Raw genomic sequence first — 69916 nt, forward strand, 5'->3', positions numbered from 1 at the left:
CACGTCAGTTTTGACGAGGGTTTTAAGCTTGATTAATGGCTATTATTATTGTCTGTAGATTTCATTGCTGCAGTATTAGCAGAAGCTTGTGCTTATGAATTTTCCTTTGCAATGGCTTCAAGTATTGAACTTGAACTGTTAAAACTAATCAGCTGTAAAGGAATGACTTTGTACCAGTCTTACTCTTACCAATGTATAATATTTGATTGATCATAGCTAGCAAGTTAAAGCTAAGGACAGGGAAGGAGTTTGGCGGTTACCGTGTCGGATTTTTTTAAGTTTATTTTAATTAAAGAATGTAAAGTCTCATTTCCTCACGATGTGCAGGGCCGTCCTATAGCTGCAGTCTTTGTTTGTTTGTTTAATCTGCTTAACGTTCTTGATGTTTATTATATTCAAGGGAGAGGCCCACGTTGTGACATTTCATTGGTGGGAGGATTAGTCGAATTCATGCGCGTGCTTCATTCACTCTCACCTACTTAATTAATGGCTAATTAATCACATTTAGTCACCTCTCAATGATTGTTCTTGGACCATTAAGTCATTGTAACTGCAATTTTATCAGGGTCACTGAACACTTTCAATTAGTTTAATCCAACAATGCATGAACTTGGCCTTCCTATGAGCTGTACTTTGCCTGGTTTTGGCCCCATCTTTGGACTCCTGGATTAGTAACAGAATAATGATTTTGGAATTAAGAATGGAAGCCAATCCTTGCTAACATTCTCTTTAGAATTTGGGGTATAAAAATATGTCCCTAGTTCTTTCCTCACCTCAAACAAACCCTTCCTTGTTTTCCCCATAGGCTTCTCAATTTACAGGAGATAAGATGGAGTCTGTTGCAGCTTTTCATGATGGACCTTGGGACTCATTTAACATAATGTTCTCCAATGAAGATCATCTGGATTTCACACACCAGGTTCTTAATCAGTTTTCGTTTCCGCTGGAGCATGACGAGCGGTTGAGCTTCATAAATCCGTCGACTTTTGTTCCTAATCTTGAAGCCGATATGAGCATTGCTGGGGTCAGTCAGAGTTTGTTTAGTTCTTCCAATGCTCTCGACTCTCATTTTCACTACAAAACTCAGGAAAGTAATCAAAGTAGCAATTCTAGCAGTAATACCTTTGTTCCCCTTCCAAATTATGAAACCTCTTTCCTTGGTGGTTCTAGTCATATGGCTGTAACAAATGATATCACCATGTCCTTGGATATTCAAATGGACATTGGCGGGGGGAGTGATAAAATTACTGACTCGTTTCCCCCAGCATTCCCCAACATAGCAATGGACGACACGGTTAACGTCATCGAAGACTCGAGCACCGACTGCTTACCAAAATTAGATGGCGGCTATCCAGCTGATAGTGCTGTGCTTGCCGACGAAATTCTGCTCAAGAGGCAGTTTGATGTGCTGGAACTGCATGATGAAGGGGATAAAATCAGTACCTATTCATCTGAGACCACAAAGAAAAGACCTCGGGTTTCAAAAGATGTAAGAGAATAAAGAATCCTATCACATAGACATATATAATCTTCATTATAGCAGTTGTAATTCATGGTTTGGAAATGCAGGCGGCAAAAGCTTGGAACAATGTGCAATTGAAGAAGAACAATTTAAATGGCAGTGAAGAGAGTACCATTGGTTCGGATGGACAGAGTTCTAGCACCTCAAGTTCAGATGATGATAATGTTTGTCGGGACACTAATGAGGTGGGACTGGCAACTTCAGATCCCAAAGCATCTCAAGCTGTTGACTTAAATGGAAAGAAAAGAGCCAGTAGAGGGTCTGCAACTGATCCCCAAAGCCTCTATGCAAGGGTAAAGATATTTGCTACCTATATTACAAATTCCATTGAGAGAAAGACAAATATCTAAACCCTTTTTGCTTGATTTGATTATTGCAGAAGAGAAGAGAAAGGATAAATGAGAGATTGAGAATTTTACAGAACCTTGTCCCCAACGGAACTAAGGTTGATATCAGCACAATGCTTGAAGAGGCTGTTCACTATGTGAAGTTCTTGCAGCTCCAAATCAAGGTAATGGGGGGGGGAATAAATGGGTGGATGAAACAAAACCCTTAAAAGAAACCATGAAAAGGGTTGTTCCTAATCTGGACCCTGAAAAGATTTTGAAGTCAAATTACATTCATATTGTAGTAATGTTCCTTTCTCCGTTGACTGCAGCTTTTAAGCTCTGATGAACTGTGGATGTATGCTCCCATTGCTTACAATGGCGTTGATATCGGTCTCAACGACAAAATCTGCACTCTTTTGTGACCCTCGAAGATGCAGCTTGGTTAATTTGACGACAAATTTTCAAAAACAAAATAAAAAAAATAAATTAATATTTTATATATTTGCTGACTTGTAGTATTGAGAAATGTGAATGAAAATTAATTACATTTTTTGATCAGGAGGAGTAATTACCCCTCTTTGCTTTTATAAAGAATTATATCACATTTGTTTCTTATGTCTTTGTATTTTCTATTCCTAAGTGAATGTACCCAAAAGGCCAAGCTTATTGTCTAATTCAATGGATCCACGACTCTTGTCCTAAAATTAATAATAAAGATATTCGTATTTTCTTAATTTCAATAAAAATTTTGGAGATTAGTATTTACATCTTTATAATATAAACAATAGAGTATATAAATTTGTATATTATCTCGAAACTCAAAAGGTTGAGAATATGAGTACAAAATCTTTTTTTTCGCTTCATATCCTTTAATTTTATATATAATTAATCAACCTTAATAACTAAGATTGAGTGCCAGTTGAATTAGAAATACAAATAAATTAATTTTGTATAAAAAAAACTAATATATTAGTAGAGTTAAATATGTAATTAGATTTTTTTTAAATAGAATAATAATCACTCTACGAGAGGTATTTAATAATGTGAATACAATTAAAACCTCGTTCTAAAATATTTTTATATTTTTTGAAAAAGATAAAATGATAATTCTTAAAAAATTAAAAATATTTACTGATAAAATGATATCATATGCGTACCAAATAAAAACCTACATATCATGATTCATGAATTGGGGCGTACTCGTGAAAATCCATAAGCTACCACGTGGATTGTAAGTGTATTGGCCCGTAATAGCACAAGGTCCGGATGTCATTACCTAATATCCAAAAACCCATCGAACTCCTACCCTCCTCTAACAGTTTAACGCTCTGACTCCTTGTAGCGAGACGCAAAAACACCGCTTCGCTCGGCGTCGCCTCCCTCATCTTTCTCTCCGCACCCATGGCGATGTCATCTTCCGAACAACCGCTGAAGAAGCGAAGGCTGTTCGATCCGCCACCGGATACCATGTCTCAGCCGGAGACCTCCGTGGCTCCACCGACCACTCCACCTCCGTTGTCTCAAGGGGAAATTCTCTTGAGGAGGAGAAACAGGGACGAGATTCGAAGTGTTTACGAGAATTACAAAAGGATTAAGTCTTGCATTTCCCTGAAAGGCAAAGATGCTCGGTGCATGCCTGAGCTTGAGCAAGCTTACCATGCTCTAATAACTGCTTCTAGAGGTCAGCTTCTTTTTACTCTTTTCCCTTAGCTTTTTTCTTATAATTGCTGGCATTGAGTTTTGATCCTCGGTGAGTCGAAGGGGAAAAATTAATAGATTTTATACATGTTTGGTCAGAAATCAGAATCACAATAAAAAAAAGAAAAAGAAAAAAAGGAAGGTCCTTTATTGTAATCTAAATGAGCTGAATTCTGGTTAATTAGTAGATTTCCAAGAGTTGGAAGTATATTATAATTTGATTGTTTTTGAATGGAGCATCACTTCTTTAGAATCTTTTGGGCAATGATATACATTTTAGTTATGCACTGAAAGCCTTTTAGGAAACATTATTTTCTACTACTTTGCAGGTTGTTTAAGTGTACAGCGTCTTGTGGCCGATTTTGTTCCTCGATATGCCTCACACTGTCCAACTGCTCTTGAATCTGCTACGAAAGCCATCATCGATGTGCATAACTCTAGCTTGGCAGTGATAAGTAGGGGAGAAGATGCTGATAATGTCGCATTCCAAACTGCTAAAGCTTGCATTTTTGGTCTGGCTGATATTTGTTCGACAGCTTCTATAGAGGCACCAAGTTCATTGGTTGCAAGAGGCATCTGCTCAACTGTTTTCCAGAACGTTCTCTCGTTTCTCATAGCATCCTTCCAGGGGAAGGATTTGTTTCAAATTGTTGATAGAGATATTTGTAAAATTCTGGATTCTGATGAAATGTTTTCCAAGCTAAAGCAAAAATTTTCTGATGAAGATGAATCTTCATTGATTAAGTTATTCAAATTACAAATTTTGAGTCTACTCCGGATTCTATTCTGTTGTCCAAAAAAATTGCTTTCTGCCTGCTTTGAGCTCTTCAGGTCATCTGAAACTGATGAAGCCGATAAAGGGCTATATTTTCTGAGACAGGCAACAGGCAGGCTTGATGATCTTGATCCCACTTTTGGTTTAGATAAAATAAAAGTAGAGCCTAAAAGCTGTATGGATTCCCTTGGAACTAGCACCAAAACCAGTGTGCTTACTGGTGAGACACCTGGATCAGATAGTTGCACTGCCATAGAAGATTCATCTTCTGTTCTGAAGAGCTCTTTGTTGGGTCTGGTAATGCTCTATAATTTACCTATCAAATAAATTTAATGGACTTTAGTGGTTAACTTGTTTCCAAATTCTTAATTCTGATTCTAAAGTAGGATTGTTTACCTTGGTGTATGAATGTGTTTTTTTCTTTGTATTCTAAAACTTTCTTATGTTTGTCTATTGCTCATTCCTTGTTGCATCTCATATCATGTTATGTAGGTTTTTGGTAAAAATCCATCCTTGAGAAATTGGATGCTCTTAAAGTACAAGAAATTATGCAAGTCATCTCCATCTAAATCTGTGCCAGAGATTGTATCTAGCTTGGAAGGAATCTTTGAATTGTTTGGGAAAGGTATTAATATGGAAGCCAGTCTAGTAGACAGTGATGAGGATGATTCTGATTCCTCTAAATTTTCTAGTCAGCCGAACTTGATTTCTAGAAGTTCTAATCAACATGAAACCTTGAGTGACCAATCTGGAAGAGGTAAGTCAAGCAATGAGACTTGTATTGAAAATTTGTCAGGTCAATATCTGAATCCCCACATTGTTCCTCCAGAAACCAATCTCCACTTAAATGCTGGTTCTAGTCATGATAGTGGAGGTTCAAGGTCCGTGGACTTCGAAAGGCATGACCATGGGGATTTGACCAGTAGTAGGTCTTCTGTTCCAAGGGACCAATCAAGCCATCAGTTGCTTTCACCTGCTACTAGAACCCCACGGGACTTAAGGGGTAATTCTTTTGAGGGTAGAAATCACTTTAAGAATGTTGACATGAGTCAAGGTTCAAATTCAAGCGGCACTTCTGCCTTAAGATCTGCTAGTGGAGGTGTAAGCAATGCTTTGGCATCACCCAGTAATCGTTATGGAGCATCTTCTCTAAGTGTATGGTATTTTGATAGTGATCCTGCTAGCTTGGGTATTTTCTCAGCTTCTCGGCAGCTATGGTTGGGATCTTTAGGGCCTGATGCATCTGAGGGTTACATAAGGTTTGAGCTAGAGCGGTTTGGTCCCGTTGAGCAATTTTTCTTCTTTCAAGTTAAAGGATTTGCTTTGGTTGAGTATAGAAACATCATTGATGCGATAAGAGCTAGGGAATATATCCGTGGCTGTTTTCCTTGGCAAGTAATGTTCATGGATATAGGGTTGGGAACCAGGGGTTCTGTGAATGGTGTTGCTGTTGGTTCTAGTTCTCATGTTTATGTCGGAAACATTTCGAGTCAATGGGCAAAGGACGAAACTTTGCATGAATCAAGGAAAGTGATCTACAAGGGTCCTTACATGGTTTTTGATCTTACTTGTGAATGTGCATTGCTGCTGGAATATGAAACTCCTGAAGAAGCTGCTGCTGTTATGGCACATCTTAGACAACATCGAAAAGAAAGAAACGGCCATATGCCTCCATTTAATGCAGCTCCACCTGCTGTCTCTATGCCCCATGTTGACAGTGGAAGGTCTGGTGCTGCTCCACCTATCCATGCTGACATAATAAACAATACGTCTGGAAACATGTCTAGCAGCTCAATGGAACTTGTATCTCCAAAGTTAAGGATGGAGCATCATGGAACTCCAGCACCTGGTGCACATCCATTTCAGTCAAACTGGCCTCCTGAAGGTGCGGTGAGAAAAGGTGATGGCTATGACAACAACCTTATTGCAGATCCTGCACAAGGAGGTAATGTCGTATGTGCTGAGTTGCTAAATATTCATAATCAGTACTGGCTCTTATCCTCATTATTTCTTAACAGTGTTGTGTATTGACCAACGGTATTTTAGGTGGTGGTGCTGTCTCTGGTGCCTCTGCACAAGTATGGAGTTATCAGAAACCTGAAAGTGAGATGCATTCTGCACCTGGGAGCATGCCATGCATGCCTATAGCAACACAAAACCTTACTGCTCCACCACCACCCCCACAACTCCAAGCACCTCCATTTATGCGACCTGTTTACCATCCTCCAAACAGTTCCTGGGATCCCAGAGGTTTGAATCACCAGTTTCCTCAGAATCCAATTTCACCTGGTGTAGTGCCTAATACATTTCATGGCAATGCTGTTCCACCTCCACCTCCACCTCCCTTTGTATCTGCTTCTGTGACTCCACTTGCTCAGATGCAAGGACCTCCAGTGCAGCATTTTGAGCAGAGGTTCCCTCATCCTGTTGTTCCGCCACCTCTATCATCGATGCCACCTCCGCCGCCACCGCCTCTATCTCCACCACCATTGCCTCAGTCGTTGCCACCTCTGGTTCCCCCTCCACCTAATTCACCTCCTCCCCCTCCTCCACCTATAGCAGAATCAACTGACATGGGTAGTTCTGAACAGTGTGTAAAGTATCAGTGGCAGGGCTCATTATGTAAGAGTGGAGCTCATTATTGCACAATTTATGCTCAGAGACTAGATTCAGATCTTTGCAAATATTCAAATGCCAGTCCTGAGCCCACAGAGTATGAATTTTGTTCTTCTCCTTTCCCATTAATGTCTGATCTCGTCATGATTTTTGTCAGGAGTAGAGAACAATTTCTTCTTAAAACTTTCTGCTCTGGTGCATGTTACAGATGGCCTGCTAAACTAGACATGACCAAGCGCACGGATTTTCGGCATGTGAAGTCAACATTCACCAATACCCCAGCACATAAAGTGCGTCAATAATGTTCCCTTATTTTCAGATTTTTATTGTGGAAAGAACTTGGTTGAATATTCTTGCAGTGTCTTTTCTTTTTTATTATTATGGTTTTTGACAGAGAAAATCTTCTGGTTTTAAAAAGTAACCGCTGGTGTTTTTCTGTGGTGCAGAGAGAAGTTTGTTGTTTGATCCCTTCTTCCACAAGTGACCATAAAGGCGTAAGTCATCTTATGTTTATGAACTTATCCCTAATTAGATATGTCAACTTCTACTCTTTGTGCTCAAAATTTCATGTCCAAACCTCTAAATGGGTCTCTATTCTCTACTGCTACCACCAGGCTTCAGCTTGAAACAATCTTATGCGTTGCCAAGTGCTCTCTTCTAAACATTTTTTAATGCCTAAATCTCAGAAAATGTATCTGGCTTATTCTTGAAACTCCTCTGTATCCAGTTTCAGGATTTTATTTCATACTTGAAGCAGAGGGATTGTGCAGGAGTTATTAAGATTCCAGTAGTGAAATCCATGTGGTCCAGGCTTCTTTTTATTCTTCCATACTCGCAAGATGCATGTTCCATGCTTTCTGTTGTACCACCTAATGCATCTGACTGCCTCATTGCCCTGGTTTTGCCCAAAGAAACAAACTTTGAGTGGGTTTGAGCTTCATGGCTTACTTCCAGTGAAACCCTTGTTCCAGTCTATGAATCTTTGGGAATGGATAAATGGTACTCGTGCATCACCAGCAGAGGGGTAAGAACCCAGAAAAAAACCATGCTGCTTATCTCCATAATCCATTGTACAGAAAGCCTTTTTGTCCGCTGATAGCTTATTAGTTTTGTTAGGTACTACATGACAGAACGAACGTTATAGTTTTAAACTTGGATTGATGAAAAAAAAGTCATCCCTAGTTTTGTTGGTACTGTTTGATTTCAAATCCTGTACATAAGTAATATTTCTTTTGTTTTTATGGCAAAGGCGGACATTATTACTATTGCTAGGATGCGAAATTGATTTTTTCTTTTCCTTTTTCTTTCATTTCTTTTCTTATCAACGTGAATCTTGCACTTCCAATGAAGGGAGCGGAGTACTGCTCTTTTGTAGTAGTTTGCTTTGGTTTGGGTTGGTTAAATTTTAACTAAAAATAAATGAATGCTTTGCGGATTATGGGCAAGGGGATCATGAAAGTTTATAACCACGACACTAGTTGACACCAAGTATGCTCGACTACTGCAGTACCTATAGTTAATCGCCCTTCACTGTCATCAACAGTTGGGAGGTTCCAAAGCAGCCTAAGATGACTTGCCTGATCATTATGCTATTGGGACTTATGGATTCATCTCAAAAACTTGCCCAGATTCCCCAGTACCAGAATGTCCAGATGGAGGAGGGAAAACATAATTACAGTAAGGATCGAGGAGATGAATAAGCACTTCTCCATGAAACTGATTGATTAGGTTTCATCATATAGCTTTTCGTATAAAAGAAACCTTTCTGTCTCTTCTCGTAGCTAATCAATTTGCAATGAATTGTTGTCTGATTACAGGCTCGTATCACAAAGAAAGTCTTGGAAATGGAGGAATGCAAAAACATGATGAATCATGACAGGAATATGCCTTTAAATAAATCACATAAAGAGTACAACAAGAATGAAGTTTATTTGTTGTATATGAAGCCACGCCAATACAACCAAAATGGTTCGTCGCTTATCAGATTTAGATTACAATATGTTGGCGTATCAGGTGAACTAATGGTGTTCCTGGTCTGGCTTGGCAGCAGCTTATGAATCTTCATCGCCTACATTAACAGCATAGTGCCCAAAGTTCCTACCCTGAGTACAAAGAGATACATCACCAGCCAATTCACTAATAATCAGTTTGCAAACACAAATCAGAGACACGTACCGCAGATAGCATCCGCTGCTTATTCAATAGCTGGGTTCTTGCTTTGTTGAGGGCTGAATTCGGTGACTTGTACATTCTCTGTATCACAGAATCAGAAGAAATCAGTATTACTTTCATACCATTTGATAATTCAATACATGTATATACAAAAGAATGGAAAACATAATTGATAATTAACATAGCATTGTTCTGTAAAAATGTCATCGCCCACAATAAATTGTAGGCTTAAAATCTTACCTTCTCACCGTTGGACATATGTTCACTGCCTAGAAGATTCCTTTTATTTGGAGTGAACCCAAAAATATCTTGTAGGAATTCATTTTCCTGTACAAATGAAACAAAAGAAAAGAAAAAGAAACCTGTTAATTCACCAGCAAATAAAATACAAGCAATTTGCATCATGTGTTTACTTCCTTGAAAGAACACCAACCTGCATGTGTTTAGTGAAGCCTCCAGCAAGAAAGCACCTCAAAAAGTTCAACTGTTGGATTGAAATTTGAGTATTATTATAAAAAGTAAAGGGCATGTAACTAACAATGGGAAATGGAGAAGTGAAAGAGAAACCTGAATCAACTGAGACCATGATGATGTCTGCAGTAAGTCCCCACCAATCTTCATTGATGTGTTGGGACTATAACAATCCTAACAACATCAAGATAACAGTTAACATGAAAGTCCTGAGAACTATGAGTTCACGAAATGAAGGACAATAATACGGTACCTCAAGGAACTCTAACACATCTTTAAACAAGTTCCTCTGGTTGTTGAGATCTTTCTTGGCAGAACCTTTACCACCAGCTTCCACTGAGAGGTCTCTGACTTGATTCAAAATTTTTCCCTTCAGTCCTTGTATATATGAGAATCCTTCTTTAGATTTATTTCCTTCTGAAGCTGAGCCATCACTGGAACCTTTAGTTTCGGCAGCAAATTTTTCTAAGCTTCCCATCTCAAAAATTACTGCCAGTGCTTCACCAGCAGCAATGCGGACAGATCGGTCATCCTTATCTAGCAAACTAGACAAATATGTAATGGACCTGCATAAATGGCCAAGACTTATTAGTCTATTAAGCCAATCAAGTTGTTCAACATTGTGGTTTTATTTTGTAGTCCCGCAGTATCTATAATTTTCACAAGGTTCATTGACCTGCTCTTTTAGATATTTCAAATCCCAGAATTGGTTTAGCTCAGATACAAGTGGATTTAGCGGTTCCAAAGACAACAAACTATCAGGGGAAAAAAAGGAGAATAAAGTATGAAGAGTCCACTTACTCTTGCCAAAGTTTCGGACTAAGCCTCCAACCATCCATGGTTGTCAGAAGAAATGACCACGCAGACACAACTGCTGTTATTACAGCTGCAGAAGGCTTCACAGCAACCACCTACAAGTCAAAAAAGACTTAATCAACCCGCAAATAAAGAAAATGAATAATGCATTAATAGTCATCATGTTCTTCCAATAACAAGTTATGAGCATCAACTGTATGAACCTTAATAAATCACAATATGCTTTTCAATCAGTCAAAATCAGGCATATATACTTACGTTAGAACCTAATTTAGGATGAACCACTTGCCATATAATTTGCATTGATTTTTCTGTATCTTCTGGATCATTGCCCCCAACAAATGTGATGACAGCCATACACTCCAGTAACTACAATAAGAAGCCAGGTCATGTGAAACCACAACTGGTTAAGCATCATAATACCCACAAAATATTAGAGGTAGGATGAATTCCTATTGAATTTCTCACTCACTGAAGCTGTCTTAGAAGGATCAGAACCAGATTTAAAAGCCTGTGAAAGAGGAATCATTGATTCTTCCAAAATTTCCCGTGCATTATCTCCTGGACCAACAGTTAAGGCCAGCAACCCTACCAAAAAAAAAAACATTAACAGCTTGAATACATACTGAAGCCTTGTGTTTTGATATCTGCATGAGAGCATGATCATTTGCAAAAGTATTTGAGACTAACCAATGGTATGGGATGCCAAAGATATCTCTTTGCTGGAACCCTTTTTGATAGAATTCAAACACTGATGCAGTAATGTAGCAAATCTGGACAACAGCCAAAAGTAAACATATGACCAACAAAAGGACAAAGATTCAAGTATTCAAACCGTATGTTCTGCATTACGAGAAATATTTTCACCCATACTTACCAATACTCTTAATAATAGAAAGTAAACGATCTAACAATATGGAATTTGACATACAATAAATTGCTTGATCTCACTATAAAATGCTATCATAGTTCTTCACATGCCCATTTTTAAGGAACTAATTAAGATATCCTAGTCAGCTCATCACAGCTCAATAAAATCTCACAGAACAATGCCCTTAATCCTCTCTGCAATTCTTGCAATAGCAAATGCTAGAAAGATGAAAACATTTAGAAAAAAGGAACTTACTTCCTCTCCACGAACTGCTGGCCCTGTTGCAAATTGCTATTGAAAGCCTCAATAATCACAGCCAAGGCCTTCTCCCGTGTAGAACCCCTTCACCAACAAAAGAGGAAAACACCAATTCAGCTACATTCAACTCGTAGCATAATTATTCTCAAATTCTAGCTAATGTCAAAAACCTAGCAAAGTAGCTAATTTCAACTAACATAATACTGTCCCGGTCACAACAGCAAACAATTAAACCATTCAAATGCATCAAATTACATCCAGAAAGTTAAAAGAATAAGCAAACAACTACTTCTAACCTCTTTTCATATAAAGCATCAACAGCTTCATCAAGTAAACTATCCTTATTAAACTCTACTTCTTCAGAAGCAGACACCGACATTCTATCAGAACGCATGGTTGACGATGAACTTACACTACTATTATCATCGTCACTATCTAACATCGTCGCATTCTTACGCTGAGTTTTACCTGCCAAATCCAAACAATTCCTTTTAATTCGCAAAAAATAAAAATGACAACTTCAATAAAACGAAACTAAAATCAACACCGAACACAACCCAAAACAAATAATATGAAATTCTTTAAACAAGCTTTGACAAAGCCATCAATAATCAACAAGTATTCATATCATTCAGGGATGACAACATAATTGGTAAAGTAAGAAAAAGAAAAGCAAAAAGCAAGAGTTAATCAAATTATTCTAGGGCAAAAGAAAAAAAAAACAAATTAAAGAAAACGAAAAGGAAATCAAGAAAAAAATAAACTTACGTTTTCCCATGTTGGAGACGATTCCTATTCGATTGGATTTTACTTTTTTATTATGTCAATAACAGGTAAAAGGTTGACTAAGAATCTGAAGATGAGAAGAAAGCTTAGAAATTAAAAAACGATCGACAAAACAAAACCGAAGTGAAGAAGAAACCAAACAGATCAACGAAGACGATGACGGAAGAGAATCGAATGAGGATGCAGCCATTAAAATTGATCTTAATTTTGTTAGGCGGAGAAATTATCCTAGAAATTATAAACCAAAAGGGGAAAACTCTGCGAATCTTAGAGAACCCTGCCTTTTATAAGGAAATGGGAAAAAGTGGGTCACGTTAGGGTATGGAATTGGGAAAGAGAGTTCTATTACTCTACTGAAAGAAATATTCAATTTGGGTGGTATGGAATATTCGGGGCCAAGCCAACCTGTAGCCAGTAAATTGTGAAGGATTGACGTGGCATGGTAGGTGTCGTTGACTTGACTGGATTGGAAATGGTGCGATCTGATTGGGGATGGCCTGTCGGTATCACGCGCCGAATGGGCCACGAGGCGGCAGTAGGGGTAAGGGAGAGACCACGTGTAATTAAGATGAAACACGTGATTTTGAAGGTGAATGCGAATGGATAGGATTGTTGTTTTTTAGATTCTCAGGGTGTAATAAGTGGCTGTCGTAAGCAAGGGAACTACACTCTCAAATAAATTTAACTTATTTTTTCTTTTTTTAAATAACCTGCTATTTCTAAATTGTTAAAACATCCCCAATTGGGCCTTTTGTATTCTCTTTAGTCTTTATGGTAACAGAAATATATTGGCTATTGGAGTTAATGGCCCAATAGATTTCAATTGGGCTTTTAAATTTGAGTTGTATTTGCGTTTTTGTAGCTTTCTAGAAAATAGGAATTTAACTTCATTCTTTTTTATCAATAATTAATGGGTTTGACCCTCACCAAACTCATATTAAAGTGAATCTTCTTTAGTAATTGCATGCATTAGTTTTGAACATTAATCCTATCTATATTATCTATGAAACATCCAACTGAATTTAATATTTTTGAATAGAAATTGCATTTATCTATTTATGTTACACAATCACATAATTTACAATAGGATACTCAGCTTTCCAGTACAAAGTTGTGGTTCACCATTATCGGCCTTCATCTGTAATGGACAAAACTAGCTAGTGGTGTTGGATCGTCTTGTTTTTAATGGTGCCGAAACGCCTAAATATTGGAGATGGACTTGGAAAGCCCAATTAAATATCATAGTTGCTGCGGATTTGAGTTGGTGACGATGGGGATGGAGAAAGATAATAAAATTGGAAGCAAAGGAAATAGCCATGTGAGCACACTGCCCATAGGGTGTTTGGGGAGTAGAAAATTTGAGAGGGATAAGGGGGGAGGCCAGTCAAAACTTCGGGAATCCCAAACTCCTTTCCCTTGTCCCTCCCTGTCTGACTGACTGACTGACTGTCTCTGAAATACAAGGTATGCTTAGCAGTCACTTTTGTTGAACGAGATGGCATAAGAGTTAGCGTGTTTTTTTTTCTTTGTGCGGTTATTACACTTGTTTGTCAGAAATTTACAAGGCACCAACCACAATCATACAGGGCAGCCCCCCTCCACTCTCCATCCTTTCTGTTATTTTTGCCGTAAATTTCGTTAAGTGATCTCTGGTATTTATTATAACTCCTATCGCTAGCTTTACGAAAGCTTTCACTCTTTCATTAAGTGATTTAAAAATTAAATAATGCCCAAAAAACAGCCTGAGTTTTTTATTGGAAGTGGAAGGTTGAAGTTTGAACATGCCTTTGACATTGCAACACCTTCTGGTTCAAAACATCGGAATTCTCTCGAATCATGAACCAATGCTTGGGGGTTTAAACATCAATTATGAAGGTCAGTTTAATGAGTACTTTTGTTAATTTTAATTCATATCGGGTTAAACAGGAGACATGCTCATTTTGTCACTGCCTACATTTACTAGTTTCAGTTTTATCCTGATCAATTTGCTATTATTGTAGAAATACTGTAGGTTTTCTTCCATGGGAGTCCTGAATAATTTCCTGAACCAGACCATTTGGGTCCTCAGATTCATCAGTGGGTGCTGGATGATGCAACCCAAAATGCAGGGATTGCAAGGGAAAGTCGACATACACCATTCACCCAAAGAGACTGGCACAGGGCACCAAATGCAGAATGGCCGGTGTAGGAGGCAACAATTTCCCAGCAAACGCTGCCCCGATCCCAATTTGCAACCCCTCCTTACAGTCACCTTTTTAAAGACGATGCCAATCTATACTGGTGCTCGGCTTGGCTTTTCCCTAGCAGTGTGTGAGCCCATTTTCACCGTACTATATATGGACCGGATCACAGTGGACGATATATATAAATAAAAAATAAAAAAACGGAGACCATCTTTACGATATGTATCATCATAGTTGGAAATTCATTGAAAGAGTTTTGGATATTTGATCCCAGAATCACATATCATTGATCGATCTTCGATATCAATGTTTTGACATAAGCAATATTACGCAGATGGCGTGAAGAACCTGACGTTTTGGTACACTCATTTGACTCTTACGTATCATTGTTATGGATCCAGGGGTCACGGTGGGCAGACAAATTTGGATCAAGCATTGATCAAACCGTTCATTTATACATTAATGGTATACAAGATAGGAAATCATAATGATAAAACAAATTTAATTTCAAGCAATTAAGCGGCACAAAATCCAAGACAAAAAGGTTGGGTGTGAAATGGTGTCTAAATCTGATGAGTTGTGTGTCATGTGTGCATGTGCTGTAGCTTTCACGTTTTCAATTAATAGTGCTAAAATTATCAATGGTGAACTGGAGTTTTAATTTGCTTACAGTATTATGATATGCTAACAATAGATAAACCTCCAAATCAAAGCTCAGCTCCTTCCCATAGTTTCTCTCTCATATTGAAAACCAATCTGCAAAACAATGTTTAAAATTCTTTCATCTAAATTCATAAGAGGTAATAAGTTTAGTGTTTAGAGATTAATTTTATTGTTATAAACACAAGTATTGCATAATTAATTTAGTCTATGATAATAATTTTATAGTGTTTATGAAAGTTTCGTGTATAAATCGATTCGATTTTAAATTTAAGGGGATTATTAAACATTAACACTAGCATTGAGTTTATGATGTAAAATGATTCTTTCTTGTTTAAATTAATTCTGTAAAGAAAGACTCAACGAATGACATTAGATCAAGAATAGGGTATAATCTATTTTATTAACTGTATTAATAAATCGTAATTAAAATATAAATAATCTATTGTCTAATCTGTATTATGTCCAGACTGAAAAGTGAAAAAAGAAATGAAGTCCATGATCCATGATTTTGACAATGACAATGTTCCCTAAAGTTATTAACCCGGTACGTAGTCCACCTGACATCATCTACCGTATTCTTATTGGACCGTGAAATGCACGCTCTATTAACTATAGTAGCCAAAATGTTCGCCCCTCTGAATCGGTACTCCCAGTCAAACCTCAGTCCTCAAGAATAAAATAAAATAAGTAACCCAAAAATAAATTTTATTTAAGGAAAACATCTTTTTTAAAAAAGGAGGATTGGATTTAAAGACAACAGTGAAGATATTGCCCAACAAGCCAAACCAGTTCTTCGTTTCTTTTACTTTCTATTTAGTTCTTCTTTTTCAAGCTCTAATCCTTAAGGAAGTAAACATTTCTGCTAAATTACAGGGTTTTAGTGAATTATCATTATCTTTGTTTTGGTTTATTTCAAGATTGGTGAAGGTGAAACTATATTTTGTTTTTCTTTATAACATGGAACTATTAGCCGCTTTTGTATTTGATATCCTTTTCTAGATTTGTCTGGAAAAAAAGAGTTAAGGAAAGTTTGTAAAGAAATGATTTGTAAAATGGAAGTTGATGCTTCTTCGTGCAGTCTTCTTTGCTTAGAAAATGAGACTTTTTTGAAAGAAAAAGAAGAGTCAACTGATGAGAATTACATTGCTGAATATGATGAAGAGTGTGTGCAGATGTTATTTGATAGAGAAATGAGTTTTGGGTTCAAGAAGAGTGAACCTTTGGTGCTTTGTAACTACCTCAAATATGCTCGTTCGGAAGCTATAACGTGGATTCTGAAAGTGAGTTCTTTTTACTTGATTGATTTTTGAGTAAGTTTTGATATTTTTAATTTATTTTGTCAACTAATGCAGACAAGAGCAGCATTTGGATTTCGCTGCCAAACAGCTTATTTGTCAATGATTTACTTCGACCGATTCCTTTCGATAAAGTCTATTGCTGTAAGCTCACTACTCTTTCACATTTTCAAAGCTCGTGATTCCATAATATGTAGTTCTTGTTATTGTTTTATCTGGGTTTTTATTTTCAGAGTGAAAAGTCATGGGCAATACAATTATTGTCAATTGCATGTCTCTCATTGGCTGCAAAGATGGAGGAGATAAATGTTCCTCCACTCTCATTGTTTCAGACTGAAGAATTCAACTTCGAGAGTAAAACAATTCAGAGAATGGAGCTTTTGGTATTAAATACATTGGAATGGAGACTGAGTTCAGCCACTCCATTTGCTTTTCTTAATTTCTTCATCAAAAAGATGTGTAAAATATCTCCACCGGATCATTTTATTTCGATTACTGTCCAACTCATTTTCCTTACAATAAAAGGTAGTTATCAATTTAAGCCATTTCGATTACTTGTCTTACATTTTTGTTTGAGTTTAATGTTCGTTTTTTGTCTTTGAATATAGAGATAAACTTAATGGAACATCGGCCTTCTGTTGTTGCTGTTGCTGCAATATTGAGGACATTGAATAAGAAACTAACAAGAAAAGCATTGGAGTGTACGATGAATTCCCTTTCTTGTGAATTTCTTGAAATTGTGAGTTCAATTATTTATTTATTTATTTATCCTTTTGTTTTATCAGATATTATATTGTTAGATTTGTGATTGCTTTGTTTGTGGGATTCACAGGAAGATGTGTTTAGGTGCTACAATTTGATGCAGAAACTAGACACGTCGGACGAACTTAATATACCAAAATCTGAAAATGCAACCCATTCGAGTGCAATCGATGCCGTGGACGATTGTTCAAGTTCCGGTACAGTTTGCGCCAAAAGAAAAAGGCTCGCATTCAATAAAAATGTGAGCAATAGTGACCAAGTAACTAATGAGAAGCGGCTCTCTGCTGGAAAAATGCCTTAGAAGATTTTAGCAGTGGACTGTTACTGCTAATTAGAGGAGTGTGTGTTGTTTTTATTGATTGCTTCATTGACATGATTTCAAGTTGATTGAATGCTTAGAGACAGGGGAAACAGAGATGAAAAAGGAAAATTAAAGATTTGGACAACATATAAAAAGAAAAGCAGATCCTTCTCTTTTTTCATACACCGATGCTACCCAAGTACAAAGAAAAGGTCAGAAATGTGGTTTTGAAGGCTGCTGGGAAGAACAGTCATTTGAAGCTTACTGACCTTTTTCCTTTTTCCTAATAATTCTTTTATTTTTTTATTTCCATCTTTTTTGGCTTTCTTTTCAGTATGGGGTTTTTATATAATAATGTGTCTGGCAACCCTACCTTTTGATGGGATGCTTTTGTTTGAAAGGGTGATAAGAATGTGGGGTGGTGAGAGGGGAAAGAGGGGAAGAGACCTGTTTATTTGATTTGATGCATCTATGTTGCATGTTGGCCTATCAGGAAAAAAAGTACTACTTACATATTTATATTCGTATACTGTAAAGTTATGTGATTGAATTTTTGGTTGGTCTTTTTTTATTATTATTGTTTTCTTCTTATGAACTAAAATTTTTTACTTAGTCTTATTCCATTTCCATTTTTATAAAAATAGATATATTATTATTTTATGCATTATCTTTAAATACTACAACTGGGATTAACTTTTGATTATTTTTAATGTAATGTAAGGACAATATAGACCAGATGACGCATTACCCTTTGGTGTTTATGATCAAAGGATAGAAACAGGCTAAACTATCGAGAGGGGAAGCATAGTAGTTGGTGGTACTATTTGATAAATTAATATCGACTCGTATTTTAATTTTTTTATCTTTAACTATTTTATATATTTTAAAAGAATTATAATTGAATCCTAAAATAATATCCACGTAAATAAATAAATAAAATTCATTCAAATTTTTTGAAAGCCACCATCAAGATACATTGAATATTACATATTAAGGGTGATCAAATCTATAGAGATGAGAAGTAAAAACACGAGTATCTCCTGACTCTGTACCCATCTCTTGACAAGCTTTTCCGTAAATTAGTCGAAACTAGACAAGTCCTTTTCGGCTTTATGGATTTGAAGTAAAATCTCCATTTCTAACAATACAACTTGGGAACGGTACTGTTTCAACTTTGAAACCAAACCGGCCAAAATGTTCCCTCTTACAGACCCTAAAGTAAAACAGGTGAGTAGAAAACAAAAAGAGTCCACTTCCTAGTAAGATTTATTCGACTGAAACAAAAGCTCTGGGGAGATTAGGTTGGCGTTTCAGTAGCTACTGCTGGTGGTGAAAGCGAAACTGTCAATAATTTCTTCCCTTTTTTCTTTTTTTTTTGGAGTCAAAAACAGACAAACAAGTACTTGGTACTTTTCCCTGCCACTCAGTACACTGTTCCATGCGCTATCAGTCTCTTCATCTAACCTCAAATCTCAAATAGTTGAAAAATCTTGGTCTTTCTGCCTTTTTATATATATCACAGAGCTTCGCTTCAGCCGTTCAGCGTATCCCAACATCCTCGGTCTTTTCTTTTCGTGCATTGAATAAACAAACAGTCTGCTTCAAGTTCAACTGATGGGGCGCGTGTATCTCTCTCTACTGCATCCAGAAAAGCATGTATAATTGTGCTTTGGGTACATTGTGCGTTACTAGGAAAGTTTGGTGCCGCTGAAATACGATGATCAACCGTATGAGACTTGGCAATAATACTGTACATTGAATGTATAATGAAGTTTAAGAATCTATGTATGATGAATTCAATGAAAGGATAGTGGCTATACTAAAGATGAGTTAATATATATCTCAGGTTGGTTTGGTTTTTCCCAAGTATAGACGAGTTTGTGTTTAAGCTTTGCTATTTGTTGCTCCCTCTCTCTTTTCCCATCCCACTTATTTCCCTATGGGAAGATTTTTAATTTTCATTTATGTGGGACAATCTGAATTGATGAGCCAACCTGATAAAGATGATTATCATGAAATTGGAGTAGATTTTAATGGTCTTTATCCAATCATGTTCCTTTATGAGGTTAAAATTGTGTGCAAGAGCATTGAAGATGATGTAGGTGCTTTGGACTAGCTTTTACCTTACCTTGTATAGAGTCGTTTTGTTATGGTAAAAGGGAAGCGACAACCATGGCAGAAAGTATCGTATCCACCCTCTGGTCATTGTCATCAGCAAAGATAGCCTAATATGATCCACTCGGACAGAAAGCAAGTCCAGTAAAGACTCATCAACCACGCTTACATCATTTCACCAGAATAGGCCTAAGTACAACTTTGTTTTTACATACAAGTTTGTTACAATTTAGACCATCAATAATTCATGCTGAAAAAAAAAGACCTCTTCAATAAAAATCATGGTAAAAAAAAAGAGAGCTAATTTCAACTTTATCACAAAGTTGGAATATATGGATGTAATTTCTGTTCACCTTAATCCCGTATCTAAAGAATAAAATATATTCAAAAATAAAAAATTCCCCTATTGGACTCGGCCCTTTAATTTTTAGGCTGAGTTTAGCGTTGGAGAAAATGAGCCCATATTGTAACCACAGTTGGCCCTATCCAGCCCCTAGCACTAGGCCGAACTTATCACATGCATGATTCTATCGAATGTATATGGTGCTTATAAAAAAGAAAAGGATCCCCATCCCATCCGGACAGGCAAAAAGCGCTAAGCCATATATATAAAAGCTTTTGATATTATTTTATTATGGTTGAGCTAAGTAAACTTTTAGATTTATGGTTTACTTATGTTGGCTTGATAAATTTAGGTCCATTTATCTTTTTTGAGTTTTGAAGCAACTGGATAATTATGAATGGATAAAAATATCGCACGTGAAGGAATCTAGCTTGGTTTAACGCAATCAAGTAAGTCCAACAAAAGCAAATGTAGTTTTTGTTTTAAATACAAAAGAAAAAAAGAAAGCAGTCGGCTAATAAAATACGAGCATGGATTTTATTTGTATGGTGACGCTGGAGAGGAGGAAGGGCCAAAGAGATGAGAAAGCAAATGTGGATATATATACATAAAATTTCAACGACCACTTTGACAGGCACAGAATTAGAAGTGTTGGTTGAAAATCATAGCATCAACAATCAGATAGAACAGTAACAGACATAGCAAAAATAGATAGGCAGACAAGACATATAATGGGGAAACCCCACCATAAATCCTAAGAATCTCGGACACACAAAAAGACGGATAAAAATATATATAAAATGTATGGTTTGGGGTGTTTTTATTTATTGTCGTGGCAAACTCTCCGTTTGGGCATTGGTTGCCTCTCCACTTCTCAAGTCATTCAACCCATTGCTTTTTTTACTTGGGAGCAATTACAGGAAGTAGACTGATATTTGAACAAAATTTGTAAACATGGACTATAGATGTGTGATTGGAAATCTTCATTATCGTCGTTATGATTTTACTATTAAAGCTAAAAAAGTACTTGTTGTAGGAAAAAGATTAGTGAGAAAGAGTAGGTTCCAAATTCCAAAGAAAACGTTAACCATTCGACTTGTCGGCCTTACAAGCAAAAGCACCAAGTTGCATATCTAATAAGAATTGAACCAACATTTAAACATAAAAATGATTTAAATGACACTTGAATCTAGTTTTGATAATTGTTAATTTAAGGCAATACATTATTTGCAAATAAAGAGATATTTTCATGGAAGTTAATGGTTGTGGAAAAGCAGGAAGGACATTTGTTAAGAAGTAGGTGATTGGAATTGTTAGAATTGTGTGACCCAAATTCTAAGAGATTGCTTGCAAGTCAAGTTAAACAAAAATATATTTTCTTTCTAGAAGATTTAGTATTTATTAGTATAATATATTTAGCATTTATTAGTATAGTTTATTTGACTTACTAATTTAGCCTATAAATAGGCTCCTTTACAATCTTAGAATTAAGAAACACCCATTAGATTAGAACTCATAACACATTCAGAGAATTTTGTATTTACGTTTGAGGGTTCTTTGTTTTTCGGGTTTTCGGGGTTTAGTTTTTATCTCCATCTTTTGTACTCTTCATTATTTTGCCATTATAGTAAAATTATCTTTGCCCGTGGTTTTTTATCCTCTTTTGAGGGGTTTTTCCACGTTAAATTTGTGTGTTCATCTTCTCAATTTCTTCTACTATTTTTACTTGTTCGTTGCTTATTCGGGACGATCCTAACAAGTGGTATCAGAGCTAGTTTAACTTTCATAGATCAGCCCGTTCAGAGATGGCAGCAACAAGGTTTGAAATTGAGAAGTTCGATGGTGAGACAAATTTCAATCTGTGGCAAGTTCGGATGATGGCAATTCTAGTTCAAAATGGCTTGAAAAAGGTTGTTACAGGGAAAAAGCCTGAGAATCTAAATCAAACAGAATGGGAAGAGCTTGATGAAAAGGCCTTGTCTGCAATCCAGTTGTGCCTCGCGAATACAGTATTGCAGGAGGTATTGATGGAGAAGACCTCATTCGCCTTGTGGAAAAGGTTAGAAACTCTTTATGCGACTAAGTCTCTGGCTAACCGTTTAGTGTTGAAACAACGTCTATTTACGTTTCGCATGAACGAATGTGAGCTTCTTAAAGATCACATCAGTCAATTCATCACTCTTTTAAATGATTTAAAGAACGTTGAGGTTCATATTGACGATGAAGATCAAACTATGCTGTTATTATGCTCTTTACCCTCTTCATACAAGTCTTTCAGGGAAACCCTGATTTATGGCAGAGACAAACTCTTGTTCGAAGATGTGAAGGGTCATTTGTTGAATAGAGACAAACTCGACAATGAGTTTGATTTGAATAGCAAAGCAGATAGACAAGCTTCCGTTTTGGTAGCATCAAAGAAACGAGACAAAAGGTGTCGCTATTGCAAAAAGTTAGGTCACGTCAAAGCAGATTGTTATAAACTGCGAAATAAAAGAGCTGCTGAGAGTAACGAGGAAGATGTAGCTGGTGCTAATTTGGTCGATGAAGGCGGTGATGATTTCTTGTTAGTGTCAACGAGCGATAACTCCAAGCTTACGTCTGAGTGGATCCTAGATTCAGGATGTTCTTTCCACATGTGTCCCAATAGAGAATGGTTCTCCACATACAGTCCAGTTGAAGGTGGAGTTGTGCACATGGGAAACGATTCATCTAGTAAAATAATCGGTATTGGTACTGTTAAAATTAGGATACACGATGGGACGATTAGGACACTCTCAGATGTCAGGTATGTACCTGATTTACGAAAGAATCTCATCTCCTTGAGTATTTTAGACTTGAAAGGATGCAGAATCAACATCGAGTCGAGCGACATTAAAGTATCTCGTGGAGCTCTCGTTTTGTTAAAAGGTAAAAGAACTGGCAGTCTTTATATTCTGGAAGGTTCTACAGTGACCGGTGAAATCGGACGTCCCTCGTCCGTTACGGAGTCAAAGTCAACTCATTTGAAGCGGAGGCAACTTGGTCATAGGAGGGAAAAAGGTATGACCGTTTCGTTGAAGAGAGGTTCTCTTTTGGATGCAGGTTTTGAAAAGTTAGGGCACTGTATTCGTGAAAATCAGACCCGGGTTAGTTTTGATTTGGCAGTGCACAAGTCGAAGGCTAGAAGTCTTCCAGCTTCTAAGCATAGATTCGACTCAGTTAATTCCCTGCATAGTTCAAGATAGGCCCGTGGCGGGTTTTGGCAAAGATGGCATTGAAAGAATTTGTGTCAAGGTGGAGATTGTTAGAATTGTGTGACCCAAATTCTAAGAGATTGCTTGCAAGTCAAGTTAAACAAAAATATATTTTCTTTCTAGAAGATTTAGTATTTATTAGTATAATATATTTAGCATTTATTAGTATAGTTTATTTGACTTACTAATTTAGCCTATAAATAGGCTCCTTTACAATCTTAGAATTAAGAGACACCCATTAGATTAGAACTCATAACACATTCAGAGAATTTTGTGTTTACGTTTGAGGGTTCTTTGTTTTTCGGGTTTTCGGGGTTTAGTTTTTATCTCCATCTTTTGTACTCTTCATTCTTTTGCCATTATAGTAAAATTATCTTTGCCCGTGGTTTTTTATCCTCTTTTGAGGGGTTTTTCCACGTTAAATTTGTGTGTTCATCTTCTCAATTTCTTCTACTATTTTTACTTGTTCGTTGCTTATTCGGGACGATCCTAACAGGAATCAACCCACCTTAAAGTACATCTAATTACAAAGTCAGAGCATAAAAATACAAATGGGAGGCGTGATATACTAACTCGCATGCCACAAAAGTTAGAATCTTACAATATCTTTATTAATCTCTTATCTTTTTAATAATTATCTTGGAAGGACTGGATGAGAAAGAGAGGGCATCACAGCACTGGAATAAAAAAAGGAAGACCAGAAAAGAAATTGTGTCATCATGTCGAAATTTTATTTTTGGTTCAACATGAACTATGAAATAAGGGTTAACTTGATTATTTTTTTCCCTTCAATTTCCCATTCATCAAGATTTTATTCTCATGCCCTTAGGAGTACATGGTTACTAGAGAATGCATAACAAGTTCATTGAATTCTTACAATAAAAACTACGGTGTTTTTTTTTTAAAAATAATATAAAAATAAATTAATTACGTAAATGGTATGGGTCATAAATTATTTATGAAAATGGTATGTTTGTTACAATAACTCACATTGTCATATTATTGTGCCATAACACCACTTAAAAAAATGTTACAGTCAAGATTAAATTATTACCGCAAAAATTTTTTTTACATGATGCCATCCCAAGTTAAAGCGGCACCAAAATTATATCTTATTTTCTCGTATTTTTTAATTGTATATGGTTAAAACAATAAATCAATGCGACCACTTTCCACAATATGTTGGAAATTGGAGGAAAAAAACATGGGGAATTGAGAAGAACCAAGAAAAATAAATAAAATGGTGTCGCTACACAATAACACAACACCAATGGCTAATTAGAAGTCAAACACCCACTTAGGGTGGGTTTGGATCGGCGATTGGTGTGGTGCGGTACGTTTTGCTTATTTTTTGTTTCACGCTACAGTATCACTACAGTATCTAATCTCATCGCTACTGTTGTTTTTACACTAACCGCAGGTAAACGCACCGCCCATCCAAACTCACCCTTAATTAATGATCTCATATAAATTTCACTAGTTCAATTTAAACCCAAAACAATTTCCTAAATCCCAAATAAGATCAATTCTCAAAATCCCAACAAGAAAAAAAATATCAGTTTTCTAAATCTCACCGAGATTTTTTTTTTTTTGTTATCAAGACACCATTTTATTTATTTATTCCCTAATTCTCCCCAATTCCAAATGTTTTCTCCCCCAATTCCCGACATATTGTGAAAAGTGGTGTCACGTTACCGTGTAACAACACCACTTTATTATTTTGACCATATATAATTTGAATACAAGAAAATATAGTATAATTTTGGTGTCACTTACATAAAATATTTTTTCTGCTATAATAATTTGGTCATGGTTGCAAAATTTTTCGAAGTGGTGTCGCGGCACAGTAATGTGAAATTATGAGTTATTGTAACAAACGTACCATTTTCATAAATAATCTTCAACCCATGCCATTTACGTAATTAATTTGTTTTTTTTACAAATTAAACATTTTATTACATATAATAATATTTAAGTGTCTCATTAATTTAATGTCATGAGTTAACTAAACATCAACCCATTTAAGAAATGATTAAAAATATATTATCTTTGCAGTGCGATTAATTTTCTTATGAAAGTATTTTTATTTTTTTGTCTTTTATCTATAAAACTTATTTCAAATCCAAAATGAATTTAGCAAAATACAAAGATTTGAACCGAGACATTTTGCTTCCTATAAGCTCAACGTTAAAGCGATATATAACTTTTATAAAAAAAATTACACTTTATTACCTATAGTAATCTATTCGAAAAAATATATATTACACTTAAAACTTTAGATCTAACAGAAACCTCTTACTCGAAGCCTTGAACATCGGAGTGGTTGGCTCCGAAAAAAAATACTGGTGCTTGCGCACGGGTTCGGCACAGACCAATCGGCCTGGCAGCACATTGTCCCACTTTTCACGCCTTGTTATCGTATAATTCTGTTTCACCTTGTTTGTGCCGAAAGTGTCAACCCTGATTACTTCTACTTTAGAAGGTACACAACCCTCGATGCCTACGTTGATGACCTGCTTAACATCCTCGATGCGCTCGGCGTTGACCGATGCGCTTATGTTGGTCACTCCTTCTCTACTATGGTATTGGTTAGCATCTTCGCTTCCATTCGCCACCCTGAACTTTTCACCAAACTCATCCTTATTGGTGCTTCTCCCAGGTAAAAAAAGAAGAAGAAGAAGAAGATTTAGTAACAGGATTTGTCTTATTTGCTTTACCGTTGATTTGAAATGAATTTATAGGTTTTATTTCTCCAAGTTTCTTAATGATAAAGATTACCATGGAGGATTCAAACAAGGGGAAATCGAGAAAATGTTTTCAGCAATTGAAGCCAATTATGAAGCGTGGGTCAACGGACGTCGCTAACGGTGAGGGTTGATAGCAGTTCGAGAATTCAGCTGGACCCTTTTCAACATGAGGCCAGACATATCATTATTCATTTCCAGGACCGTATTCAAGAATGACCTGAGAGGGGTACTTGGGATGGTCCAAGTACCCTGTTGCGTAATCCTACAGCTAAGGATGTGTCGGTACCGGCATCGGTGGCTGAGTATTTGAGGACCCACTTGGGCGAAGGACAACAATCGAGATTTTGAAGACGAAGGGGCATTTGCCGCATTTGAGCGCACCAATGTTGCTGGCTCAAATACTCAGTAGAGCCCTTTCACGGTGAGGTTATAGGCTTTCTAGTAAGGGCGGGTAGGGTCCACCTAAAAATGTAACAAGTAAACTTGATGCCGACACTTGATATTTTCAATTTTCTTTGTTTTTATATTTTGAAGAGTAAAAAATAAAAATCAGGACATAAAATTGAAACATAAATTTGGCTAGAAAAAAAAACATAATCTAATTTAAAAATAAATAATTTTTATTGCACAATTATATGAGTAGCTAGGTTCAAGACCTACCATGTATAATTATATGTGTAGGTCTTTAAGTCTCATATTGTGTGGGAGTTGTAATCCAATTAGTCCCAGTTAGTTGGCTTTAGTCTGGATTATATTAGTTTTAATCTGTTTGTGTTGTAATAATTTAATTGTACTTGATCGTTACTTGGATAGTCCGTTTGTAATAGTTTAATACTTGTGATTGTTTGGACCTATATTTGTAACTGTATTGTACTTGTTACAATTAAAAAAATGATTTTTTTTGTATAAAAAATAAATCATTTTAATTTAGGAGTAAACTACACTCAATGTCAAAAAATTATTAGTATGTTTATGTTTTGGTCACTTAACTTTAAAAAATTACAAAAAAAAGGTAACTAAACTGTTTGAAAGTTCTTATTTAAGTCACTAAACTATTCAAAAAAATTTATTTAAGTTACTAAGTTGTTAAGTTTTATTTTTAAAATCTGACTAGTGAGCTCCAAGCAACGAGTCGACAATCGATATTGTAGATCAATACCCATTTATGAGTAGAAGAACATACCTTAGATCCAATCGATTAATGCTAGAGATCGGAGAATAAATCTGTTTGGATTTTGATTTGTAAGTTCATGATATTTAATGTTGTATCATGAAAATAAACTAAATCGTAAAAGAGAAGACAAGGGAAATAAAAGCTTTCAATTAGTGCAAGTAGTGCATATAGAGAATGCCATACAACAACGATTTTGACAGCCTATTGACTTAGTATTCGAATAGTTTAATGATCATTTTATAACTTTTTGAAGTTAAATAACTAAAATATAAACTTATTAATAGTTTAATAACCTTAAAAGTAATTTACCTTTAATTTAGAGATAACATGTTTGTCCACACCATCTGATAGTACCATTTCGTACTCCAATTAGGCAGATTTTCAAAACTTACTTAGTTTACGAAAGCTGCTAGCTAGGATCCAAAATTATAGCATGGCCCATCAATTAAATGGGTTACCACTTACCACGCAATAGGGAGTGCACCACATGATTTTACATTAAATTATTTAAAATAAATATTATATAGTTAACATTTTAAATACAATTATGACAAAAAAAATATAATCATAGTAGGAGTAGATAAATTCTCAAATCTAGTAGTAAAGAAGTTGGGATTGGTCCTATCTTTGTAACAAAAGAAAAGGCAAAAATTAAGCCAAGAGAGAAGGAGAGGGAGAGAAATTAAAACAAGTGGATAGTGGGGTGATGGAGGGAGAGTCGAAAAAGTACAATTATCTTTAGATGCTTCAATAAAAGCTTTAATAGTTTAACCATTGCTTCTTACACATTTTATCCATAAAATTTTGGGTATCAATTAGAAATATCATTATATTAAGTTAAAGACTTTGAGAAGTAATTTTAAATACAATTCATATATATTCTCTTGATTTTATTTTTGTATGTGATGTTAATATCCCTTTGAAGATTAGAAAAGATTGGTAAGGTTGTATATGTTTTATAGAGCATGCTTTGAATAAGTTTTCATTATATTTTATCTACATTTGCTTCAAACTTCCTTTGGTTTATACGAAACCCATAGGTAGAGTTTGACTAGACATTTAGATAGATGGGAGATTGTCATGTCGCCCTTTTTTTTTCCCGAAACTTTTTAGAATTATAATAAGACTTTGAGAGTTAAAGTCAATCCAGACCCTAAATAAGGTCAAAAAGTTTTTAGCATTATTTTCCTTTCACAAAAGACTAAAATTTGACATTGATTTTTTTTACCTCTTGGTCCAACTTAAACCATTTTTGAAACTAATTTAAAACTTAATCATAAATAATAATTAAAATTTTTAATAATTTCATTTATTATTTTTGAATACAAAATAATAAAAAATAAATATTATAAATTAAATTATATTATAAATAGGTAAAGATACAAGCAATACTATTTTTTTGAACCAATATAAAGATTAATTCTTTAGAGATTAGTAGCAATGTCCCTAAACAACATTTTCTCCAAGGTTTAAACTTGAATTCCGTCATTAATAAAACATTGTCTTCAAAGTTCCAACAATACTATTAAGTATACAATAAACCAACAATAAGTGAGTTTTATATGGTTTATTATAGAAGCTTTAAACATACATAAAGGATCTTGTTTATAAACATAAATAAATTAGAGATGATTCATTTGTGCTTGGTTCATTGGACACTTTATAAGTCTTCTAGTTTAGTAATGTTTCTCAAAAGTACTTTTGAGAAAAAAATATTTCCGAAGAGAAGTTAAAATTTTCAGCTTCCTAAACCACTTTTTGATTTAGAGAAGTATTTTTTCTCTCAAAAAATAGCTTGTTTAGAAATACTTTTATCTTAAAAGTGTTTATTAAAAACAATACTAAACACATCGAAAAGGGTATGGGGGCTTTGGGGCCAGGGTCCTGTAACTTATGGGTTCCCGTAAATGATTCAAATATGTTGTGGGCTCATGGGCCATGGATGCACCAAAACTCCCACCACGGTCCAAGAACTGGTAGACATCAGTGCCAATTGATTCATTTAGGAAATGCATTATTCATGTTTAAATCCAATCTCATCATCTCTTTATTTCCAGATTTCAATATCTTCAGTACACTACGTCTCAAATTCTGTTTGCATTATCAAATTTCCACCCAACTTATCCTTAATCAGTCAGAGATTGAAAGAAACGGACCAGATTTTATTTTTCATTTTGGAAACGTATCTGATTTGAATGGAAAAACTCTTTAAACATATATGATTATAAAGAATAGGTGCTAACAAGTCTTATTTAGTAGACTAAAATAAATAAATAAATATTTGACTCTTAATTTTAGCAATTGGAGATGGAACCTCTAATATATTAAAAAGAAGAAAAAAGCATCTGGATAGCCCTTTGATTATTATAAACAAATTAAAAAACCTCGTGAAGTGAAATATAAGGATTCAGATTGATGGGGAAAATGGACCCCCAAAGCAGAGGCAAAGTGGAAAGGTCCGAGTGCAAAGTCTCCTACCCACCTAATAATCAAGTAGGGTCCGATTGACCAAAACAACACATCTGCTTCTCGGCCTTAAGACCCCCAAATGAATGCATCTCAATTATCACATATTATATGTTTTTTTTTCCTGAAAAAGAAAGTAAGATAGTTATGTTGTGTTAAGCTCACATGGAAAATCTCCGGGAATCAACTTGCAAGCGTGTTCAATCATTATTCGTGAGGACTGGACCCGGTCATTCAAGAATTTAGGGGTCGCCAACTTCGTAAGCTTTGGTTGGGTGGCTTCAACCTTGACTGCAAATTCCATTGCAATTTTCCTTCCCAACTTGAATTCCCTTGTACTCAGAGTTGGCTTCATGAAAAACTATTCAAATTGCTTTAAAGGGTCATTGGGTTGATTTTGTCGTTGGGGGTACTTTTATTTAGGTTTATGCTATGTTGAAATTCTAGATTCATTTTCTGTATAATAACTTCAGTTTTGTTGTTAAATTGATTAATTTCTATGTAACTTTAATTATATAATTGAGTAACAAAACTTAATAGTGTTATCAGTTTAAGCCTAATAACATGGATAGATCCTATATAAAACAATATTAAATTATATCAAGATTCTAAGTCTATCTTCCAAGTGTTTTATTCAACGTACAAACCAGCCACTACTACGAAAGTGAAATAGTCGTGGGGCTAATTTGAACCTATTTTTGCAGCTTCCTTGAAATGTTATCAGGTGGGATTAAAAAAGAAGATTAAGCGATAAAAGTTGGCTAGACTCTTCACCTATCCATCCAATATCATTGAAAACAGCAATTAGATTTCTTAAGATAGATGTTTATGTCTAATTAAACTTGTTCTTAAAGTGTTAATTGACACCAATACTTTACTAGTGAAACTTATATTTAACGGAGGATTTTTCTAAGTGCCACATACACTGATACTGAGATTATGAAATTTAAAATTGCCTAAACTTTTTTAAATCCATGAAGTCGTCTTCCAACTTCCTCTTTTATCTATTTTATGTCCACAACGGTTAAGATGTCTATATCAAGTAGGGAAAGAAAAAATTCCAGTCTTGCGTGGGAAAACGAAAATGAAGTTGCTAAATTAAGTGGCTACATTAATTTTTATTTTTCTACAATAGCTTAGAGCTTAAGTACATTACAAGGAAACTAATTTTGGGAGGAATAAAATAAATTGCCTTTAACATTAAAAAGCAAGAAATTCATTCCAAAGGATTGTAAAAGGCAAGTGAATTAGAGACCACCCAGATACTATTTGGTCTTATCTTAAGTTCTCTTTTCAGTTTGCTCCCCATCTTAGAGCCAATTGAACGGTAAGCAAAAATGCCTTTAGAAAAAGTTTTATTCTTTTTTCTGAACAAAGGATAATAATGGCAGACGATAAGATGGGTTTATTGTGTAACTCAAAACAAAATCAACGGCAATTTCTTTTTTGTTTGATCCCTGCACGAGCTCCTCTTGAAATTTTCTTTTAAAATATTAATATTCAAACTATTCATTACCAAACAAAACAGAGACAATTCCAGACCATATTCGTTTGTTCCACTTTAATCATTCTTAAACTCATAATTAAGAAATATATTAAAAGAGAAACAAGCACAAAATAATATTAGTATTATATGATATAACACACAAAGCAGCAGTTGAACTGTCAACAATTTATATATACTATTCTTTTTTCTTTATGAAATAAAGCCAAAAGGCAAACCAAAACCCGATCAACAAAGCATATCAAAGTCTCACATCACGTTATCACAATATATCGATATTACTTCAAAGATATTTACATTTTCAATATTTTCCTTTCATTTTTCTTTTCCCGTGTAAAATCTAATTTCATTGTTTCTCTTTTGGATTTTTTATTACAATCTCCATGTGCGGTGGTAGGGACAGTTTTATACTGACACATCTGAGTGCCTGGCAGCGGCGTTGCCGGATCTTGGTTGCCGTAGAAGCTCTATCAATGTCTCCGCCTGTCCAAATAATGACAAACAAAACGACAAGGGAATCACTCCACCCATTAGACAAAATAATACAAAATGAAACCTGGAAATTTTTAAAAACTAATACCGAGAAAAAGAAATGTCAATCAAAATAATACCCAAAACACGGCGTTGCCACTAGCGCGTTCGAAGACAGAGTCACTTTGTTCCTTTTTTTTGTTCGCTCAAAATGGTAAAATAGATGGGAGGAAAGTGTAAATGACGTGGCAAAATATTGTACACATCTTTCTTTTCTTGCACTTAAAACGAGCCATAAAAACAGGCAACAATTTCCTTTTTTCAAAAAACAACCGTGACACGTCAACGAACGATGACTAACCAACCGGATTTTACTGTTTTGTGAACTAAAACTTAATTCAGTTACTAGTAACTTACCTTTTGCTTGGCGCGATTGGTGCCGGACTGAGACAAAGCGACTAAGGGAGGAATGGCTCCTTCGCGGGCCACCATAGTACGGAACAGCACACTATCTTCGCAAATCTGTAATAAGATTGCTACGGCGATTTCCTTTTGCCTTTGCGATCCGACTTCGATGATTTCCACTAAAACGGGAATCCCTCCTTCTTCGACTAATGCCGTTTTAGCTTCCGGTACGGGTACCAACACGCTCATAACGAAAGCCGACTTGTCAACCATGTTTGACCCGAAGTCGGCCATTAATTCCACTAGTGGTCTCATGATCCCCGCTTCAACGGCCCTGATTTTGTTCTCTTTAACCGTGCATAGAGAATAAAGCGCCGTTGATGCGTCCTTTTTCCCGCGAAATCCACCGTTTTCGAGAAGATTAACTAACAGTGGAATAGCTCCTGACCGTCCGATCGCTACCTTGTTTTCTTCTACCTGCGATAGCCGAAGCAAAGCACAAGCTGCGTTTTCTTTAGCCGTTGAAGTTCCTGTTCTCAAAGCTCTAACCAGTGGCTTAATTGCTCCGGAGGAGGCTATAAGTTCTTTGTTCTCATCGCATAAAGAGAGATTCAAAATCGCTGTCACGCCGTTTTCTTGAAGATAGGGATCAGAGGATGAAATTAACGAAATCAGAGGCCTAATCGCGCCAGCTTTAGCGATCTTGATTCGATTCTCCGGCTTGTTCTTCGCCAGAAGCCTAAGCTCCAAAGCCGCTTGCTTTTGCTCGTCAATCGAACAGGAATCGAGATCCGATACGAGCTGCCGTATCAAATCATCCGAATTCTCGGAATTAGCACAGGCGAGTAGTAATCGCCGGTTCTGAGACGATGCCGATGGGAACTCCCCCGATCTATCGCTGTTACAATCACTGAAAGCTGTAGAATCGTCGTTGATACTCAAATCATTAAAGCTCCTCCCCATATACTTGTAATTCACCGGATTCTCTGTCTCCATATCTAAGCCACCACACTGTCACTGCATCAAAATCTAGCCAGCGTTAATCGAAAACCACGATTCAGGATGGATGTTCAAATCGGGTTAACCGGAATCGGAAACGAGGCGTATCCGGGTTAGTTGATAAAGGGCTGAAAAATAGTGTAAGAGCGAGGGACAGGGGGAGAATATAAGGGGAATCAGTTTCAACCTACACAATTCTGCCAGACTTTTGCAGTGGGGGGGTCTTGGGGTGACACGTGTACTTTTACCGTACCAAAAAAACCAAAGCCTGATAGGAGCACGTGCGATGCGAATGGTGCCCCTTTTTAGGCGCGTGCATAGAAACTAGATGGTTGGATTGTCTATTCGATAAAAGAGTGGTTTTCATGGAAGATGAAATCGTTTTCCGGTTTTCGCAATTTCTCTTTCATCGATAAAACTAACAAGACTTCCCACGATTTATAAAGTTTAACTGATACACAGATAAATCTGGGGCATGGTTTTTAGTACTGTGATACGTTAATGGTACGCTTTCAGTACCCTCATTTCGTCCTTCCAGTTACTGCCACGTAAAACCAAATTCCAATTCCCTATATTTTTATTTATTTATTTTGGGCAGTGGCCAGTGCCGACTTGGGTGCACAAGCTGACTTGCATTAATCTTAAGGTATTTAGTCCAAACACAGATCAGATCAGGCCACGCTTCTCCGCCTTTTAATCACGAAAATCAAGCCGATGCTGTTGTTAATGTTGTTGGGTATAATTCCTTTCTTTTTCTTCTTGTCGGTAATTTAAGTTTTAATTTTGTGTCAAGGAATAATATGATTTTCTTTAAGGAATAAAATACTAGCCTCAATAATTATTTTTTGTAAATTTTAATTTTCTTACACGTTACAGTGCTGTCGATAGAAAATAGAACATAATATAAAATTCTTAATAATTATAAAGTGTTACCACTTGACTATAAAGTGTTTTCTAACTTTAAAAGTATAATAATTGTATCATTGATAATTTTGTTCCATGATTTTTGCAAATTGAAGGAACCACATGGCTTTTGCCATTTGCCTTCCGGACTTTTTACGCTTTTCGCACATCCAATGAGGAGAAAAAATAGAGTAGTTGCATGGCATGGTAATCGACCTTCAACTTTTGTGTGGTCTTGAAAATTCTGGGTACTTACCCTACGGCTCCCCGTCTTCTCAGGCTGAATGATAACAAATTGGGATTCTTTTAGATATGGTGAAGAATAATACATTATGACATTTAAAAAAAAATCAGTATAAGGGGGGGGGGCGGGGAACAATGAGTGGACTGGAGATCTGATTATCAATTTATAGTAAGCCCTCCACATTCGAGTATTGACTTGGAAATCCAATAGTGATGGTGAACTGCTATATATTTGACCTTTGACCTGGTTAATATATATCGGCTGCTAACAAGGGTAAATTAAATCAGATTATTTCTTATTTTTATAAGGAGAAATTATATTAACAGCCACTCAATTTTAATGTAGTTGATAAAATAGTTACTTTAATTTTAATTCAGTCACTCAACTTTAGAAAAATGATAAATCAGTCACTAACATTACAAAGATGACAAAAAGTTGAGGTGACCCATTAACTTACCATGTTGACATTCCACATGGAAACGAAGGCCTCTATACCATTCCCATTAACTTGCACTAGAAGAAGAACAAGAATAAAGAAAAATTGCAACCCATGTTTTTGCTTTGCCAAAATAAAATTCGACCCTCTCCCTCTCCTCCACTATCCCTTTCCCTCTGCTAATTATTCCGTGTTTCTAGGTCACCGAAAAAAACAACCCAAAAGAAATTAATTTTTTATAATTTTTTTGGGGAAAATTTGAAATCAGAAATCCGAAATTAAAAGACAATATATATATACACAAGGTTCTCATCTGTTGAGAGTGGCTTGATTGAGGTTTGAAAAAAGCCTTTCAAATTCGTATTCTTGAAGCTAATTATCAGAATACTGTCTTTGGAAGGAGCAGTTAAAGGTTTTGAAAGGAGTAGGAAGTTGGTGATAAGAGTGGTGGTGGAGTCTGTTTTCTGAGCAGTGGTTTTGCGCACAAGTTGTGGGTGTGCAAGAGTAGTCGAGGCCTTGCGCGAGAGATAAGAGAAGTGGGCGTTTGCAGTGGAATAGTCATAGAGGTGGACATTATTTGTGTTTCCCTTTCAGAGCTTAGAGTCAGCTGATTGAGCTTAGTTACTGGGTCGTGTCTTTATAACTCCAACAAAGCAATCATGCGAAGAAGAAAGAGATCTATTATTAATGGGGTTTTTCAAAAAATTTTGAGATCAAATACTTCCTAAAAAGAGCATGGATCTTGTGAACAAATCCGGTCCAAAAAAATAAGGAGAAACCTTAAATTTCTCCTTCGGTCCTTCAATTGAACTTGCAATTGATAAAAAAATTGTGGTCAAATCTAAAGACAATCAAATAGATCAAAAAATAATTTTGTAAAAACTTTTTGTTATTGACAAATTTGATGAGAAATATTTAGAGGCTCTAAATTTGGGAATGAGTATGTATAAATCTGTAATGAAAATTGTTAGTGGGCAGCTGATTTGTCACTTTTCGATAATGTTAGTGACCGATTTGTCATTTTTCTAAAGTTAAGTGACTCTTTTATCTATTGCACTAAAATTGAGTAACTGTTGATGTAATTTACCTTTTTTTATAATTAATGATCTCCAAGGTGGAGACATATATATTTTGGAATTTCAAATTTTTAATAAAATAATTCAAGATTTTTTTAGTAAAACAGTAATTATAGCCATGAACAAGAAATCTGGGCGTCTTTTTTATGATTAAAGTGAGAGTTTGGCATGAATTCATGCTAACCTCAGGTTGTGTAACTTTTTAAATTTCAAATTGCGTATATAGAAATATAAATACCTCGTTTAGTCATTAAGAAAAGTAGGCAGGTAACTTGTCTTCCAAAAAAAAACGTAGGCAGGTACTTAATCTATAATGACCCATGGAATAAAAACAAGGAGGTAATGGTAGTTATATACTATAAATTTAGTAAATGGACAGTTTTCTCGAAATCCCGAAAAATGCATTAAAATGATTTATAGAAAACTTAAAAATGGGAGAATCAATCTTCCAAGTTTGCTACATGAATTTGAATTTGTGGGTTATGGGATGGAAAGTAGCCATTCACATCTTTAGGAGATAAAATCCGAACGAATGCTTAATGGTGATGGTGAGGTGCTTGCCCATCTAATGGGCCAATATATTTATTGGTATATGAAGGGATATAAGGATGAAAAGTGGGGGGAAAAATAGTTGACCATTATTCTAGACAAGTTTAGGGTTATCCTCAATCGATTTTAAAATATTAATATGTATATGCATGTTTATCTTAACCTTTTTTAGGGTATTCTTGTAGCGACGTAAAAATTTTAGTTTGGGGTCGCTAATTGTGGCAATCTAGTAAAAAAGTTTGAAAACTGAAGTTTGATTTTAAAATAAAGAGGGAGTCGCCACCGATCCTTTTCCTAGGTGTGATCGGACACCTATTAGATTCATTGTTTTTAAAACAAAAGGAGGGCTGGATTTAGGTCTACGTTAAAAGCCAGAGGAAAATTAGGGTTCGGGAGTCGGTTACGCGCGAGGAAGGTATTAGCACCCTCGCGACGCCCAAAAATTGGTATCTCATAAACATGTGTTGTCTTAATTTTCAAGAAGGCTAGTTCAATTTAAATTCCAATCGTGATCCGATTTAAAAGACGAGAACTTTCAATTTTTGATTTTTGAGAAGGATATACCGTTTTAACACGAGCCGACAAATTCCATCCAACATAGCGATGAAATTTACGACTTAATGTTAAATCGATATATTGCCTCGATTAGTAATTAAAACATAAAAGATATTCATGAAATAAGAATAAATCAAAGAAGCAAACAATGACATTATCAATGAAAAAATGTTAACATAATACTAGAGCAGTAGCAAAACGGTAATAATAATATTTAAAAGAGAAATAAAACCAAACATGAATAAATATAAAGTACATTTAGTAATAATAATATAAGGTAACATATAAATATGCAAAAATATAATATGTGACATATATACATGATGTATGAAAATATAATGCCTAATAGACATATATGTGCAATATTACTAAATATATACGTACTAGATACAAGTACACATAGTATAATTGAACATATACAATAATATTAAGAATACTATGGACAAGGAAAATACACTTATACTAATAATAGTAAAAGATGTATGTACACCAAATAATAATATAATAAGTAGCAATAGGGAAAATAATAAATACAAAATCAATAATACGACATACACAAATGATACAAATAAGGAAGGTATATATATATGTATGATAAAATAAATGTATTAAAATTAATAACAAATACAATATGGGTAAAAATAACTATATACATGATATATACGTAATGTGGTACTAAGAAAAAATATATATATATACAATATAATATTTAAAAATATATACATAAGATGGTATAGAAATATGTACTTGGAAATGTATAAGAACTATATATAAATACTATATGTAAAATATATTAAAATAGAGACATAATATACGTAGATAAATATATATATATAAAACAAATATGTGTAATATAATTTTAGGATATATGCGTAAATGTATATATATTTAAAGAATGCATAGGTGATATACAAATATATTAACAAGATAATGATATTAAACCATTAATAATACTAAATAACATATACAGGTTAGTATTAAGTAGAATAACAACAATAAAATACTAAAAATATAATAATAATAACATTAATAGAATATATTAGTATAAATAATATTAAAATTAAAATAAAATAATGAGGAAAAGTAAAAAAGGATGAAAATCGAAATAAAAAAGGTTAGGGGCAATTTTAAAAAGAAATATATAAAAGAGAAGGACCAATTGGAACACGCTAAAACACGGGAGGGATTAAAAATGAAAATATCCCGTCCTCTCGAAACGCAGTGTTTAGTGGGGGATAAGAACGAAATCAGGGCAAAACAGCGGGGCTGAATTTAAAATATAAAAAAACTTGATTATAAAACGTTGAAAAAGCGGAGGGGCCAACTGCGCAAATAGCCCCTCCCTTAAAAAACACGCGAATCCCCTGGTCGGACGGGTCAGGTCGACCCGACTCGCATCAAAACGGCGTCGTTTTCTGCTTTAAAGGGGGGTCCAAAACGGTGCGTTTTGGACCCCTATATAAGCCAAATTTTTTTGTTTTTTTTATTTGAAACAGAAGAAAGAAAAAAAACAGAAGAGGAAGGAGAGAAAAGAGGGAACGGGGAAAGAAGAGAGGAGAGGGGGGAGCTCCGGCCATGGGGGCCGGTCACCGGACGAAAATGGATGAAAGAAAATGTATAGATATGTATAGATATGTATATGGAAATGTATAGATATGTATAGATATGTATATGGAAATCGAAAGAAAATGGATGAAAAAGTACCTGTTGTCTTTTTTCTCCGAATGCTTGCTATCTCAGTACTGAGATCTATGTATTTTTTCTAAATTCTAGCTTCTGCTTTTTGTATTCAAATGCCGAAAAAACAAAAAAACCAAGAAAAACCCCCATTTCTTTTTTTGTTTACAAATTTTCCCTTTAGGCTTTATAGCCGAATGTTTCAAAGCAGAGTACAAAAAATATTGTTTCTTCCATTCGCTACTGCTCTATTGCTGCTGTTGTTGTGTCTCGTTTTGCAGGCGGTGTCAGACGCATGGAGGAGAAGGGCATGCGTGGGGTGTGGTGGTGGTAGTGCGCAAGATGGCCCATGGTTGGCCTAGCGTGCGGCGGCTGGAGGCTTGGGGAGCTGCTAGGGTTTCCCGATTCTGGTCTTGGGCTAGGGATTTGGTATTGGTTTGGGCTTGTTTTGTTTAATGGGCTTATTGGGTTAGGGGTTTTTGGATTAGGGCAGGTTAGTTTAGGGTATTGGGCTAATTGTATTTGGGTTTGTAAAAGTGTGAATGGGTTTGGGTTTTAAGGGGTTTAGTGTTTTGTAAATGGAGTTTTAATTTGTAAATGAGATTGGGCCGAAATTGGCCTAGTACAGCTGCCCCTCTTTGCTCATTGTCGTGTAACGGGAATAGAGCAAAGACTAAGTGAAAGGCTAATTTTGCCCTGTCCTGCCGAGTCTTGACTTCATTGGTGCTCTTCTTGTTCAGATGGTCTTCTTCCAATCCCCTGCATCTTTTGATATATGCCTTGTAGTTTAAATCTACTCCAATGTGACTTCAAAGATATGTGATTTGTGGCTTTGATCTGCTTCCATGTAGCTTCATAAAGATAAGATCTAAGCTTCAATCTGCTCTTTTATCACTTCAGTGAGATGAGATTCGCGATCTTCTCTTCTGTAACTCTACCGAGACAATATTTGATATCCTCGATCAGTTCCACTGCGACCTCAGGGAGACCAGACTTGTAACTTTTGACCGGCTCCACTGCAGCTTCAGGGAGACCAAGTCTGGTGTTTTTCATCAGCTTCAATCTTTATTCTTACTCGGCATATGATCCTGAGTTCAACTCATTTCTCGCAATATGAATTGACTCTTTGAAAACAGACATTAAAAACAAAAACTAAAAATATCTCAGCATGTGACAAAGGCTCAACTCACTTTTCGCAATATGAGTTGATTTTTTTTTGACAACAGAAATTGAAATTACCTCAGCGTGTTCTGAGGCTCAACTCACCTCTCGCAATATAAGTTGATTTCGAAAAAGTAGAAATTAAAAGGTTCAACCCACCTCTCGCAATATGAGTTGATTTTTGAACACAGAATTTGCCAAACAGATTTTGAAAATACCTCGGCATGTGACCCGAGGCTCAACTCACCTCTCGCAATATGAGTTGAAATTAAAACACACAAAAAATTGAAAATACCTCAGCGTGCCCCGAGGCTCAACTCACCTCTAGCAATATGAGCTGATCTTGAAAAAGTAGAAATTAAAAGGTTCAACCCACCTCTCGCAATATGAGTTGATTTTTTGAAAGAAGAATTTGAAAATACCTCAGCGTGCCCCGAGGCTCAACTCACCTCTCGCAATATGAGTTGATTTTTTGAAAAACAGAAATTGAAATTACCTCAGCGTATCCTGAGGCTCAACTCACCTCTCGCAATATGAGTTGATTTTTGAAAAACATAAATTGAACAGGAATTGAAAATACCTCAACGTGTCTTGAGGCTCAACTCACCTCTCGCAATATGAGTTGATTTTCTTGAAATGCAGAAATTGAAAATACCTCAATGTGTCTTGAGGCTCAACTCACCTCTCGCAATATGAGTTGATTTTTTGACAGCAGAAATTGAAACTACCTCAGCGTCTTGAGGCTCAACTCATTTCTCGCAATATGAGTTGATTTTCCTTGGAAAGCAGGAATATTAAACATCAAAATACCAAAACCAGTCCTTTGGTAGAACTCGGGTATCTTTTCCTTTGATTCAGTGCGACTCTCATTCAAGATTTCTTGCTTTACTGGATTACCTGTATATGCCATGCATGATGTCATCATGATATGCACATGTTTGTCTTAAATGCCTTTATGCCTACATGATTATGCAGTGCTCCTTAAGCATATTAGTCGTATGTCATTTTCGCCATGATTGTTGAGGATCTGCGTTCATTGCTTTGATTCTCGACCTTCTCTTCAGGCCTCATACCTGTCTTCGAGCTTTACGAGTAATCGACGTTTCTCAGATATCACCCTCTTGCCCTTGGTTAAACTTTGTTCTTGCTTTGAAGATCTTGCACTTATCAAATTCTTATCCGGGTAATGCTTGACATTTCTTTTATTTAGAGTATGTCATTTCACTATTTATCATTAAATAAACACATAATGAGATGCATGAAGATGGTCAGGTAGGGATAAAAAGGATATCTCATATTCCTTTATTTCAAATGCGGCAAACAAAGAAAGTTAACCAATGAGAGTAAAAATGTCAAAAAGAAAGAAAAGGTCGTATTCAACGGATACAGATGCTCTAGATATTCAACACATGAACTCTTCCACATTCCTCAATCAATAATCTTTTCGAGCATGGCTTCTTGCGTAGAAAATTTCGAGCTTTCAGAAGTGCTTCAAATACTGTAGTCTCACTACTTGACCTATTGTTCGACCACCAGGTTTGTTTCATTAGGACGCCCTCTCGGGTTTTCATCCTAATCTTTTTGTACTAATCAAGACGCCCTTTTCGGGTTTTCGCCCTGATCCCCCTTTTCTTTTTTCTTTTTTTTTTGTTCTTTTTTTCTTTTTTTTTTTAAATTCAACCTTTTTTATGTGCTTTTTTTTTAAGATGCCCTTTTCGGGTTTTCATTTTAAGCATGATATTTCTTCACTGCATCTGAATTCACTAGATTCGGTAACTCCTTCCCATCCATCTCAGTAAGGATTAAAGCTCCTCCTGATAATGCCTTTTTTACAACGTATGGTCCTTCCCAATTTGGTGCCCATTTTCCTCGCAGGTCTTTTTATATTGGGAGAATCTTTCTCAGAACGAGTTCTCCTTCATGGAACTCTCTTGGTCGTACCTTCTTGTCATGGGCTGCGATCATTCTCTTTTGGTACATTTGCCCATGACAAATTGCCCTTAGACGTTTTTCTTCAATGAGGTTCAACTGATCATATCGAGCTCGAACCCATTCTGCTTCTTCTAACTTTGATTCCATCAATACTCGCAGAGAGGGGATCTCAACCTCGATAGGTAGCACAACTTCCATTCCATAGACTAGAGAGAAAGGAGTTGCTCCCGTAGATGTTCGCACAGATGTACGATATGCAAACAAAGCAAATGGAAGTTTCTCGTGCCAATCTTTATATGTCTCAGTCATTTTCCCAATGATCCTCTTAATGTTCTTGTTAGCTGCTTCAACAGCCCCGTTCATCTTTGGGTGATAGGGCGAGGAATTATGATGCTTTATTTGGAACTGCTCGCACACTTCTTTCATCATCTTATTGTTTAGATTCGTGGCATTATCTGAGACGATTCTTTCAGGCAAACCATATCGGCAAATGATTTCTTTTTTCAAAAACTTGCACACTGCAGTCTTCGTCACATTGGCAAACGAAGCGGCTTCAATCCATTTTGTGAAGTAATCGATAACCACAAAAATGAATCGATGTCCATTTGAAGCTTTTGGAGAAATTGGCCCTATGACATCCATGCCTCACATAGAAAAAGGCCACGGAGAAGTCATGACATGAAGGGGTGAAGGGGCTACATGAATTTTATCGTCGTAGATTTGACATTTGTGGCATTTTCTGGCAAAATTGATGCAGTCACTTTCCATTGTCAGCCAATAATAACCGAGTCTCATGATCTTTCTGGCCATATTGAAACCATTGGCATACGTTCCGCAAATTCCCTCATGGACCTCTTCAAGTATTTTTCTGGCTTCAACATCATCCACACATCTCAAAAGCATCTGATCTTTTCCTCTTTTATACAGGATATCCCCATGAAGAACAAATCCCGCTGCCATTCTTCTAATTGTTCTTTTATCGTTCTCATTCGCTTGTTCGGGATACCTTTGATTCTTGATATATTCTAAGATATCATGGAACCAAGGCCGTCCGTCTACTTCTTTCTCAATGCTACAACAGTGTGCAGGGACCTCGTATATGCTCATTTTGAGGGGCATTATTTCTGCTTCTCTACTTGCTTTGAACATTGAAGCCAAAGTGGCTAGGGCATCAGCCAGTTGGTTCTCTTCTCGTGGGAAATAATGAAAAGTTATTTCTTTAAATTCCTTGATCAATCCAGCCACTAAATCGCTGTACTTAATCAATTTTGAGTCCCTCACTACCCATTCTCCACGGATTTGGTAAATCACTAGGGCTGAGTCCCCGTACACCTCCAAGATCTCGATGTTTCGTTCGATAGCTGCACGAAGCCCCATGATACATGCCTCATATTCTGTGATATTATTGGTACAGAAGAAGTTCAGTCTTGCAGTGAACGGATAATGATTCCCGTCTGGTGATACCAGGATTGCTCCAATTCCATGCCCTAAAGCATTTGACGCACCATCAAAGCACATCTTCCATGACTTCTCTTTTGATGACTCGGATTCTATTTTTGTGATGCACATTAAGTCTTCGTCTGGGAAATCGAATCTTAAAGGCTCATATTCCTCTGTCGTTTGAGTTGCTAAGAAGTCAGCTATTGCGCTCCCTTTTATCGACTTTTGACTTACATAGGCAATGTCATATTCCGAAAGGAGGATCTGCCATCGTGCCATTCTTCCTGATAGTGCCGGCGATTCCATCATGTATTTTATTGGGTCCAGCTTTGAAATTAGCCATGTCGTGTGATACAACATATATTGTCTGAGTCTCCGAGCTACCCAAACCAGAGCGCAACAATATTTCTCAATGGACGAATATTTTGCCTCATATTCAGTGAACTTTTTGCTGAGGTAGTAGATCGCCTTTTCTTTTCTCCCTGACTCATCATGTTTCCCCAGTACGCAGCCCATTGAGTTTTCAAACACGGTCAGGTACAAAATTAAGGGTTTTTCAGGGGTCGGTGGTACTAGCACAGGAGGATTAGACAGATACCGTTTTATCTTATCGAAGGCCACTTGGCACTCATCGTTCCATTCTCCTGGGTTATGTTTTCGAAGGAGTCGAAAAATTAGGTCGCATTGGTTGGTAAGTTGAGCAATGAATCGAGCAATGTAATTCAACCTCCCTAAAAATCCCCTGACTTCCTTTTGTGTGCGCGGGGGAGGTAATTCTTGGATGGCTTTTATTTTATCTAGATCAACTTCGATACCTCTTTCACTAACAATGAAGCCTAGCAATTTTCCCGAGGTAGCCCCGAATGTACATTTGGCTGGATTAAGCTTTAGCTGAAACTTTCTCAGCCTCTCGAACAACTTCTTGAGATTCATTACATGTTCTTCTTCTCCTCGAGATTTAGCAATCATATCATCGACGTAGACCTCTATTTCCTTATGCATCATGTCATGGAATAATGTCACCATAGCCCTCTGATATGTTGCCCCAGCATTCTTTAACCCGAATGGCATCACCTTGTAGTAGAACGTTCCCCACATTGTTATGAAGATAGTTTTCTCCATATCCTCAGGGGCCATCTTGATCTGATTATACCCCGAGAATCCATCCATGAAAGAAAACAATGAATGTTTTGCTGTGTTGTCCACCAACGTGTCAATATGTGGCAAGGGAAAATTATCTTTTGGCTTGCTCGATTCAGGTCACGGTAATCCACGCACATTCGTACTTTTCCATCTTTCTTTGGTACCGGGACTATGTTAGCCACCCATTCTGGATATTTGGAGGCTTGTAGGAAGCCAGCGTCAAATTGCTTCTTGACTTCCTCTTTTATTTTAAACAGCATTTCGGGCCTCATCCGTCTTAATTTTTGCTGGATGGGCTTGCATTCTGGCTTTAATGGGAGCTTATAGACCACTAAATCTTCATCTAGCCCTGGCATGTCCTGGTATGACCACGCGAAAACATCTTTGTATTCGCGGAGTAAAGTGATCAAACTATGCCTGATACTTTCTGAAATAGAAGTCCCAATCATCACTTCTTGTTTCCTCTCTTGAGTGCCCAAATTTATTGTTTCCACAGATTCTTCATGAGGCAGAATCTGTTTATCCTCTTGTTCCACCATCCTTAACAATTCAGGAGACGAGACATAATCTTCAGCATTTTCTTCGGCTTCAAATTCTCCTAAGCAAACAGCCTTCTCAAAATCAATTTCAAGATTCGTAACGGGCTTATTCATGTCGTCAATATCTGAGCACCTGAAAGTTGAATAGAAAAAGAAGCTATAGGGGGACATCCAAGTATTGGAAACAACAAACAAATGTTATGTCATGGCAATGAGGCAAATGTAAGGATGAGAAAATGATTATGAAATTAGTGATAATGCGAAAAATCGTGACAAAATGCATCTTCATTGATATTCATTTAAACGATAAGGGGCGAATGCAAACTCTTACAAAAGAATTCTATTATATCGAAGGACACAATAGAAGGTTGATGTTTAGCATTACTCTGAAGGCTTATAAACTACAAGAAGCTCCTCAGCAATCCAATTGTTCAACATGAAACCAGGAGGGCAATGGCGTATCCTCGAGACATCTTTACTTGCACCAGCTTCTTTGTCAATGACATTTATACTGACATTCTGAAAATCCCTTTCAATTAATCCCAGCATGTTTCATGGATCATCTTGTCCAGGGTACATCATTCCCGCAGATGTAAATGTTTTTGACAAAGGAGGGTACTCTATTGGTTCCCATTCTGGTTCCCGGCCCAAAGTTCTTGCAATTCTTCTCTCTTGATCCTTCTTCCACTGTCTACTTCTTTGACGCATGTCAGGCTGGAACCCCAAACCGTATCGGGCCTTGTGGTGCACTGGCTTTAAAGCCCTCACTATTCCTTGCAGATGTCTCCCTAAACCTCTTCTCGCACGAGCTACCCTTCCTACGGTCAACTTGACACCCATTCTGGTATTTCTCGACAGTTTTGGCATCGGAATTCTATTTCCCTCAGCGACGAAAGTGGCATTGATGAATTCAAGGGATCGAAAGGAATATTCCACTGCGCCCTTGCTTACTTCCAGGTATGGTGCATCAGCAGAGATAGATGCGACGATGTCTTCTTCGCCCTCGACTGTGACCAAACAGCCATCCATGATGAATTTCACCTTTTGATGGAGGGATGATGGGACTGCTCCAGCGGAATGAATCCAAGGTCTTCCCAAAAGGCAGTTATAAGAGGGTGTAATGTCCATGACTTGGAATTCGATCTCATAGATGTAGGGGCCCACTTCCAAAGGGATTTCGATCTTTCTCATGACTTTGCGCTTCGTCCCGTCGAATGCCCTTACAATGGAATAACAGGGCTTTAAGTAGGACAAATCCATAGGTATTCTGGAAAGTGTAGCCAATGGCATAACATTTATTGCTGACCCATTATCGATGAGTACGTTCGGTATTATGTAGCCCTTGCAGCGGGTCGTGATATACAGCGCTTTCACCGAGCCTCTACCATTTGGCGGTATCTCATCATCACTAAAAGAGATGAAGTTGTTCGCATTCATATTGTTTACCCACCTATCAAGCTTTTCGACAGATATGTTGTTAGCCACGTAAGCTTGATTTAACACCTTCAATAAAGCGTTCCGATGTGGCTCTGAATTTAACAGTAGAGATAGAACTGAGATTCGTGCTGGCTGCTTGCTCAATTGTTCCACCACACTATATTCGTTGTGCTTAATAAATTTCAAGAATTCTTGAGCTTCTTCCTCATTCACAGGCTTTTTAGTTTCTTGCACGGGTGGAATTTCTTGCTCGACTTCGACCTCGTACATCACTGCTTTCCCTTTTTGCTTCGAGTCACTACTTTTCTTTACCGGTTCAACTTCTTTAGAATAGCATCGTCCACTTCGAGTAAAATGACCTACCTCCCCAACATCTTCAGTTATGACTTTGGACTTTTCAACTTTCGGTGTAACGATATTAACATCATATTTCCACGGTACTGTTTTGTTGTCCTTATACGGGAAAGGAGATGGTACTTCAATTACCATCTGTGGTTTCAATGGCTCTCTCATCGCGTCGTAATAAATTACCAACGGTCGATCAGCACTATAAGGGGGCCCTGATGATTGGCTATCAGAGACGCATACTTCTCTTTCGTTGGCATCTTCACTCTTGTTAAGGACCCTGATCTCCTTATTATCCATCCGGTCTTGAAGTAACCTTTTAAAGTCCTCACATGACTGAATGTCATGTCCAACAATCCCATGAAAATTGCAAAAACTTTGACCTTCTTCTCCAAAAATTCTATCAGAGTGATAGAGCAATCCTTTCTTAACCAATACCTCCCAGATTTTCTATAGAGGCGTCCTTATTTCTGATACACATCTTCTGACCTTCCATTCATCCTCTTTCCCCACTGTGCTCACATTCCCTTCGGTATGGTTAGGGAACGGGTTCCCCGTGGTGTTACTAGCACTATCGAATCGTAGGATACCCGCGTCAATAAGTCCTTGAACTCTCCTTTTGAAAGCGAGACAGTTCTCAGTAGAGTGCCATTGGTTCCCTGCGTGGTATGCACAACTAGCGTTTGGATCGTACCACTTTGGGTATGGAGGTTTAAGGGGTGCCATGTAATGGGGAGAAATTAACTGTTTTTCTAAAAGTTTTGGGTACAATTCCCCATACGACACAGGGATGAGGGTAAATTACTGTCTTTCGGGATTATGCCTTGATTGGCTTTGGGCGGGTACCGTGTTTTGTGGGAAAGTGGTGACGGGTCTTTGGTTGTTCGTGGCGTATACGGGGTAGGACGGATGTGGTGCTTGGTAGTAAGGGGTTTGAGGGGGATAATAGGAATTCGAGGGTGGATAATTTCGAGGTCGGGGTTGGTTAGGATACGAATTGGGAATGTAACGACTCTCAGTTCCCACCATGTGGGCTTCTGGCTCTTTCTTCCTTAAGGGTGCTACTTTTCTTGAGCCTTCTGATCCTTCCATTCTACCGCTCTTAACGGCATTCTCTATGAGTTCACCAGATATTACAATATCCGCGAAATCTTTCGTGGCACTTGCCACCAATTTGTCATAAAACGGTGCCTTCAAAGTATTGATAAAGAGAACGGTTATCTCTGTTTTTGTTAGTGGGGGTTCCACTTGAGCTGAGACGTCTCTCCATCTCTGCGCATACTGTCTAAAGGTCTCTGATGGCTTTTTCTCCATCATTTGCAAGGTCATACGGTCTGGCACCATATCCGATACATGCTTGTACTGTTCGCAAAATGCTGACGCCAAGTCCTTCCAAGATCGAATCTTTTCTCTACTAAGTTGATTGTACCACCGAAGAGCTGTCCCTGTTAGACTATCTTGAAAGCAATGTATGAGTAGTTTATCCTCGTTCACATAACCGGTCATTTTTCGACAGAATATAATGAGATGTGCTTTTGGGCACCTTGTCCCATTATACTTCTCAAAATCAGGCACTTTGAACTTCGGAGGCAAAATTAGATCAGGTACCAAACTGAGTTCCTTGGCACCTAGTGCGGAGAAGACTTCAGTGCCTTCTATTACTTTGAGTCTTTCCTCTAGACTCTTATATTTTGCGTCATGGTTATCCAATTTCAACTTGGCTACCTCTGCTGGGTCATCCAGATCTGGAACTAGTGGATTGGCAGGACTAGCCCCTGGGTTCGATGCTAACATTCCTTGCCCCAAATTGGTGGGTGGAGCAGGATGTTGTTCTAGGCCTGTAGGTTCCCTTTGGGGGTATCCTCGTTGCATTGCGTGGACATGAGGTGGAGTAAATCCCGGGGGATAAAGTGGGTCTTGATTAGCTCTTGTATGAGGTGGCTCTACGACTTCGGGACTCTGCATAGGTCCCTTTCCTTTGACCAAAGTGGTCATCATCTCCATCATTTTAGCCATCTGATCTCTTTGCTCGAGAGATTCCTTTCGAGTTCTCACCATTAGGTTTCTCGTCTCTTGTTGCGATTTGGCCAGTTGCTCTTGTAATTCCTTTTGAGCCCTTTCCATCCTTTCAATTCTCTCATTGAATTCATTCTCCATTACTCTAGCTTGTCAGCGCGTTTTATACGGATGATGTGGTTCCAGTCTTGAAGTCTTGCAACTGCGAATTGTACGTTTTAACCTTAGCGAACGAGTATGGGATATGCAATGAATGAATTGATGCATGAGTCAAATGAATGTTAGTTATGAACGAAATGCAAGAAATTGGTGTTGATTTCAAGATAGCCCCATATTTAGGCATTTCATTTATCAACATTGTCTATTACACAAAGTTCTCATAGTTACACAAATTTCCTAGCCACATTGCCTTGCTTCTTCACTTGCTCTAAAAACTCTGATATGCTCGATCTTTGGCTCGGAGGGAATTGGCAACTGAGAACTTCGGCTTCATCTGATAATTGAACAACTTGCATAGCCGCTTTACGAATTTCATTGATCAAAAAGTCAAGTTGCATTTCTTTTTCTTTGAGGGTTCCTTCATACGCGTGAATGTCCTTATCGTACTGCTCACTCTTTTCTTCAAGAGCCTTCAAGAGGTTATCTAGTTGTTGTTGACGAGATTGCAGCATATTTTCTAGATCTCGTGTTTTCCTTTTTAATTCTTGATGTTCAGACTGACTATTCTCCAATTTTGCAGCCACTATTTCATACTCGACGTTCTTCCTTCTTAACTCTATCACGGCGCGCGCAGTCTTTTCCTCCTCTTTCTTTGCTTTTTCCTTCCAAAACTCCATTCCTCCCTTGATATTGCTAATTTCTTCCTTCCATTCTGCTGTCGACTTGCCCAACCCGCTATTCTTTATAGTGTTTCTTAATTTCTTGTTTTCCAAATGAAGGTCCCTTAAGTCGTTTCTCACAATCTCGGCTTCTCTTTGTACTTTTTCAGTCCTGGACCTTTCAACCTGAACTTCAATCTTCAGTTGATAGTTTTCTTCTTGAAGGGCACTAAGGTCCCGAGACATCTTGGCATTTTCTCGTTCGGATTCTTGTCTTGCCATTTCTAGCTCAGACGGCGTTTCCTCCGAGAAAGGATTTTGGATGGTGTAGTTTGTTGATGAGATTTGCTGACTATTTACCCGTTGCTTCCTCCATATGTCGTAATCTTGGGTAAGGGTATCAGCATACAAAGCTAATTCCATGAAATGAATTTCCTTCCAATACTTTGCAGTGTCTTAGACTCTCTTCATATATCCTTCACCCGCGAAAGTGAAGTCGAATTGTGCTAATCCTCCAATTGCGGGGAGGAATTATCGCGAAGAAAACTGCCTTTGGACTAATAGCGGGGCATATCCAACTCCTCCCCATAACCCGAGTAAAGGTACTCAATCTTGGCTTCCACATTTGTATAGCAGAACTGAAGGACGGATCCAGGGTGCTCTCCATGTTATATTTTCGGCGCGAAGATTCTGAAAAACTGATACCCAATGTTGCTCGGTGACTTCCTTCGGCCATTCTTTCTTGAGGTAAGCTTCTAGCGGGGAGAATGTTTTAGAAAACATGTGGAACGGAGTGTGCTCTACCTTCCAGAAGTGACTCAAAATCCAAACATTGAGCAACTGCGCGCATCCGATAAATCGTCCCTCCCCTTTTCTTCGACAACTATTCAGGGACCTGAAGGTCTCAGCTAGGATGGTCGGGACAGGGTTGATTCCTTGTTTTAACCTTTCGAAGAAATCAACTACTGTAACTTCGAGATGTCCGAGAACTTTTGGGAAAATGACCAAACCGTAAATAGCCAAAGCGAATAGATTTACCCTTTTCAACATGTTGGGATGGTTCAGAGCCAAATATCGTAGGGAGGTCCATGGAATGCAAATGGTTTCATTCTTCTTCTTTATCTATTTTTCGGCCCATGCATCAGTCATGTCTGTCAGTCTCACTAACTTTTTCTTGAAGGTCATCGGCTTAGGCTCCTTCACATATATTTTGCCGAATTGTACATTGTCGATGCGGAGTAAAGCAGCATACTCTTCTATGGTTGGAGTCATGTCTTCTTGATTGAAGGTGAAACACTGATAAGCTGGGTCCCAGCATCGAACCATGGTTTGAATCAACTGTTCGTCTACACGGATGGTGATCAGGTGAGCTATATCCCCATACCTCTCAGTGAAAATGTCTCTAGTGTCTGAATCCCACTGATTCCAAATTCGAACCAAATCCTCAAGGTTATTTTGGCGAACATTTACAGTTATATGTTCGGGCAAATTGGCAATACACCCTTCCACTAGACTATCCCCCTTTTCTTTCTGAATTTTTAAAGACCAGTCTCGAACCACGGCACTCTTCTCGGTTATTTGTGTAATTGACTCCTCCATCAGAAACCCGTTTTTTGGCAACCAACTTTTAATCAACACCTTCCTAATATGATGCCTATGATGCATGATGAAAATAAAAGTAAAAACAAACAAACTTGGTTAGTAAACACGACAAATATAATTTGCAAAACAAATTAAACTACCCAATCCAATTATTTTGCATAAACAGTGTAAATGAAAGGCAAAAGGCATTTTCCCGTGTACTTATTTTGGTGACTATAAGCGGACAGAGGTTCGTCATGGCTCTAGTTAGGTGGCTCGTATGGTTCACTATATGCGGTTTTAGTTCTAGATAGGTACTCGAATTGCCCGTACTATCATCTGCTGAGATTAACACGCAGCCTCGGTCATAGCCCATCACAGGCTTACGAGATCAATTCGAGGGATTACATTTACTTATGCCTATGTGGAGGGACAAGTTAACTCACGAAAGCATAAGTCATATGTAACCCGAAAGTATTCATTAGCCTGTGCGGAGGAACGAGTTAACTCACGAAGGCGTAGCGTTTACTTTCTCTTAACAGGGACGGAGCCCGGGTATAGAGCTCATGCTATGCAACAAAAATGCACGTGCACGGTGTGTGGGGAGAAACTTGTAAACCTTTACGTTTTATTTAAAGAAACTAAACCAAAATTAAAACCATAAAAATTTAAAACTGAAAAACAACCAAATAAGCAAGTTAGAAGAAATATTTACAGCACGATATAAATGCATGAATTTTGAAAACGAGATTTTTCGGATCATGACCAAATATTTACTTTGAACAAGGAAATTTGAAAATTTTGACAAAATGTGTTTAATTCCAGACACGACTCTCAACAATTTGTCCCCAGCGGAGTCGCCAGCTGTAGCGACGTAAAAATTTTGGTTTGGGGTCGCTAATTGTGGCAATCTAGTGAAAAAGTTTGAAAACTGAAGTTTGATTTTAAAATAAAGAGGGAGTCGCCACCGATCCTTTTCCTAGGTGTGATCGGACACCTATTAGATTCATTGTTTTTTAAAACAAAAAGAGGGCTGGATTTAGGTCTACGTTAAAAGCCAGAGGAACATTAGGGTTCGAGAGTCGGTTACGCGCGAGGAAGGTATTAGCACCCTCGCGACGCCTAAAAATTGGTATCTCATAAACATGTGTTGTCTTAATTTTCAAGAAGGCTAGTTCAATTTAAATTCCAATCGTGATCCGATTTAAAAGACGAGAACTTTCAATTTTTGATTTTTGAGAAGGATATACCGTTTTAACACGAGCCGACAAATTCCATCCAACATAGCGATGAAATTTACGACTTAATGTTAAATCGATATATTGCCTCGATTAGTAATTAAAACATAAAAGATATTCATGAAATAAGAATAAATCAAAGAAGCAAACAATGACATTATCAATGAAAAAATGTTAACATAATACTAGAGCAGTAGCAAAACGGTAATAATAATATTTAAAAGAGAAATAAAACCAAACATGAATAAATATAAAGTACATTTAGTAATAATAATACAAGGTAACATATAAATATGCAAAAATATAATATGTGACATATATACATGATGTATGAAAATATAATGCCTAATAGACATATATGTGCAATATTACTAAATATATACGTACTAGATACAAGTACACATAGTATAATTGAACATATACAATAATATTAAGAATACTATGGACAAGGAAAATACACTTATACTAATAATAGTAAAAGATGTATGTACACCAAATAATAATATAATAAGTAGCAATCGGGAAAATAATAAATACAAAATCAATAATACGACATACACAAATGATACAAATAAGGAAGGTATATATATACGTATGATAAAATAAATGTATTAAAATTAATAACAAATACAATATGGGTAAAAATAACTATATACATGATATATACGTAATGTGGTACTAAGAAAAATATATATATACAATATAATATTTAAAAATATATACATAAGATGGTATAGAAATATGTACTTGGAAATGTATAAGAACTATATATAAATACTATATGTAAAATATATTAAAATAGAGACATAATATACGTAGATAAATATATATATATAAAACAAATATGTGTAATATAATTTTAGGATATATGCGTAAATGTATATATATTTAAAGAATGCATAGGTGATATACAAATATATTAACAAGATAATGATATTAAACCATTAATAATACTAAATAACATATACAGGTTAGTATTAAGTAGAATAACAACAATAAAATACTAAAAATATAATAATAATAACATTAATAGAATATATTAGTATAAACAATATTAAAATTAAAATAAAATAATGAGGAAAAGTAAAAAAGGATGAAAATCGAAATAAAAAAAGGTTAGGGGCAATTTTAAAAAGAAATATATAAAAGAGAAGGACCAATTGGAACACGCTAAAACACGGGAGGGATTAAAAATGAAAATATCCCGTCCTCTCGAAACGCAGCGTTTAGTGGGGGATAAGAACGAAATCAGGGCAAAACAGCGGGGCCGAATTTAAAATATAAAAAAACTTGATTATAAAACGTTGAAAAAGCAGAGGGGCCAACTGCGCAAATAGCCCCTCCCTTAAAAAACACGCGGATCCCCTGGTCGGACCGGTCAGGTCGACCCGACCCGCATCAAAACGGCGTCGTTTTCTGCTTTAAAGGGGGGTCCAAAACGGTGCGTTTTGGACCCCTATATAAGCCAAAATTTTTTGTTTTTTTTTTATTTGAAACAGAAGAAAGAAAAAAAAACAGAAGAGGAGGGAGAGAAAAGAGGGAACGGGGAAAGAAGAGAGGAGATGGGGGAGCTCCGGCCATGGGGGCTGGTCACCGGACGCTCGCCGGCGCCGGCGCCGAAAGGTAATTTTTTTTATTTTTTATTTGTTATTTATTCTTGGTCTTAGAATATATAGATTTTAGGTTTATATTAATTTAAAAAATGTATAGATATGTATATGGAAATAGAAAGAAAATGGATGAAAAAAGGTAACCTTTTCCGTTTGCCTTTCCTTTTTTCTCCGAATGCTTGCTATCTCAGTACTGAGATCTATGTATTTTTTCTAAATTCTAGCTTCTGCTTTTTGTATTCAAATGCCGAAAAAACAAAAAAACCAAGAAAAACCCCCCTTTCTTTTTTTGTTTACAAATTTTCCCTTTAGGCTTTATAGCCGAATGTTTCAAAGCAGAGTACAAAAAATATTGTTTCTTCCATTCGCTACTGCTCTGTTGCTGCTGTTGTTGTGTCTCGTTTTGCAGGCGGTGTCAGACGCATGGAGGAGAAGGGCATGCGCGAGGTGTGGTGGTGGTAGTGCGCAAGGTGGCTCATGGTTGGCCTAGCGTGCGGCGGCTGGAGGCTTGGGGAGCTGCTAGGGTTTCCCGATTCTGGTCTTGGGCTAGGGATTTGGTATTGGTTTGGGCTTGTTTTGTTTAATGGGCTTATTGGGTTAGGGGTTTTTGAATTAGGGCAGGTTAGTTTAGGGTATTGGGCTAATAGTATTTGGGTTTGTAAAAGTGTGAATGGGTTTGGGTTTTAAGGGGTTTAGTGTTTTGTAAATGGAGTTTTAATTTGTAAATGAGATTGGGCCGAAATTGGCCTAGTACAATTCTGTTTTAATTTAACTTCTTTTTTAATACACGATCATGTTAAAAGAATATACAATACAACCTGTGACAAATATGAAGTCTACTACTTTGATCTATGATAATGAAAAAGAAATTACAATTACAATTACAATATTAAATTATTAATTTTAGTAATTGTGGATACACAAAATATTTAAACACTTAGACATAACATAGAGCTATTTTGTCCGAGTGTGTTTTTATTTGACAATATTACTAATATTGTTTTGAGCGGGCTAAAATTTGTGTTGTATGATTAAATACGTTGTTACTTTAATTTTATCTTAGTGTTCGATAGTTGTTACTTCTTTTGAGTGGGATAGCTCTTATTGAATGTAATTTTAAGCTACGTGGAACTTCAAGAAATAGTTTGATGTTAAGCCGCTTGCTTCCGTTTTTTCCTTCATATGAATTTTATGTAATTCCCATACAAATTTTCTGGTCAAGTTTGTTATGATATTTCAATTAAAAGGAAACAACGTTAGGCCCAATTGAAATTTTGTTCCATTGAATTTGCATAATTAACCTAATCAGGGTAATAATAGCCCAATACTATTTACTCTCGTGTTTTAATATGGGCTGATAGCAACGTATTTAATGTACCGAATGACGATGAGCCGTTGGATAATGAATCTGGCTGTCGTGGGTCGGGACCGTGCACCAAAAATTTCGGATCGATGTTCTAAAATGTCTGGCAAGAAATTTTGTTCTTTTTTTCCTTTTCCCGAAAACTAAATGATTTAAACTGCCTTAAACCCCAAAACGAAATATAGGGTTTATGTAAGCAGTGAAACCCATTGCGTAAGTTCACAGCTTCTCTTCTCTGCTCTTCTTTCCCAAACCGCCCCTTTGGCTTTTCAAAGTTAAAACATGAAGCAAGGACCTGGACTCTTCTCTGATTTTGGCAAAAAAGCCAAAGGTAAATTCCACTTTTCTTCCCACTCAATATTTGTGCAGCTTTTAAATTATCAGACACTTATGTAACCATTTTGGTTCTCTTTTACAAGATTTACTCAACAAGGACTACACCTCCGACCAGAAGTTCACCATTTCTAGTTCCAGCTATTCTGGATTGGTATCAATATCCATCTCTTTCTTCTTCTTTTTTTGTCTTTCTTTTAATTCTTATGTTAAATAGATGTCTGTAATGATGTGGTGAACGACGATGTGGTTGCCATTATTCTTGGTGACTCTTTTCTGGATGACGGGTTTATCATTCTTTGAAATTTATCTTGATTTATTGTTTCCGATTGTTTTTACTGAGGATCTGTTGCATCATTGTGTCACTTAGTTTGTTGATTCTAGTAAAGTACATGAGATTTGCTGTAGGGCAACTAGTTTTTCAGTTTTTAGTAGCTCAGTTGCTTCATTTCTTTTGGTACCAATTTTGCATTACTAATTTTTCTAGTTCTAAAAGGATAACACTAAGTTGCTGTGGAATATGTACTCTCTTTTCTTGCTGTAAAATGAGTTCACCTGGCTATATGTGTCTGTTTTCTTAAAATTAGGGCATGTTGTGAATTGCGGCACTTCTGAGTACAAATAGATTGGCATAAACTACATACTTTTTAAGATAGAATTTGGGTTTAGGGAAAGAAATAATTATGTGTTGTCCTTTTGGAAGATCATGTAGTTGTGATTCTAACCAGTTGACAGAATAAATTTACATATCTTGACCCACTGCCAAAAAGGATTTTGTGGCAGCAATCCCCATATGCAATTCTAAACTAGTTTGATTTATTGTTGCTTTGAAGTTATTGTTTCACTCTCTTATGTATTAGAGATTAACAATTTCTTATTGCTTTTTTTTTTTCTGCTGCCTGGTTGGTTCTATCCGCAGGTATAGTGCATAGTTATATCATATCCGTGCCTGTTGTGATAGAGCTTATTTTGGATTTATTAATTTTCTGGTTATGTCTTCCATTTCTTTAGCTGCTTTGTCTTTTCTTTATTGATGTCTAATACCAATGCAATTTCTCCATCTTCAGGCACTTGCATCAAATATTGTGAACAAGGGAGGCCTCTCCTCTGGGGATGTGGCAGCACAATACAAGCACCAGAATGCTGTTGTTGATTTCAAGCTTGACACAGAGTCAAATGTTGTTGCCAACATTATCTTTGAAATTTAAATTCAGTTTAAATTCTTGCTAATAATCGTTTGATCTGTTGAGCAGATCTTGACAACCCTCACCATCACAGATTTACATCCATCTGCAAAAACAGTGGCTTCTTTTAAGCTGCCTGATTATAACTCTGGGAAGGTATTGACTTATCTTGTAATCTTGGGTAATATATGTATCCATGAAGATTTTTTACTGTATAAATTTTCTTTTGCAGTTGGAGGTTCAGTATTTCCATGAACATGCAACTGTGGCTACTGCTGTTGGGCTGAAGAAATCCCCAGCTGTTGATTTTTCTGCAACAATTGGTACGCCTGGTATTGCTTTCGGTGCGGAGGCAAGCTATGTGACATCTTCTGGTGAATTCACGAAGTATAATGCTGGAGTGAACATGACAAAGCCTGATTCCAACGCTTCAGTGGTCTTGTAAGCTTTTGAGTTTTCATTAGCAATTGATAAAGTCATACCTTTGTTTTATAAATATCAAACAATTTAAAGATATGATGTTCCTTCATTGCTGCAAAACATCAAAATAAAACCAAATTATGGAGACCGCCTTTCCTTTTCCCCCCCTGAAAATGGGTTAATGTTAATGGCCACAATAAATGCTGTAATCAGTTGTTGTCCTTTGCTTGCAGGGCTGATAAGGGAGACTCCCTAAAGGTGTCATATTTGCACCATTTAAATCAGCTAAATGGTGGAGCTGTTGTGGGTGAGATTGCAAGAAAGTTCTCCACAAATGAAAACACATTAACTGTGGGATGCTCATATCTTGTTGATCCACACACACTGGTGAAGGCAAAGCTCAACAACCATGGCAATCTTGGTGCTCTTGTACAGCATGAGCTTAGACCGAAGTCCTTCCTTACTATATCTGGGGCCTTTGACACAAAGGCGTTGGAGAAGACTCCCAAGTTTGGTTTGGCACTCTCTCTAAAGCCCTGAACAGGTATATTGACTTAATGATAGGAACAAACAATGTGGCTGATGAGATTGATAAATCGTGTCATTTTCTTTTTCACGTAGGCTTCTAGTGATTGAAAATGGAATCTTAGTAACTTTCAGAAGGTGTTTGCTTTTTGGATTGTTAAAAAACCTTTGATTATTACTCATTTTAATAAATTATTACACCTATTGATTAGGCCTCATGTGATTTCTTTTTTCGTCCTTCTGGTTGGTTGGCTTGGTCCAGCCAAAATATCTCAAGCTTAGCAAATACTTTATAGGGGCTGGAACATTTGAAACCTAGTTTAGAAAATGAATCTGGAGGTGAGGGGTCCAATATACATACTTTAGGGTGATCGGATATTTTGGTCTGATCCAGAATTTGCTTCAGGATTTTTTCTCCTCGTATTTGTCCCACTTGACGAGGTAATATTAATATACTAATTTAATATATCGGTTTAAGGTCAGGATAGATAATTGGATTCGGTTTCAATAATAGTTATATAATATGTTAATAAATTATCATTAAAGTTTAATTTTATATATTTATTATACATATATAATTATAGTATTAAAAATATTTAGATTAATGTTTTTAAAATTTTATTTCACTTTATAATTTAACATAAAAAATTATTATTAATTACTTTTCTTATTAATGAAATTTTAATAGAAGTATCTCAAAAAAAAATTATCATCTATTTATATTTTAAATAATATCATAAAATTATATTAATTATTAGGGCAAACTACCAAAATAGTTATTTTTGTTTGTCTCGAGTTATATTTTAGTTACTTATGTTTGAAATGTTACGTTTTAGTCATTTATGTTATCGTGTTATAACATTTTAGTCACTGAGTGTTAATTGTTGTTAACAGTGTAACGATAAGTTGATGTGACACGTTAAATCATCATTTCAAGCGAAAATTTTAGGTTAAATTATACAATTAATTCTTTTTTTTTGAGCAATTTAACTTTTTTTTTATGTTTTTTGTACTTTCTTTTTTTTTCTCTATGTTTTTCTCTCTTCTTTATTTTTAATGTAATTTTTTTATGTTTTCCATTTGTTAAAATTAATCTTTATACTTTTATTTTTTTGAACAATTTAATTTTTTTTATTTTCTTTTTTCTTCTTTCCCTTTTATTTTTCTCTCTTCTCATATTTTTCACTGCAAAAACATAATATTTACCCACCAAATAAATCAAGTTTTTGTTTCCTTCACATAATTCCTAAATTAAATTTTATTGAAAATCGAATATTAATCATTCTCAATCAAACCTCGATTTGAAGATAACCTAATTTTGAAATTAAAATTAGATCTAGCTAATCAATATAAAAAATCATATCCTTAATCAAATCTAAAAATAAATTGAATTTTTTATATTCAAAATAATTTTTTCTTTTTGTTTTCGAACTTTTACAAAATTGTGTAGGTTATTTCTTTCCTTTTCTTTTATATTTTGACAATAAAATTAAGCAAAAGATAAAATTGATCTAAATCTTCTTGAATATTTCAAAAAAAGCTTAATTGAAAGTCGAGTATAGATGAATTGAAGAGAGAAAGGGAGCATGGAACCAAATTGATTTGGGTAAAGCTGAGGGTAAGTTTTGTATGATGACTGTTTTAGTCATTGAGAGTATAGAGGTAGTTTGAAGAATCTGTTAAACAACATAGTTTCGAGAAGGCAAAAATGTTGTACTTAAGATAGATAAGATGGTCGTGGGGGTCGGTTAGGATGGTAAGGGAATGTGTTCGAAAATTTTGTTGAGGGTGGATTGACATAAGTCACGACTAGTAAGGTCTTTGAGTGAGGCGAGCTTGTGAACTAGGTTATTGAGAGATCCAAATTGGTTTGTTAAAGCGATGATGGACGATGAGGGTTTGTAATTGTGGGGTGAGAATATGAGGAGCAACTTTTATTTGGGTTTCAGCTTTCACCTTTTTTCTTTCACAAACATAAAAAAAGGTTTTAACAAATAGAAAACATAAAAAAAAGACTACGTTTAAAGAGATGGAGAAAGGAGGGAAACAAAGGGAGAAACAGAAGAGAATGAAAAGAAAAGAAAAGTTAAAAGAACATAAAATAAAAAAAATTAAATTGATCAAAACGAAAAAAATATGGGGATCAATTTTATAATTTAATTTAAAATTTTTGTTTGAAACGATGATTTAACGTGCCACATCAGTTTACTGTTACACTGTTAACATAAATTAATAGCTCAGTGATTAAAATATTACAATACGTTAACATAAGTGACTAAAACGTAATATTTTAAATATAAATGACTAAAATGTAACATGAGGTAAACAAATTTCAAGCTTTGAGTCGAATTTATCTTAGGTTTGGTCCAAATGGGTCTTGAGCTTGAGTTTTGTCTGGCTTGGACTTGTTATGGACTTAAGCTTTCTCGAATTCGGACCTGCATGGGCAGACTCTCGTATTTTGCTGTAATAATAATTATTATAATTTTGCCCCGTTATCTTTAAATATGATTTGCGGAGTCACCCTTAGTCTACCCTATAATTTTAGTAATTATTGCAGCCAAATGCAAATGCTTGCGATAGGCATAACTAAATGCTTTTTACCTCTTTAAGTCTGGAGTGGCAAATTCTAATCCTAGCGGTTCATAGCCAGAAGCCGCAATTTAAATTTTATTGGTTTCTGTCTTTTGACAAGAGCTGCTCCTATTGGTCTCTGTTTGGTAAGCTAATCACCAAATTACATTTCAACTTGGTCTAAATCATGGGTTTGCTACCGAAGATTCAAGTTGGATGGTCCTGCCATTAGAAATCTTAATTTGAAGTTTGAAGTTGAATTAATGCTTGAAGGCTTACCCTTGCAAGTTGCAACCGACCTGGTAGGCTTTGTCAGGAAATAAATGAGCCCTTTTCAAATTTCAGACGAAAATCTCCGACTCCTAAAAGTAATGGTTTTTCTATGTCAAATATCTTTCTCATGAAAAGAATCTAGCTTTGAATCGGCTTTTCTTTCTTCCCACTTGTATAAATCTCTACCACTTCTTTATAGCAAACACCACAAATATCTGTTGCTATATACAGTACGCATCTCAAGTAAAGAGTGAGATAATAAAATAGCAGTTGACTTTGGGAAAGGTATTGCTTATTGGCTATCGATTAAAAAAATCGAGGGAAACAAGATGACTCAACGGTTGTCAACCTCGAACAAGTACAATTTGAAGTGCCTGCCTTTTTTGTTTCCAACATTATGAAAGTAAGCCATAGCTCCTATTAGCAACTGGCAATCAGTGCTTGGTCAGGGGCATTATTCCAGATAATTTGTTTTGTACGATATAATTTTAGTGGAATTCATGATTACCAGTCACACAAAAGTGGGATTTGACAAACAAACAAAAGCAAAAACAAATATCAATTCAAACAAATTATTAGAATGTGTGAAAACAGACTCGATTCCAATGTAAACAAGAAAATTATTAGCTACATGTACTTTATTTAGACTCGTATCTATGAATACAATGAAGTTGGAAAATCTGAACCTTCACCCGAAACTGGATAGCATAGTTTCAGACATGATAACAAGCAACTCAAGCCAATGTATATAAGTCGGGTACAAAAGAGAACCACCTGAAACCACAGCTCCACTTGTCTGGGATTGAAGGACACTTGGGTATCCAGTGCCACGTTCTCCTCGAAACCTTGCAATACAAGATCTCTGGCCATGTGTGGCAGCAAACACAGATCATACCCTGATGCCAAAAGCAATACACATGCTCATAGTTGTGGTAGCACACAGACATAAATTTCCTGCACATCAGTTCTGGCAATCTTTCCACTTCCACCCAGTTCCCTCCATCACCCATTTCCCACAATTTCATACTCCTTGAAATCCCATTCCTACCAATCCCCCCCACCATATACAGTTTCCCCTCATCGGTGTTACTCACCAGCCTCACAAAAGTAAGCTCCCTTGGCATTTCAGTGTCGAGATTCTCCCATTTCCCGTTTTCCAAGTCGAAGCACACTACGGAGAACGGTTCAGGGGTAGCAAAATACAAAGACCCATTGAAGGATGCACCTTCCTGATGGAAATTGTCGGCCAAGAGCGGTTGAAAACCATCGAATTGTCTCCATGAATGAACCTTGGAGTCGTACACAAAAGCATAATTGGAAGAGAACTTGGAGCAAAGCAGGAAGATTTTATATCCGTGTGGCGTAGAAACCAAAGTAAGCATCTCGAAAGCAAAAGGGAAGAAAGGGAATTGGATGGGCCTGGAAGATTTGGCCAACAGGTTGCAAACAAGGAAAGAAGAGGAATTGGGGAGAGAGAAACAGAAAAGTCCATTACATGATGAAAGAAGGTTAAACTGAGCGGCGGAAGGCGGTAAAAAAGACAAGGGAAGTGCTAATTTGCGCCAAGCCCCACGGGTAGTATCGTAGAGAGGGAAATTACTGTAGCACTGGGGATGAGAAAGCAAAAAGAATGAAGAGAAAAGAGAAGCAGAAGAATACTTGGAAATGAAAGATGGAGAGAATACGAGAGACTTGAAATGCTTACAAGTTGACCTCAAATTCAACAAGGTTTTGAGAGGCAAAAAGGAGAGTATGAGCTCGAGAAGTTCCGGCGGTAGCTTGCTCCAGATTCCAGGATCCATGGCTGCTGATCTGCCTTTCAAGCTTTTTGCAATCATGGCGTCTCCTGATGAGAGAGTGTAAGCCGATGCCGTTGGTGTCGTTTTAATTATATGGGTTAATTTAAGATGGAGAAGGAATTGAAAAACTAACAAGTGTATTGCAAAAAGTCTTAATTTGCTGCGTTAAGTTATTAAATATAAAGAAAGAAGAGACTGGAATTTATAAAGCGGCAGTGGAGTTAGCAGTTGTGGATTGCCATGTTAACACGCGAGCCTTAATTAACGTTTTCTAAATTTTGACTGACCATAATTTATTTAAGCAAGTGATTAGGTAACACCACCTCTACTTGCCTAAGAATTTAATAAAATATAAAAAGAAAATAATTATCTAAACATGTTTTAATATTTTTAGTGGACATGTTCAATTTGATGAAAGCTAAACTTTTATATAGTTTGGAAGGCCCAATTGCATGGATGGCAATGCCTTTTCCTGGAACAACAAAGTACTCATTAAATTTAATTATATCCTTCAACGAACAACAAACAATAAAACCGGAAAAGAAATGTACATATACACATCCATCTAATATATATATATACAAGAGGTAGAAAGAAGCTAAAGATGGTAGCACCAGATTCTAATCACTCCAACTATCCTCATCTTTAGCCTGCCTTTCATTCTGCATTTCCAATTTGTTTAGTTAGAACAGGCTTGTAGGACAGCCATATAAAACGTGAAGAAATGGGAAGGAAATGTTCAACTTAGATGAATTACCGTGTCATCCGTAATCGGTTTGCTTGGAGACCAGACAAGAATTTGTCGATCATTGCCACCTGTATATAGTTCCTGAACATGGTGAACAAATCAATCAAAAGGTAGCTCAAGATTAAAAAAGTTCAGCACAGCAGTCTTCAACTAACTAGATTTATTTTAGCAAGCAATTTACTATATTAGATCGAGTGGATTGATCCTATAATGATTTGATAAAACTGTTTCAACTGTTGTACTTGAACAGTACTCTCTTTTTTTTTTTGGCAAAATAGATAATTAAGCAACCTTGGGAAAGTTGTAGAGGAGTTATGTCATACCTGATCCTGTGAACTGAACCAACAACAGTTGACAGATTCATAGTGGCCTCGAAATGTAAGGGACATTTTACCAGACCATACGTCAAATGCCTACAAAATTAGGTGGACATTCAAGGTGTAAATGTTGGCAGAACAATATGGGTATATATATAAATATATGAAATTCAAATAAAATCAAAGAAATTGATGATATATAAAGAATATTTTACTTTCACGACTGCCATGCATGGGACAAAAACTTGAGCTGAATCCTGAGATACGGCTAACTGAATTGCCTTGCTTGCTTGGAGGCGCACCTTTCCGAAGTTTACAAGTGTATTGTAGCCAGATTCAAGATCCCACAATTTTATTCTAGAATCAGAGCCTGAATTCAAAAGACAAAGAGAGGAATCATTACCATGTAAAATTTGGAGAGCTGAGTACCTAATTTTATTGTACAAGTAATGAGAGTTTCAGAAAAAATATTATTGATATCAGCTAGGACAAAACAAGAAGGTTAAACTAATTTCATTTATAGTTTTCTAGATAAGCATAGTGGACTATATACACACCCCTTAGCAGCCAATGCACCTCACAAAGCTTTGAATCAATTAGTATCATCATTTACAGAGTTTATCTTACTCAATTTTCTGCTTATGCATGCCTATAGTCACCTAAATGACAACTTGTAACTATTTTTATTAAAGCGACCTGATAGACTACAGCAGATTCCCCAATAACACATTGACCACCTATAAACTACGATGAACCAGTTCTAGCCATAAATAACTACCATGGAAAAGATCAAAACTCAACCTGCACTTAGAAGGTACATGCCATCATCAGTTACTTTTAAACCAGTTATGGCACCATAATGAGCAGTGGCACGATCCTGAATGGACAGCATCCCGGGATGTAGTCTTTGTCTTGCAGAACCCTTAGATGGCATTCGACCAATGGTTGACTGTTTCATTCCATGCCCATTGGCATATTTCTTTTGTGGTACTCTTGATTTTACCAATAAGTTTTGGCCAGCTGACAGTGACTTTGAGACTGAGACCTGAGAGGGTACAACAGAAACAAATTCAAGAGATTAAAGGAAGATCTTTATACTCGTTATTCAAACCAAAGAGTTTTATACCATATAATACAAACTTAGATACTATATCTATTTAAGCCACGATGAGCTATTTAAGAAAAAAGAGCTAGTGGACCAAAAGCAGCTAGGACAAAACACTACAAAACTATTCCTAGTATCAACATAAAATAAAAAAAAAACATAGTCTCCGTAATTTGGATAAACAGAAGACTACATCCACAATGTGATCAGCCACAGATTCAAAATATTAACCACAAACAAAAGTTATGCTCTTGTAACCGATTTGCAATAGCAACAAAAGAGAAGTGGGAAGTAGATGTGACGCAACAAACCCAAAACAGACCTTATTTGCAGCTGAACGAGCCAAGACAGGTGGACGCTGTCCAAGTTGTGACTGGGACTGATCCAAAACAAGAAAACATCCAGCTCGTCGAATGTCCCAAAATCGAATTGCACCATCACATCCACCTGTTATCAAGACCCACTCACTGGATGTAGACCATTCCACAGTCATTACTCCATCTGCCACCATGAAACCATAAAATACTAATCATTTTATGTTAAAAATTGTCCCTACCAAGTGTTAAAAGTGACAGCCGAGATGGTAGCACCACTAGCTTTGTGAGGTCATGATTTGATGACAGAATGGTCAAACCCTTTTTACCACTTAAATGGAAGGCATATTTTCTATCATAAAGAAATATCCAAAAATGGTCTTTTGAAATAAAAGCATCTCTCCCTCCCCTCAAGATGAATAAGAAGTAGATAACACAACAAATCTATTTTCATGCAGCCAATGCAGTTAAAAAGAAGAGTTCATACTTTTAGGCTGCAAGACCAAAATAAAAGTGAGAGTAAAAGATAGTTCTCTGGCTACAGGGCTGGTCCAAAATTAGATAAGCTGCTAACTGACATCATAGTCCTGCAGCCAATGAACCTATTCGTTAAACAACTTCTTGTCTAACTCCAGCTAAGACAATAATATATCGATGGCAATGGACCTGACAAGAAGGACCAGATTGTAGAAGTTTTTCTTTTATAATTTGTATAAACAGTTCACCATAATTACAGGCACCTTTATAAACCATGTAAACTGGATGTCCCATACAGCATATCTCACAGACAACCAACAAGGGATATGGGTATCCTTAATTATATAGAAGTTTATACAGAATACAAATTCCAAATAAAAGCTATCAGTAATCAATAAGAGATAAAAGTGGAAACGGAATAATGCCATCAAACTTTCAGCATACCACGGTGGCCAGATAAAGTGTGAGCAAATGCCCCTGAAGAAATATCACAAAGGCGAACTTGCACATCTTCAGTTCCAGCAGCAATCAACATATGAGATGTTGCCAATGTAGACATAGCAGTCCTATAAACCTTTCCAGGCATTTTAAAATTCATCACCACCTATAATAACAAACAGATCAGATTTAAAAGGAAAAACCAGAGTCGGTGGTACTCGCAATCCAAACCTAACAAAGCAAACAAAATACCTGAGTCGTATTCGTGTCCCAAACTTTAATATGATGATCATAAGAACCTGTAACGAATAGTCCCGTGTCAACAGGATACCAAATGGCAGATGAAATGGCATATTTATGTCCCTTTTGGTGTTGCTTATCCACCGAAAACAAACATTTGTGTTTGGCAATCAGACCATCTCCTTCATAGTTAGTTGCTCTTTGAATATCAAAAACAGCAGCCGATGCATCAGATGCACCCGATAGCAAATATCTTCCCTCAGTCAAATCCACCTAATTTACACGATAACCCAAAAAAAAACTTAAATTTCTATAAATTAAAAGAGAGAAAACCAAAATTTTACTATAATCTTAAAGAAAGCAGGTGACTGTAGGAGGTGTAGAGTTAAAAGAGGATACCTGAAGGGAATTGATGGAGCCTCTGTGAGAAGAAACGATGTCTTTACTATTGGAGAGCTGGAGATTGGAAATCCGATTGGATTTGATCCGACTTGAAAAGGAATTCGGACGGATTTTACCCATTTCTCTATCTCCGATAGCCTTCCACATTTTCCTAGCATCTCTTCGGCCTCAACTTTTTTTTTTATTTCCTACCTGTTTCTTCTTCTTTCTTTCTTTTTTTTCTGGTCCTCCCTCCTTCGAGTTTCTGACTTTGTCTGAATCAGTTCCTTTCCTTTTACAGAGCTGCTTCTTCTACAACTACAAAAGGATAATAAGAGAAGGTGCAGAGCAGCCCACATTCTTCTTTTGATCGTTGGAATTTTAGGTCCTTTGGACTTTTGGGTTATTGGGACCTTTAAGTTTGGACCATCGACCATGGAATTGATAGCCCAAAAACGCATATCCAGTTCTAGTAAAAAAATGTTTTTCCCCCTTTCATTTGTTGGCCAGTCCCTTTATTATGTTTACTATATCATCATTTTGGTATAAGTTATAAGTGGCATGTATATAAGTATTTTGGTTACAATAGTTTAAATATAAGTTTGTGATTTGAAATGGCATGTAAAGTTAAGTTTCTAGATGCATGTTATTTTTTATATGAATTGGCAAATATGCTTTGGACTTATGGTGAATTTTGCTTAATGTTGTATTGGTATTTGATGGTGATTATGTGTAAACGTTTAGATATGTGAATTGTGGTATGAATGATGATGAATGTGTTACTGTAAATGGTTGAATTGATGTGCCAATTGTGACATATTGGTTAAGCACTTAGGATGGATGATTTAAGATTGTGTTTTGGAATATTTTTGATGTATTTGAACATGTTGATTGATGATCTAATGTTTGCTTGTGACCTAAGTGAACTTGAGGGTAGGTAACTTGTTGCAAAAGGGTCTTGTAGGTATACACAGCCTGATACACGACCCAACACACGGCCGTGTTGTAACACCCATAACCCGAATCCGTCATCAGAACAAGGTTAGGGAGTATTACCAAAATTTACAGATCCAATAATAGACATTTCATATCATATTGCATTCATATCAAAAACCAATCAAGATCAAGCATAATGTCCCTTATAGGAGCCCTCAAGGCCCAAAATACACATTAGAAACAAATTAGGACTAAACAGAGTACTTAGAAAATTTTTCGAAAAATATTAAAATTTTTCAAAGGTGTAGGGGGCATACGCCCGTGTGGCTAAGCCGTGTGGGCTTTCAAAATAGGGGCACACGGCCGTGTCCCAGCCCATGTCCAAACTTGTGAGCTCTCTAACTTGAGTCACACGGCCAAGTCACACGCCCGTGTGCTAGGCCATGTGAGCATTCTGTTTTGTGCAAATTTTAAGATACAATAGACATACAGCCGTGTCACCTGGCCGTGTGTCATACATGGTTGAGACACACGTCGATGTCTCTACCCGTGTGGATGAAAATATGTCATTTTACAGGTCTTATTTCTCACCCAATTTGTTCCTAACCTAGCCCCAACGATTCACACATCTACAAACTATATCATGGCATTTAACACAAGCTAAAATAAGTGGCTAATCTTAACAATTTACATATAGACCAACATTAATCAAAATACCTATACATGCCATTATGACCAAAATCAAAACATTCGAAAGTACTGATAGAACCGATGGATAGTGTGATATATCTCCGACAAGCTTCCAACCTAATCGAGCTTCCGATAATCTGAAAAGTAAAGGAAAACAACTACGTAAGCAATGAATGCTTAGTAGGCTCGTATAAACTTTAATCATATCAATTCATTTTAAATAAGAAATTTATACATATCAAGAATAATCCAATATTGATACCACAATATTCATGAAGTATATTCAACAACTTTAACTCTTCCAAATTTCTAAATTTTCATTTGCATTTCTTTACTTTTCACGCTCATTCCATATGTATAACACACCAGACATAAGCATACCATACCACTATAACCACAAGCTAGTGCATTTGAATATAGCCCTTTTCGAATTAATCATATGATAAGGCATTTCATAAGAAATTGCATAACTTAAAACTTACCACACTTTCATGAGCACAAGTATATTTTCATTTGAGCACTTACCCTTTCAACGCATCATATAAATAAACATATTACCATTTAACCAATAGCTTGGCACTTGTCTAAGCATCAACAACAACACTTGCTAGCATACTTGAACATGTTTCATATAAATTCAACATTGATAAACTTATTTTCTCAACATATCACACTTGAGTTTATTACTCATCTCAACTTACATAATTTCCATGGATTAACATATCAAGATATTGATATATATACATATCATGATACATATCATTATCTTACTGTTTCTTCATATACATATATCATCCAAAAACAACTCATGTTATCTTACCATTCGAAGAACGACTTATGGATATGAGTACATCGTTAACAGAAGCTCGCAAGCTGAACAGAAGCTCATAATAGCTTAACAGAAACTCTTAAGAGTTGAATAGAAGCTTATAAGAGCTAAACAGAAGTTAAACATAAACTTGTAAGAGCTGAACGAAAACTCATAAGAGTTTAACAGAAGCTCAATAGAGTTGAACGGAATCTCATATGAGTTAAACAGAAGCTCGTAAGAGCTAAACAGAAAGTAAAACACAATAGTTCACAAAAAAAGTTGAACCTCGATTTACTTGGGTAATTCACCGTCATTTTCCTCCAATGCCTTCATGTGTCACATAACGAATGTACTCAAATCTCGCGTTCAATCCAAACTAAGTATTAATTTCGATAATATTTTTCCAACAATAAATCAATTCTAACAATAGAACATATATATATATTACCAATCACCAATTAACATTCATTTTAATCAAAATTATACAGAATACAGTTCATACGAACTCACTGAATTGAATTGTAATAATTGTAGAAGTTCAGGGCTATTCTGCTATTTTTTTTCCTTTTTCACGAGTATCTACAGAATCTTAATCTAAAATATAAAATTACCCATTCATTAGCATATATTTCAGTTCCAATTCATTTCACACTTTATACCCTTCAATTTTTTGAATTTACTCAATTACCCCAACTTTTACAACTTTTGCAACTTAGTCCCTTAACTAGTTAATCTATCAAGTCAACTAATTTTTCTCAATTAATAATTTATCCAAATATTCTAGGCTATCATAAAACCCTTAATAAAACAAAAATTTAATACCAAACCCTAATATTTTAACCATTTCACAATTTGATCCTAAAATCAATATTTAACAAAATCACTTTATATAGTCATCAAACAACAAAATTAAAGCTCTAAACCCACTTAATATAAATGAATAATTTCTTCCAATGTATTAATTTAGACAATAAAACAATTCATTTCATGCAATTTGGTCATTTTTGACATTTTTACAAAATTGTCCCTAAAATTTTACTTTTATTTAATTTAGTCATTGAGCCTAAAACATGCAAATTACCTATTTCTAATGCAAACCCATGCTAGCTGAATATTCATGGCATTCAATACAGCCCACTAAACTTAAAAATAACATAAAACCTTAACATCCATACCTTATTCTCTTGAAACCAAACTTTAACTTAACTTTCTCTCTCCTCTAGCTTCTATTTCTTGAATCTAACTTGATATTCTAGCTCGTTATAGTCTCCTTATTATCTTTATCTATTGATGGCTATGAAAATTCTTTTGAT

At 36.2% G+C, this 69916-nt stretch overlaps 8 protein-coding genes and 1 pseudogene across 10 annotated transcripts; 5 read left to right on the forward strand and 4 right to left on the reverse strand.

Annotated features, from left to right (window-relative positions):
* The first annotated feature begins 261 nt into the window (after positions 1–261).
* LOC107960688 (transcription factor ABORTED MICROSPORES) lies at positions 262–2442 on the forward strand. Its single transcript, XM_016896986.2, has 4 exons — positions 262–1489; positions 1570–1815; positions 1902–2033; positions 2181–2442. Exons 1-4 carry the CDS (start codon positions 830–832, stop codon positions 2271–2273), a joined length of 1131 nt encoding a protein of 376 aa, XP_016752475.2. The 5' UTR covers positions 262–829; the 3' UTR covers positions 2274–2442.
* Positions 2443–3101: 659 nt separating this feature from the next.
* Positions 3102–8205, forward strand: LOC107957917 (uncharacterized). 2 transcript variants are annotated; one of them, XM_016893542.2, is made up of 8 exons: positions 3102–3532; positions 3879–4621; positions 4817–5081; positions 5154–6269; positions 6371–7037; positions 7149–7230; positions 7387–7434; positions 7668–8205. In XM_016893542.2, exons 1-8 carry the CDS (start codon positions 3253–3255, stop codon positions 7872–7874), a joined length of 3408 nt encoding a protein of 1135 aa, XP_016749031.2. In that variant the 5' UTR covers positions 3102–3252; the 3' UTR covers positions 7875–8205. The 2 variants fall into 2 exon arrangements, with proteins under 2 accessions (XP_016749031.2, XP_016749030.2); XM_016893541.2 differs by having other exon boundaries at positions 4817–6269.
* A 598-nt stretch (positions 8206–8803) lies between these two features.
* LOC107957918 (interferon-related developmental regulator 1) lies at positions 8804–12698 on the reverse strand. Its single transcript, XM_016893543.2, has 13 exons — positions 12297–12698; positions 11825–11996; positions 11526–11612; positions 11090–11172; positions 10872–10987; positions 10658–10768; positions 10385–10494; positions 9837–10149; positions 9680–9757; positions 9546–9596; positions 9353–9439; positions 9116–9193; positions 8804–9042 (listed from the first exon to the last, which is right to left on the reverse strand). The coding sequence occupies exons 1-13, from the start codon at positions 12304–12306 to the stop codon at positions 8992–8994; spliced, it is 1347 nt and encodes a 448-aa protein (XP_016749032.1). The 5' UTR covers positions 12307–12698; the 3' UTR covers positions 8804–8991.
* A 3181-nt stretch (positions 12699–15879) lies between these two features.
* LOC107957916 (cyclin-D1-1) lies at positions 15880–18068 on the forward strand. Of its 2 annotated transcripts, none has more exons than XM_041094174.1 (5): positions 15880–16440; positions 16513–16599; positions 16788–16980; positions 17064–17194; positions 17288–18068. In XM_041094174.1, the coding sequence occupies exons 1-5, from the start codon at positions 16201–16203 to the stop codon at positions 17516–17518; spliced, it is 882 nt and encodes a 293-aa protein (XP_040950108.1). In that variant the 5' UTR covers positions 15880–16200; the 3' UTR covers positions 17519–18068. The 2 variants fall into 2 exon arrangements, with proteins under 2 accessions (XP_040950108.1, XP_016749029.1); XM_016893540.2 differs by having other exon boundaries at positions 15882–16440; positions 16689–16980.
* Positions 18069–25336: 7268 nt separating this feature from the next.
* Positions 25337–26924, forward strand: LOC107960687 (strigolactone esterase D14-like; annotated as a pseudogene).
* Positions 26925–31253: 4329 nt separating this feature from the next.
* LOC107957915 (U-box domain-containing protein 4) lies at positions 31254–33366 on the reverse strand. The gene is made up of 2 exons (XM_016893539.2): positions 31989–33366; positions 31254–31583 (listed from the first exon to the last, which is right to left on the reverse strand). The coding sequence occupies exons 1-2, from the start codon at positions 32970–32972 to the stop codon at positions 31506–31508; spliced, it is 1062 nt and encodes a 353-aa protein (XP_016749028.1). The 5' UTR covers positions 32973–33366; the 3' UTR covers positions 31254–31505.
* Positions 33367–55049: 21683 nt separating this feature from the next.
* On the forward strand, positions 55050–57718 carry LOC107957914 (mitochondrial outer membrane protein porin 2). The gene is made up of 6 exons (XM_016893537.2): positions 55050–55369; positions 55458–55525; positions 56439–56549; positions 56625–56711; positions 56788–56996; positions 57209–57718. The coding sequence occupies exons 1-6, from the start codon at positions 55321–55323 to the stop codon at positions 57513–57515; spliced, it is 831 nt and encodes a 276-aa protein (XP_016749026.1). The 5' UTR covers positions 55050–55320; the 3' UTR covers positions 57516–57718.
* A 3171-nt stretch (positions 57719–60889) lies between these two features.
* Positions 60890–62540, reverse strand: LOC107957913 (F-box/kelch-repeat protein At5g43190). Its single transcript, XM_016893536.2, has one exon. The coding sequence runs from the start codon at positions 62183–62185 to the stop codon at positions 61082–61084; it is 1104 nt and encodes a 367-aa protein (XP_016749025.2). The 5' UTR covers positions 62186–62540; the 3' UTR covers positions 60890–61081.
* A 13-nt stretch (positions 62541–62553) lies between these two features.
* On the reverse strand, positions 62554–66516 carry LOC107957912 (WD repeat-containing protein ATCSA-1). Its single transcript, XM_016893535.2, has 9 exons — positions 66185–66516; positions 65798–66058; positions 65552–65711; positions 64639–64817; positions 64013–64256; positions 63427–63581; positions 63218–63307; positions 62904–62975; positions 62554–62808 (listed from the first exon to the last, which is right to left on the reverse strand). The coding sequence occupies exons 1-9, from the start codon at positions 66332–66334 to the stop codon at positions 62767–62769; spliced, it is 1353 nt and encodes a 450-aa protein (XP_016749024.1). The 5' UTR covers positions 66335–66516; the 3' UTR covers positions 62554–62766.
* Between the last annotated feature and the right edge of the window lie 3400 nt (positions 66517–69916).

Source organism: Gossypium hirsutum, chromosome D05, assembly GCF_007990345.1.
Source record: "Gossypium hirsutum isolate 1008001.06 chromosome D05, Gossypium_hirsutum_v2.1, whole genome shotgun sequence".
Taxonomy (NCBI): Eukaryota; Viridiplantae; Streptophyta; class Magnoliopsida; order Malvales; family Malvaceae; genus Gossypium; species Gossypium hirsutum.

Excerpts from the sequence above, each read along its gene's own strand:
- LOC107957915 (XM_016893539.2), bottom strand. The coding sequence starts at position 32,972 with ATGGAGACAGAGAATCCGGTGAATTACAAGTATATGGGGAGGAGCTTT. Across the intron at positions 31,584-31,988 it reads CCAATCGCGCCAAGCAAAAG|GCGGAGACATTGATAGAGCT; the intron begins GTAAGTTACTAG and ends TTATTTGGACAG.
- LOC107957916 (XM_016893540.2), top strand. The coding sequence starts at position 16,201 with ATGATTTGTAAAATGGAAGTTGATGCTTCTTCGTGCAGTCTTCTTTGC. Across the intron at positions 16,600-16,688 it reads TTTCGATAAAGTCTATTGCT|AGTGAAAAGTCATGGGCAAT; the intron begins GTAAGCTCACTA and ends TTTTATTTTCAG. Across the intron at positions 17,195-17,287 it reads CTTGTGAATTTCTTGAAATT|GAAGATGTGTTTAGGTGCTA; the intron begins GTGAGTTCAATT and ends TGGGATTCACAG.
- LOC107957918 (XM_016893543.2), bottom strand. Across the intron at positions 10,150-10,384 it reads AGTCCGAAACTTTGGCAAGA|GTCCATTACATATTTGTCTA; the intron begins GTAAGTGGACTC and ends CCATTTATGCAG. Across the intron at positions 9,043-9,115 it reads AGCAGCGGATGCTATCTGCG|GGTAGGAACTTTGGGCACTA; the intron begins GTACGTGTCTCT and ends CTTTGTACTCAG.
- LOC107957912 (XM_016893535.2), bottom strand. The coding sequence starts at position 66,334 with ATGTGGAAGGCTATCGGAGATAGAGAAATGGGTAAAATCCGTCCGAAT. Across the intron at positions 66,059-66,184 it reads GCTCCATCAATTCCCTTCAG|GTGGATTTGACTGAGGGAAG; the intron begins GTATCCTCTTTT and ends CGTGTAAATTAG. Across the intron at positions 64,257-64,638 it reads CTCGTTCAGCTGCAAATAAG|GTCTCAGTCTCAAAGTCACT; the intron begins GTCTGTTTTGGG and ends GTACCCTCTCAG.
- LOC107960688 (XM_016896986.2), top strand. The coding sequence starts at position 830 with ATGGAGTCTGTTGCAGCTTTTCATGATGGACCTTGGGACTCATTTAAC. Across the intron at positions 1,490-1,569 it reads GACCTCGGGTTTCAAAAGAT|GCGGCAAAAGCTTGGAACAA; the intron begins GTAAGAGAATAA and ends TTGGAAATGCAG. Across the intron at positions 2,034-2,180 it reads TCTTGCAGCTCCAAATCAAG|CTTTTAAGCTCTGATGAACT; the intron begins GTAATGGGGGGG and ends CGTTGACTGCAG.
- LOC107957913 (XM_016893536.2), bottom strand. The coding sequence starts at position 62,185 with ATGATTGCAAAAAGCTTGAAAGGCAGATCAGCAGCCATGGATCCTGGA.
- LOC107957917 (XM_016893541.2), top strand. The coding sequence starts at position 3,253 with ATGGCGATGTCATCTTCCGAACAACCGCTGAAGAAGCGAAGGCTGTTC. Across the intron at positions 3,533-3,878 it reads TCTAATAACTGCTTCTAGAG|GTTGTTTAAGTGTACAGCGT; the intron begins GTCAGCTTCTTT and ends ACTACTTTGCAG. Across the intron at positions 6,270-6,370 it reads TGCAGATCCTGCACAAGGAG|GTGGTGGTGCTGTCTCTGGT; the intron begins GTAATGTCGTAT and ends ACGGTATTTTAG.
- LOC107957914 (XM_016893537.2), top strand. The coding sequence starts at position 55,321 with ATGAAGCAAGGACCTGGACTCTTCTCTGATTTTGGCAAAAAAGCCAAA. Across the intron at positions 56,550-56,624 it reads AGCTTGACACAGAGTCAAAT|ATCTTGACAACCCTCACCAT; the intron begins GTTGTTGCCAAC and ends TCTGTTGAGCAG. Across the intron at positions 56,712-56,787 it reads CTGATTATAACTCTGGGAAG|TTGGAGGTTCAGTATTTCCA; the intron begins GTATTGACTTAT and ends TTTCTTTTGCAG.